General features: G+C 40.0%; 2 protein-coding genes across 3 annotated transcripts; both read left to right on the top strand.

Annotated features, from left to right (window-relative positions):
- The first annotated feature begins 18,964 nt into the window (after positions 1-18,964).
- NMI (N-myc and STAT interactor) lies at positions 18,965-34,878 on the top strand. Its single transcript, XM_046657647.1, has 8 exons — positions 18,965-19,220; positions 24,546-24,635; positions 25,427-25,522; positions 27,843-28,005; positions 30,921-31,027; positions 31,115-31,301; positions 33,603-33,709; positions 34,463-34,878. Exons 2-8 carry the CDS (start codon positions 24,552-24,554, stop codon positions 34,646-34,648), a joined length of 930 nt encoding a protein of 309 aa, XP_046513603.1. The 5' UTR covers positions 18,965-19,220; positions 24,546-24,551; the 3' UTR covers positions 34,649-34,878.
- Positions 34,879-43,335: 8,457 nt separating this feature from the next.
- Positions 43,336-62,528, top strand: RBM43 (RNA binding motif protein 43). Of its 2 annotated transcripts, none has more exons than XM_046659657.1 (4): positions 43,336-43,782; positions 55,561-55,771; positions 58,310-58,398; positions 59,409-62,528. In XM_046659657.1, the coding sequence occupies exons 1-4, from the start codon at positions 43,780-43,782 to the stop codon at positions 60,165-60,167; spliced, it is 1,062 nt and encodes a 353-aa protein (XP_046515613.1). In that variant the 5' UTR covers positions 43,336-43,779; the 3' UTR covers positions 60,168-62,528. The 2 variants fall into 2 exon arrangements, with proteins under 2 accessions (XP_046515613.1, XP_046515612.1); XM_046659656.1 differs by lacking the exon at positions 43,336-43,782 and adding an exon at positions 52,092-52,216.
- Positions 62,529-72,089: the final 9,561 nt, after the last annotated feature.

Raw genomic sequence — 72,089 nt, 5'->3', positions numbered from 1 at the left:
AACTTTAACTTCTAGGCATTCAGGGTTGGCTCCTAACTTCATTTTGGAAGTATTTTTTTTAATATTTTGAATTCTGGGTTAAGAGCCTCCCTTCCCTCAGCATTTTAAAGATGTTATTCCCTTGTCTTCTAGCCTTTATTGTTTTTGGTAAGAAATCAGTCAAAATTTACATTTTTGTTCCCCTGTATATATCTTTTTTCTAGTTTTTTCTTCTTTTTTTTTGCTGAGGAAGATTCACCCTGAGCTAACATCCGTTGACAATCTTTCTCTTTTTGCTGAGGAAGATTTGCCCTGAGCTAACATCTGTGCCAAACTTCCTCTATGTTGTATGTGGATCACCACCAGAGCATGGCCACCAATAAGTGGTGTAGGTCTGTGCCTAGGAACTGAACCAGGGCCACCAAAGTGGAGTGGGCCAAACTTAACTGCTAAGCCACAGAGCTAGTCCTAGTTTTTTTTTTTTTTTTTTTTTTTTTTAAGATTTTCTTGTTATTTTTTGTTTTCAGCAGTTGGACCGTAATGTTCTTAGATATGTTTTCTTTATATTTATCCTGTTATGTTTTGCTGGGCTTCTTAGATCTGTGGGGTCTTTTTAAAAATTAGTTTTAGAAAAAATTTTTTTAAGGATTTTAAACGAATTTAAACTTTATTCATGACAACAGTGTCTGCATTCTCCTAAAAGCAAGTAGTCTAGATGTGTGTAAGATCTATCCTTGTTTCCATAAGTAGACAGAGCTTGGTGCCTGAATGGATGCAAGGAACCCATGGAATAACTTCTGCATTCATAGGTCAGAAAACACGTCTGAATGAGGTTGGCAGCTGCATTCTTGTTTTGCTTAAAGTGTTTCTGGTGGTGCTGTCCTTGTAGTTTAATGCAAAATCTGAGCCAAGAATGCTGGCAGGAAGTGCAAAGAAAGAAATGCCAAGGAGTGCAAAGCCTGCTGAGAACGATCTCCCCAGCCAAGTTAGGGGAGTTTTGTCTCCATAGCCAATCACTGTCAATGTAATTAGGTTACCAGTTTCTTATAAAAGGATATGACTCAGGAACAACCAGAAAAATGAGTTGCATAGGGCAAAACATGCGGGAAGATGTGTGGAGCTTCCATGATCTCTCCAGCAGAGTCACTCCCTGCACCTCCACATTTTCACCAACCTGGAGACTCCTTAGGAAATTCTTGGCCACTATCTTCTCACATACTTCTTCTGACCCATTCTCTTTCTCTCTTCTTTATGGGGATCCAATTACATGTATGTTGTCCAACAGCTCTTGGATCCACTGTTCCATTTTGTTCACTCTTTTGTCCTCTTGTGTTTTCACCTGTCTTCAAGTTGATCCTTTCCTCTGCTATGTTCAGACTACTGTTGAGCCCATCAAATTGATATTTTACATTTTTTTATGTCAAGCATTTCCAATAAGTTCTTTTTTATAGGTTCCATCTCTCTGGAGAAAATTTTCATCTATTCATGCACATTGCCTAATTTATCCACTAAATCATTGAACATATTTAACATAATTACTTTAAAGTTCCTGTCTTTGGTCTATAATTTCATCTTTGTGTTTGCTCTATTGACTATATCCTTTCTTAAACTTGGGTCACGTTTTCTTGCTTCTTTATGCGTCCTGTAATTTTTTATCATATGCCAAACATTTTGTGCAAAAGAACAGTAGAGACTGAAGTAGACAATATTGCTTCCTTTTTCAGGCTGCTAGTCTGGTTGACTGAATCAATCCAGTCTATGGATTTTTCCTCCTCCCGCTGGTCTGCTAGTAATGAAAGCAACTGTGGATCTCACATCTTCTAGGATGGCTTATCACTTTCCGGAATTTAGTTATCTTAGAGTTTTGGGGGATGTTCTTATTTCTCTGAGTATTTTTTTATTATTGAGGTATAATTGACATGCAACATTATATTAGTTTCATGGTTCTGATATGTTTTTTAAAATTATGATTTTGTGCTTAATATCTTGTTTTCACCAGTAGAGAGGGAATGAGTGTCTCTCAAGACTTTCTAAATTTTAATTTGAAATGGAATTCTCTGTTTTTTGCTTAATATATTTAATTGTGTAGATGATGGACAAATGAGGACTTATGTAGCTCAGAAGTCAGTTTTTCTCTCCCCTTAAAACATGATGAAAAATTGTGAAAGATTTTGAAGTGGACAAATGTTTACCAGTGGCATTTTCAATGGACTAATAGATATTGTTTAGTTTACCCTCTGAGTTATCTGACTTTATAGATATCTTTGCCTTTTATTATCTTTGAGCCATTTCACAACTTTGTAAACTAAATAAAACTGACAGTAATACAAATTATTCTTGTCTATAGAGACAAAAATTAATTTTGTCCAATGAAGATATAATTGATTATTGTCCTGTGGATATTGGTCAGTTTTGTGTCTATTAGTTAATTCATTTCAGCATTTCTAATTGCCTAAATCTGTGTCTCCTCTTTGCATTAGCCTTTGAAGTCTTTTTAGTTTTATCATTTTTTATATTTTACTGGATTCCTGATTAATTAAAATGAGTTAAATAAAATGTTTGATATGTGTTCATTTTATATTTACTTGAGAGTTATGACTGTGTCCTTTACGAAAATTATTTTTTAACATGGGTCACCTTTCTCTGGTATGTTGTTAGTCTGGAATCTTGTGCTGTCTGTGCTGCTCCAAGTTGGGCATGGACCACTCTGCACTCTGCTGCTGTTTTCTGGGCTTCCTGGGCGCAGATTTTCATTAGTACGTTATTCCCTCTACTTGATCAGGAGGTAATTGTGTGCTAAACCCCACTTCCACTTACTACTCTTTCTCTTTATTCTCCACAACATCACCACATAAGTTGGTAAAAGGTTTTTAGACTTTCTTGAAGGACTTGATAGACAGCAGACATCTGTTACTTGTGTCTAATGAGAATCTTTAGAATACCTGCTTCGTATTTTGATAGTTGCCCCAAGTAGCAATCTTTCCATCTTGATGAAGAATACAAAAACATAATTTCCAGCTTCCTTGCTGCTGTATGCAGATATGTGATATAAATTATGCCAATCAGATGCATCTCATGAGACTGCCACAGGAACAAGTTTCTCGGTGAAAGAGGCAGAACACAGACTATGTATTTTACTGATATAAAACTAAGCAGAGGCATTGTTGTTTTGGGCCTTGCTGCCGTGACCAACTTCTCAATCATAACAGATGTAGCAAATGAGTCTGTTTCTCCATCCTCTGGACCCTGGGTTGGCCAATACCATCATAATGTGAAGAAATTCAGTTTAGCCTACTGGAGAATGTGGGACCTCATGGAGGAGAAACAATGTTCCCCTGATAAGAGCCAGTACTATGATCTCAGAAATGTAGTGAGACCATCTTGGACTTCCCGGGCCAGCCTGGCTTCCACCTGAACAGAGTCACGTGACCAGCATCCAGAGTCCAGGTCAGACCAGCAGAACCATCCAGAATGCCAAATAGTAGAATTAGAAGAAATAATAAATTATTATTGTTTAAAGTCACTAAACAATAATAGGATGGTTTAGGGTATTTTGTTGTCAGTAGTCAATAAAGAAACAGGAATTGGGGTGCTGCTGCAACAGACACCTAAGACATTGGTTTGGGGATCAGGCAGCGGGCAGAGGTTAGAAAGGTGGCAAGGAGACTGTTAGTGGAGGCTGGAAGACCAGTGAGGGTCTTCCAGAGACTACTGAGGCTGCAAAAAGGGCTGGTATAACTGGTATAATGTAGTAGTGGAAAAATTAGTGACACTGTCACCTGCTGTAACTTGTAAAGTAGAGAATGTACCTAGTAAATTGGAGACGGGTAATGAGAACACTGAAGGTGCCAAATGGCTTCTTACAGCTTTGGATGAAATGGTATTATAAAATACAGATGAAATAAAAAATGAACTGTTTTATTTGCAACAGAATTCAGAGGAAATACGGACATCCCAACTTGCTACCAGGTGCCACACATTCACTATTTCCTAAAAGAATTTATCTTCCTCTTCTCAAACCTACTCCTCTTCTTGTGCCCATATACGTGTAATGGTATCAGTAACACCAGATGTCCACACCAGAAAATTGGAGTAAGTTTAGATTTCTCCTTTTGTATTCATTCATCCTTTCATTTATTATGAACTCAGATACTTTGTGCTAGGGGATACAACTGTGTATATCAATTCCATATCCTCACAGAACTCCTAATCTGACAAGCTCTAAATGATCACCAAGTCCTATGAATTCTACTTCCTAAGTATCGCTGGAATCTATCCTTTCCTCTCTTTTCTTTCAGCCCTTACTTTCATCTGATTGTTACCATCTGACCATTCTGTATTCTGTATTCATTTCTCCCCTCATTTGTTACTCTGCTACCAGAATGGTCTTTTTATGTGCAAGCCAGCGAGTGTCTTCTCTTTCTCAAAATTCTTCAATGACACCTGCCTTCTTAAAATCCCCCAACGTAAAGTTTAAACTCCATGATTTGATGATAGCCCATATTTTCTACCCTGCCTGAAGGTGGCATTCTTTTTCTCAACTCTGTATTTCTCAACTCTCCTTGCCTCTTCTCTCCAAAATACATCTGATTAATTCACTTGAAGATAGCAGGTGAAACCTAACCTTCCCTGTGAGACCATCCCCAACCATCCCATTCACACGTCTAACACAATGCTTATAAATCTTTTCTTGGCCAAATTCCCCCCTCGTGAGTAGAGGAAACCTAAGTATCAGGAGGATAAGGATTTAGCTGTATTCATGTTTGTTTTCTGAAATAGTACCTGGTCCATAATAGAAATTCAATAAAAGTTTTTTGAATGAATGAATGAATGAACCTGTGTCGTGGAAACAAGATTAAGCCGACCAACTCTTTTCTTTCACACATTTAGCAAATTTATTCAGGAGTTATTTGTTTGATGCCTACTTTGATACCAAGCAATGGGCTCGCTCTGGTTGCCATGATCTGAGCCAATTAATCACAATGAGTTAGGGATTGAGAAAGGAAGTTTAATTAGACTAGCCAGCAAATTGGAAGATGTATGACTAATGTCTCAAAAACCCATCTTCAAGGATTAGAGAATCTTGAGGCAGTTATATAGGGAAAATGGGCAGTAAGGAAGGGGTCTCCTTCAGGCATGATAGACTCCAAGATCTTTTACTGTTCCATTCTTCTTCCATCTGTGATGGATACCTTGTAGGTATGTTTTCTGCTTGTGGTCAGCCTGTTCATGGAGAGAAACTCATAGAACAATGTTTTATAAAGCTATTGGGTCGTACATATGTAAGTGGGAGGCCATAAATTAGGAAAGCATGTGAACTTTTTAAGAGTATGTGCAAACCAGTGAGTAGTCACACACAGGAGGGGCTGGGGCCATTTAGCATAACAAGATGACCTCACTTTTGCTCAATTACTCTTTGTGTCACGTGTCAATCCCAACACAGCAATGATCAAGACACAAAAAGTCACTGGTCTCATGGAGCTTACATTCTAGTGGCAATGACAGATGATAAAGCAATAAATTATAAACAAGGAAATTTTCAGATAATGATAAGTGCTTTGCGTAGACTCACAGTGGGATGATATGATAGAGAAAGACTGGGTAGCTACTATAAAAGAAGATCAGAAAAGGCCTCTCTGAGAAAGTGAAATTTAAGCTTAGATCTGAACAACATGAAGGAGCCAGCCACGCAAAAATCAGCAGCCAAGTGTGCCAGATAGATGGGAAGCCTAGAGCAAAACTCTGGGGCAAGAATGAACTTGGCCTGTTCTCCAGGAACAGAAAGGAGACCAAGGCGATGAAGCTTAATGAGAGGGAAAATGCAGGCAGTGGCTTGGCTAGTACTATGTGGTTATGTAAGCTATTTCAAGAGTATGGAGTTTAGTCTATGTGCTACAGGAAGCTATTGGCTTTTAAGCAGGAGAGGCCATGATTTAATTTATGTTTTAAAAAGCTCCTTTTGGAGTCTATTCAGAGAATAGCTTGTGGTGGGTTAAGAGGGGAAACAAGGAGTCATGAAAGGAGGCTACTGCAGTTGTCCAGGGAGAGGTGACGGGATGGTGGCATGGACAGTGGTGGTAGCATTGAAGAAGGGGAAGAAGTGTACTGACTTTGGAAGATTATGGAGATTTCCTGTTGAATTTGATGAGTGGAATGAGAGGATAAGAGCCAGCAAGGATAATTTGATGAGTCTAAGTCTTCTATTTATCTTTGTTACCAGCTAAGTATTTGTCAAGAGAGAAAAGGGTGTAGAAGGGGACGCAAAGAGCTCGCTATGGCTACTGAACAGAATTTAAAGGTGGAGAAGAGTGTGTCCTTGATGGAGGCTGTCCATGGAAATACTGAGAATTTCTTTGAGGAAGGGAGTGCCCTGGCTACCAATACTTAACACGCCCAGGACAAAGACACCAAAACAGACAAGCAGGAGGTGCATAGAATCTACTCATGCCAGCAATATCAGAAGCTGAAGACGCCAACACAAAAAGTCCTCCTGGGCTTCCCTTTAGGTACATCAGTCACTGTGAGATGTGGAGAGACAATGGGACATGGCTAACTAAAGTATTTTTGAAACCACCGTCCAAGAGAAGCATCAGGCAGCCTATCGTTTCTAGCCAAATGGGGAAAGTGAGAGTGCCTGAGGGCAAGGATCAAGTCTTAGTCATCTTTGAACTCCCACTCAACGCTTAGCACCATGCTTGACATACAATAAAACCTAAGGTTCAACATGTATCAAATGAATGGAGCTGGGCGGAGGCTCAAGCAGAGAAAGAGGATAATTGTCTTTTGGGACCTCAGCCCTTTGTGCTCTGCATCCTCATCAATGTCAAATTTATGTGTTATGTTTTGGCTTTGATCCTATTAATACCAATTTCTCTTTCCTTGGAAACATGAAGTCATTTATCAATTCCTTCACTTCATTGTTTGGATTAAACCCAGTTCTCCCAAGTGCATTTCAAAATTAATTCATGTTTTTTGTTTTGTTGTAAATTTTGCATCATTTGATAACTAATTGCCACCTCAATTCTGTTCACTTATGTGAATAAACATAGTTTATAAATACTTTCTTTATTGAAGAAATAATAAACCTTAATGAATAAAAATTAGAGAAAATACAAATAAAGGTAGAAAATAAAGAGCACCCTTTACTTGCAAAGAAACTTTATATATTTATGTAGGGACTTTTGTTCTATGTATACGCACACACACACACACACACACACATATTTGGGAGGGGACAAAAGGGGGCATTCTAAACTTAATGTTTTGCAATTGGATTTAAATATTGTTTTAAAATATAATTAATAAGTGAGACAAACTTAACTTTTACTTTAAATTAGAGTGTCTGTATTTCTTTTTCTTCTCTTTTCCCTGAGTAGTTTTTTGTAACATTATTCTATGGGCCCAACTGGAAAAAAAAAAAAAAAGAGTGAAAGATCAACTAGCTAAGATGTTAGCCCAACTTAAGGCACAACTGTGTAGAGAGGAGTCAAGGATCTGACCGACAGTTGGACTAGATGACCTCTCAGTTCTTCCACTCTGAGATTCTGTGGATTAAGAGAGGAGACAGAAATTTGCAAGGCTAAATGGAATTAAATGACTGAAATGACTAACGTAAGGGAGTTCTGGGAAGTTAGGTTGGAAAGTTAGATTTCAACCTGGTTGCCTTTATATTTTAGATCCAAAGCTGGGTATGTAAGTGTGTGTCAGGAGAACCTTGTGGGAGAAGATTTGCATAAAAGAAGAGTGACAAGGTCAGGAATCTTTTTCTTCCTCTTCTTCTTCCTCCTTCCTCCTTTTTATTTTCCTCTTCCTTTTTACTTTTACATGGAATGATCAAGTTCTCTCAACTTTGTGAGCCTCCTCTTTCTTGAATTCCCGTATGAGTGGAAGTTCAATGCTGGATACACAAGTTTGTCTTCTCTTTTCTCGTCAATCTGAAAACAGTAAATCTCCATAAAAGCAGTGACTAATTTTACCTACATCATTTTACAGTGTTACGCAAAGACTCACACGCAAATAGGACTCATTAAAATTTTTATTTTTAGTTTGAATTGTGGTAAAATACACGTAAGCAGAATTTACCATTAACCATTACTAACTGTACAGTTTAGTGGTATTAAGTACATTCACATTGTTGCGTAACCATCACTGCCATCCATCTCCAGAACACTTTTCATCTTCCTAAACTGAAACTCTGGACCCACTAAACAACCACTCTCCGTTCCTTCCATCCCCCAGCCCTTGGCAACCATGATTCTACTTTCTGTCTCTATAAATTTGCCTACTCTAGGTACCTCATATAAGTGGAATCATACAATATTTGTTCATTTTTGACTGGCTTATTTCACTTATAATAATAATTTTTAATGTCCTCAAGGTTCTTCCATGTTGTAGCATGTGTCAGAATTTACTTGCTTTTTGAAGTTAAATAATATTCCATTATATGTATACACCACATTTTGTTTATCCATTCATCTCACTAAAAATTTTTGAATGATAATCTTGTAACCCATTGTTCCATGAAGGCCTCATCCTGCTTTTTGGGCCTGGAAAAGCTACCACTGTCCTACTTGAAAGTTTCCCAACATTTCCAGGTTTTCTTTGACAGCCTAGAATTCTTGGAAGTGTTTTTTATGCCCAGACATAGCTGCTGTTCTCTCAGGGAGCAGAGCATCGTAGGACCAGGGCTGTGATGTAAATATGAAAAGAGCGAGGTCAAGGCCATAAGTTGGTTTATATTACTTTATTCAACAAATATTCACAGGTCACTCCTGTGTAGAATGTGCCACATTAGTTGGTCTGATAGTCAACCTTCCCATGATGGCCAGATGTCCATTTGGTGGAGACAGTGGACACGAGTGCTAAAACAGTGGGTGTAATACAACATAGCCTTTGCTCTCAATAACCAAGCTAGGCTGTTGGAAAGAAGTTGTGTATTTCACCCACACACAGGGATTGCCATATAGCTGCTGTTTCTTAACAGCTAAAGATGGTTAAGTAGCTCTTTATTTCCCCTCCCCCCAACCCCACCTCCCTGCTCCTGGTAGCTTGGTTTTGAGCACATGTTTAAATTGGCTGCCGGAGAGGACCAGGGAAATTGCTCCTCCTAATGCTCTTTCCCTGAACACTGTGAGCTCACCCTGAATCTCACGTCACGGTGTTTTCAGTAAGAATCTGCCTGCACGGGGTGCAGCACACCGAAACCGCACAGAATGATGTAGAATTAATTTTCTCCTTTCAGACAGTTTCATCTGTTTCTACAGATGTCAAGGCAGATGAAAAATAGGGCTGCCGTTGAGTCACAGACTCCTCAATTGCACACCCTTTCTTCTACGTGTTTCCAGAGAACTGATGTAATTTTACCAAAGATTTCTTGGAAAACAGCAACTTTTATGCGTCTCCCAGTAGTATTACTTTGGTCTGTGACCAGAAAAGCATTGGCTGGCTTTAATTTTAATTAGCATTTATTGAACTATTTTTTCCATATTCTTTTCTTCTGAAGTTCTCTTCACTATCCATATTTTTTTTAAAGATTCGCACCTGAGCTAACATCTGTTGCCAATCTTCTTCTTTTTGTTCTTCTTCTCCCCAGCCCCCCAGTACATAGTGATATAGTCTAGTTGTGAATGCCTCTGACTGTGCTATGTGGGATGCCACCTCAGCGCGGCCTGATGAGCAGTGCCATGTCCACACCCAGGATCCGAACCAGTGAAACCCTGGGCCACCAAAGTGGAGTGCGCAAACTTAACCACTTGGCCACGGGGTCGGTCCCCACTATCCATATTTAATGTCTTTGTAATAGTAGTGTGCTCCAAGAAGAAGTTCCAGACCGTAGAAATCAATCCAAAGACTAATCGTATATAAAAGATTTTCTACTTTTTCCCAAGAAGTGAAGCTAATTTGTATGAAATATGAGAAAGTGTACTTTTTCTAGGCTTTCATGTCTCTACCATAACAAGGAGCTTCTCTTTTAAATAAGTTATCTTCTTTCTTCCAGAATGCAGTTTATTACAAGAAGTCTAGTTTACCACCTTGGAGAGTAGATGGAAGTCCCATCTCTTTGAGTCATGGCGCGTAACTCAGTGGGAGTCAATTTCGCACAGAGTTGTAGTGATGATGATCTCACTGTTTTATGCCTCATGTCTATGCTTTAGTTTATGTACAAAGTTTGCTTCCCCTGATGAACAAAGTTTCATCTAACACAAAGTTGATCTTGCCTTTTTATATGTCCCTTTTCCCCCCGGTTAGACACGAATCACACTCTTCATACTTTGGCATGTGATACTTGTTAATTAGCTCAACCAGTCAAAGATGGTTGCACTCCTGATTGTTACTGGCATTGTCATTTGACATCTATGAGTCTAACTGGTAATAAGTGCACATTAGCTGAAACCCTCAGTCAGCAGTACAACATTCCCAGAGGAGACAGGACCACTACAGCAAGCATGTGGCCCTGCTACTCTTCTGCTCCCCAGGTAGAGTCAAGGAGATAGGCACGTAGGTGCTATGATCCAAGGGGTGAAAAAGGCTGAGCTCTCCTACAGTATCTCCCTCACTGGAGTACCACGGTAACATCAAAATGCAGTCTTTCGTGGTTGGCTGTGGTGCTTTGGTGTAGCCTGAGCCGTTCACCCTGCACAGAGATGCTTCAAAGCCTTATTAAAAATGTTTGGATCATCCATGAAGCCCTACTATATTCATGTATACCAGGAGATTTGAGTAGGAATGGGGTTGATGGGCTTCCATCATTTATGAAATCAAGAGTGCTGATAAAAGAAGTAAAGCTTTGAACGCTTCAAGTCCTGGGCCTGCTCATGGTCATTATTAACCAGCTTTGCTTGGAGTGCACATCAGGGGGAATGCCAGGCTGGCTGTAAAGTTAAGCGAACTCTGTTACATGGGGACATGGAACATCTCTGTAGGCTTGTATAAGAGCCACTTCCTTCATGGCATGAATAAATATACCTGTAAGAAGCAAAAAAATAAAGCTAATTTTTTAGGTTAGTGTTCCAGCTCTGTAAAATTCCATTTAAACCATGATCCTTCACCTGGGTTCCATGGACTCCCAGCAATCTACAAATGGCTTAGGGGGAAGTGAGACACCTGAAATTGTATGCACAATTTTGCGTGGCTGTGGATGTTTCTGGGAAGAGAGTCCCTAACTCTCATCAGACTCTAGAGATGTCTGTCACTCCCTCCACTCTCTAAGTGATTTGGAGTGACTACATGATGATGTATATGGTTCCCTGTTATTCAATCAATCAATTTTCATTAGTAAATATAGGATAGGTGACCACCTAAGAATGGCACTATATTTGACATTTAGGCAGAGAAAATGATACAGTACAACTCTTGTTGTGGAAAAGATTACCATCTTCTTGGGATGAATTGCACAATAGTCCCCAAAAAGACAACAATCTAAAGCTGTAAATGTGCCCAGCCAGTGCTACGGGCAAAACATGCTACAATAATTTAGAGGGAGCAAGGGTCACTGCTCCTGGGGTTGTTGGACAAGGAGCTTAAGGAGCCTATACATGCATCAGCAAAGCCTGACACTGGTGTTCAGCCAGTACGCTCTGGGTGTTCATATCAGATGTCAAATAATGAAATATTTTTGTGCCAGTTGGTTGCAGTCTTCCCCATGCCCACCCCAGTGCCTGCACTGCCCTGGCCACACCTATCCCTCACCAGGAATGCTCAACTCCTGCCCCCAACCCTCCTAGCATCCAGTAACTGTAGGATTAATGCCTGGCCTAGAAAGGGTTCTCTAGCACTCTGGATAGACCTTTCTGATGGTTCAATGTCCATATTGACCACTTGTTAATATTTTGAATATCATCACTGCATTTAAAGTGTGATATGTGTTTGTTGGAAGTTCACTGGTACAACTGTATGACCGAAATAATAGAAAGGAGACGGAAAACAGCTCAGGAAAGGGAAATGGTAAGAGAGAGAAGAAGCCCAGTTTCTTGATAGGACTGTTCTAGAGTTGGATAGCTGACTAATTTAGTTGGATACAGAGGAGAGAAGTTACGGATGATAAAGTAAAAAACACAAGCGGTAGTCAACCTGTCGTGGAGAGTTTGGGATTGGGAGCTTGGGAAGGAGGGCTAGTCTTGCAGTCTGGAGTGTGGGCTGTATATGTTAGCGTCGTCTGCAAGCGCCTATGGCGTGGAATGACATAATGAAAGAATTGAGAAGAATAATCTGGCAGGAGTGTACAGGTTGTAAGGACAATGGGAACCATTAGCAGGGTAAATTTCAGATGTAAATTAGCCATCATGAAAAATCTTGTGGAAATGAAACAATCTACTATGAATTTTTTATTTTTGAGGAAGATTAGCCCTGAGCTAACATCTGTGCCCATCTTCCTCTACTTTTTTTTCATATGTGGGATGCCTGCCACAGCATGGCCTGACAAGCGGTGCATAGGTCCCAGCCCAGGATCCGAAGGGGTGAACCCCGGGCCACCAAAGTGGAATGTGCGAACTTAACTGCTGTACCACTGGGCCGGCTCCCAATCTACTATGAATTTTAATGCAAGAGAGTATGGAAGAAAAGAGACATTGGCTGTGGCACATGAATGAAACTGGGTAAAATATTTGAAACTGAGTCTTAAGAAACCTGGGCCATCCAGTTACCTTGTCCGTAGCAGGAGGACAGATCAGGTTAGTGGCCACAGAAGGCACCTGTAGGAAGAGCAGGGAAAATTTCATTGCTGCTTGGGATAACTTGAGTAGTAAGACGGAGAGTAGATCACAGAAATGCCACTCAACAACCTCCCGTCCTTCTTATGTAAAGTTCATAAATAATAAGACAAAAATAGTTGAGCAAGACAATGAATCTTGGACTTATCATTTAACTGGCTTGTTCTTAGTTATTCTGTCGAATTCTATGTCAGCAACCAAGCAAGTCTTGGCAGTCCAGATCCCCTCCTGAGAATGCGTCACGCAACTCCAGGGAACAGCAGAGCCAGTAAGGGGCAGAGCAGAGACTTAGTCTGCTTCTCTTGGTGATTTGGAGGTGGTGCAATTTGTATGGCAAGCCAACCTACCAGCCGTTGTTCACCCACCTGAGAAAACTTTGCTTTGAGTATTGGCACCAAAATTAGTTAGTTTTTGTTCTTCAAATAGTTGAAAAACAGCTGAGGTCAACCTCCCTAAAGCCAATAATGTTTTTATTCCAATTTGTAAAGTCACCAAGCAATAAGATCTGAAGGATGTTTTTTGTTTATTTTTATTTGGGATGAGGCTTGTTTTTATTTATAATTTCTCTGGAGTCATTTAAGCACTTAGTGGGATGAATTACCTCTGGTTTTATGTATCCAACATCATCAAACTGAGGATATTATGTTATTAAAATGAGCCCTGTGTGTGAGGTCATTCTATCTTGTTACATCGTACACTAGGGCAAACTATTTAGAATAAATTGAAATGAATAATTAATGAAAGAGGAAAGAATATTCCTTTCAAGGTTTCCAGATATACTAGTCCTTTTCTTTTTTCTGGCTTCTCCTTACTTCCTCTTTCCACTTGTTTGCATCATTTTGACCCGTTCACCCTCATAGTTTATTCCTTCCTTTCCATTTCAGAGTAGCTGTAACGGCAGCCTAGCTGCAGACAAGGAGCCATTGTTCTTGGAAGGACATGGCATGGAAGATGGGAACAGCTGTTGTTCTTTCTAGGAGGGACACGGAGAAATGCCTTTCCTCCATCCATGACCCTATCCCCCAGGCTGGCAAGAGGAAGAGGGCCCTATGCTCCTGACTGAGCCAGGGCAGGCAGAGCTGCACAGTACACAGTGCCCTTCCAATGGAATGGCATTTCTGCTCACTCTCTGCTTTTTAGTGACCCAGTTAGGCCACAGCCTTGCTGCTCAAAGTATAGTCCAAGGACCAGCACCATCAGCATCACCTAGCAATGTTCAAAATGCAGAACCTCCACCCTAAACCTCTGGAGTCAGGATCTGCATGTTAACAAGATCCCAGGTGATTCGGAGGGGCGTGAAAGTTCGAGAAGCACTGGTCTATGGGATGTCCTCTTGGCCACAGACACATTTTCCCTTTCTTGTAACTGTGGCACACATTTCAAGTGAAATCAACAGAACTCATATACTACACTGAGATATATCTTAGTGGAAATTACGTCCCTACATATAACTACATTCACAAAGACCACACAGAAAACAACTTTAACTTCGAACAAAAAGTTGAGCTCTTTTGCCTGGTAAGTAAGTATTTAATACTTACTCTGAATAGATCTGTGAACGTCCTTGTTTCAACGACTTGACGTTTCCTGTAGAAAACTATTCAAAACAGGGAAATAATCAAGCACCAACCCAAATCTTGCTTCTTGGCAATTTTGAGAACTCCTCATATAGCCCCTCAGCTAAAAACAAACTACAAATTCCCAAATCAAAAAACAAAGATAGCCAAGCAAAATAAATTCCTTCTAATATTTCGTTAGCTGTTTTCACTATGTTTATGCATGCTCTCTTAACAGCTGAGCTTCCTGAGAAGGTACGTTGATGTTTTTGGATGCTTTGCCCGATTCTTTCTCACTTGAGATTTTTCTTGATAACACAATCAGAATTTAATATTGCGATTTTTGCTAACATTTCAAGGCTATGTTCTCTTTAAGCATTCAGAATCTCAAGGTTCTTTGAGCATTTTCTCCCCTGTGATTTTATGTTCAGGCCAAACACTTGAGTTTATCCTACTGTCAGTTCTTCCTAAGAGAGTTCTGTCAGAGCAGTATTCACTTTGTATTAGATAAGCAATGTAGGAAAACACCAGCAGTATGCTGATATTTCCTTAAAATGAGTTCCTTAATATAATATTGAAGTTTACTGCTTAGTAGCTTACAGGCTTGGATATTAAGGATCCATGTTTTTGGTTTTTTGAGGGAGTTTTTTGGTGAGGAAGATTCGCCCTGAGCCCATTGCCAATCTTCCTCTTTTTTTGCCTGAGGGAGATTAGCCCTGAGCTAACATCTGTGTCAGTCTTCCTCTATTTTCTGTGTGAGATGCCTCCACAGGCCAGGTCCATGCTTGGGATCCAAACCTGCGAATCTGGGCCCCCGAAGCAGACCGTGCAGAACTTTAACCAGTCCACCACCGGGCTGGCCTCTCAACGTTTATGTTTTAGTCTCTAATTCATGAGCAAAACATTTAATTGTTTCTCTTTTCAGCATTATCGAAGACAGTAACTTCATTCTCTAAATACTTTAACAAAACAGAATTTTTTGATTGATCAATTATATTAACATGAGAAATCAGTGGCTCAGGCATGATTCCAAAAGAAAACGTTATTTATTCTTTCATTTTATTATTATTTTCCTTGGATTAACTTCTATTTCCAAATATTTGATCCATCACAATATTTTATTCACTTATACAAACATTCATACACACTAACATGAAAACTTATACAAAAGGGTTCTAACATTGGGCCCAGAGAATTTGACTCTTACCCATGTATCTAACCAATAGTTAGAAATAAGTATTTATATGGCATGTACTAGGTATAGTCACTGTACTAGTAACTGAAGATCACAGGAAAGGAATAAAAAATTGTCTTCGTCTTAAAAGTACTTCTCCAGGTAGGAGGACAAAGCAGAAGAAATGTGCAAGAAAAAGATGGAAAAAAAGTTTTCACCAATGTGAAATGCTCCCATTTTTGGAGCACTTACTATGGCTAAGGCACTGTGCTTAGCGGTTGACATGTAGCAGGATCTCATTCACAACAGCCTCATGTTACAAATGAGAAAACTGAAGCAGGGAAACGTCAGTAACTTGAAATCGGTATTGAAACTGACATCTGACGTCAAAACCATGTTCTTAACTATGTAGCACTGCCTGCCTGACAGAGAGGAAGGGATGGGATGCTTAATTTCCTTTACTTTGTTTTTTAATCTGTTGTCTCCTATTTTATTTATTTTTTCCAGCTTTGTTGAGATATAATTGACATACGACATTGTGTGAGTTTAAGGTGTACAACACGTTGATGTGATACACTTATATTTTGCAAATAGCGTTGATTTAATACACTTACATATTGTAAAATAGTGTTGATTTGATACAGTTATATATTGCAAAAATAATTCCACCAAAACCTTAACTAACACCCCCATCACGTCACATAATTTCCATTTCTTTTTTGTGGTAAGAACATTTAAGATCTACTCTCTTCGCAACATTCTTTTACTTTTACATACTCCAGTTGCAAACCTCTTGAAAACAAGATGATGTTACTTAATTTCCTGGTATCCCCCAGGGTCTTGCACCATGCTGGGTACATTCTAAGTGTTCCAGCTTCCCCAAGGATGAAATGCAAACTGGAACACCAAAATCTTGGCAACAGTAGCAAAAGCTTGGTGTACAAGACCTTTTCTAAAAAGAACAGCATAATATAATGGATATCAGACAGTTTCCTCATGGTTTGCACACCCACTAAACTCTTGGTGCCTCCCAGGTTGTTTCACGCCCTTGGGATTTTTCGCCTGAACTTCTGTCTCAGTCTACCTCCTCTAACTTGAAGAATCCACTTAATTTTTACCTCTTCTGTGGCAGAAACTTCTTCTCATCTCCTGAGATATAGGGGACTACCTTCTCCTTTGTATTTTGCTACGCCTGGAATCCTACCTTTTCATAGCACACACTGCATTGTATGGAACACTGATGCGTGTATGTGTGTGAATTTATAGGGAAGTCCGGGAGGAGTTGATTGCCATCTGGTGGGGAGATAAATGTGTAACATAATATATATCTCGTTATCATTGTAGTGTGGATTTACATGAGATGTCCAAGGCATCTCGTGGGACATAATACTTATTGAATGCATTATAGACACTCAATAAATAATAACTATTATATTAGGAGATCGTATAATTTAGTGTGGGGGAAGAAAAAGTTTTCCTTGACCCTCTTAGGGTTCCTGGCTAGGTCTGAAAATCAAACTGACAAAGACAGATTTACAGGAGAAAAGCATACAGATTTATTTACCATAAATTTTACATGACATGGGAACCTTCATAAGGAAATGAAGACCCAATGAAACAGTTAGACGTGAGTGTTTCATGCTAGTTTTGAAGAAGAGTGGGCAGTCGTGGAGGAATATGATAGGTTAAGGAGAATGGGGTAAGTGCAGTGAACCAGGGGAGATGTGTTAGGTTCCTTCTCGGCATCCCTTTGTCTTCCAGGATATGGATGCTCCTTTCCTCCAGGCATAGGGAGACCGTCTCTCCCAGGAGGGTTTTAGGACCTCTTTCAGAGAAGGACGGTGGAAGGGGCAAGATCAGAGTAACTTTCTTGCTTGTGTTTTCTCAAACCCCTTCAGCTTAAAATATTCAATACGCCAAGGTACCATATTTCTGAACTTCATCATTAGTAAAGCATTACTCAAATTACCCCATTAGAAACTCTTCAAGATTTTAATAGCTCCTTGAAAAAAAGATTTAGTGGTCAAATTAGTCTGATAAATTAAAAGTTTCAAGTCAAACTTGTTCACATGTGCTTTAATTTTTCCTGCAATACTTCTCAAAATTCTTAACGTGCTGATGTGCACTCTGAGTCTCCAAAAGTGAATGCAGTATGCACCATATCCTAATCATGGCTGGCCATAGAATTCCTTCTTCTTTGAGCACCATAAAACACGGTGTGGAGACACTGATTTTATGGTTGAGAGTGGAGTATGACATCAAAGTCATCACATAATAACTGCATGATTTTGGGTCACCTCTTTAAGCCTTAGTTTCCTCATTTGCAAAATGAGAAGAATACCTATACCTTCATATCGTTGTTGGCAAAATAAAAAGGATATTGAATGCCCAAGAGTTCTCAGTAGACGTTAGCAATTGCGACTGTTAATAATAATATGTCCAAGAGCTGACTAGTTGTCTTTAGAACCACAGCACTTGGCAGAGTACTGGACTTGAAGCTGAGTTGAATTCAGACTGTTACACACAGTTTGGCTTAGGTACGTAGGTGGCCAAAAGGCTTCCCTACCACCTGCACCCTTTGCCCTTTAACAGGATCTGAGTCAATATCAGACCAGCCCTGTTCTGGCCATAGTCCTGCTGCTTAGCATCTTCTTACAAAAAACAAAAATAAGATAAAAGAAGAAACGAGGTTGAACTAAACAACCTTTAGAGTTCACGCTCTCTGAAGTTCTAAGGTAGAACAAAAGTAATTCTCAAGTTGGAACAGATGGAGTTTTTGTACTTTCCAACAAAAGTCCTTATCACGCACCACTTGTTTTTTTTCATTTAGTTCATTTTAAACTGATTCCTATCAATATTATTGAGCTAAAGGAATTTGACTTTTGTTAATCTGTTATTTTAGACTGCTATATCAGTTACTATATGTGAGTATACTGCACTATAAACTAGTGTTTCTGCCTGGAAATAATTTTGATTCTTCTCCTCCTTGACCTTTATTTATGAGCAAGTGCAGCTGTGGGGCGGTTCTTGGGGTAGGATTAAGAAACACTGCAGTTCTTGAAATGAGCCAGATTTTTTATTTTCAAAGGAAAAGATCACACCTAGTGATGTGTTTATTTACGAGCTTCACAACAAAACAAAAGACTGTAAGAAAATTTTCAAGGGACATGGGTCATAGAAGCCAACTGGCCACCACAGCTTTGCCAACCTCCTGGTCCAGAGGATGTTGCAAAAGACACACAGAAAAGTTGGTCTTGTGTTGGCTGTAAAAATTTGTAGACGAAGGCTGTGAACATCAATAAATTACAAAGAAAGTTACAACCTGAAAAGAGACTTCTGTTTTGACCTTATTTTGTTTCAATCAACTTTCCAACTGTATGCCCAGTAATATACACACACACACAAAAGAGTGTTTTTTAACACTCGTCCTGAATTAGTGTTTATGGACACTTCAGGAATACTTTTGGGATACATTCCAGCAAAACGAAAACGGAACAACCACGGTTTAAAAATCGAAAGTGAAAATAGTTATAGATTGTCCGTCATTGGAGACACCGGGTTTGGTATTCCGAGAGGTGGTGAGTTTTTCTCACTAACCACTATTTGAGCACAGTTTCTTTTTCCTTTTCTTCTTCTTCTTCTTTTTTTAAGGAACTAAGCTGTTCATCTGAGCGTCACCCACTCTGAACGGCACCTCGGATCTCCCGAGGCGCTTCTGGATAAGGCAGCACCAGCCTCGGGGACCCGGCGCCGCCCCACGAGGCTTCCGGGAAAGGCGGGCGCGCCGGGCCCCGGCTGCGGCAGGTGAGTGAGGCTCCCGTTCCCCGGCCGCCGTCCCTAATCCTAGGAGCCCCGGGCTAGAGAGGCCCTGGGTGGGTGGGGGAGGCGGATTCCGTGGTGCCAGGGACGGCGCGGGGCAGTGCCCGGCCACGAGCGCCCGACGCCGCCCCCCGCAACCCCGCGCCCCCAGCAGCCCGAGTCGCTGCGGCGACAAGACGCGGAGCGGGCGCGCCTGCCCCCGGACCCCGATGCCTTCTCTGTGCCGTCCAGGACTCTGACCCAGTCTTCTTGGTCTGTTGTGCTTCCTTCTGGAAGCTGAAACTTAAAACGGCTGTGTTTCCCCATGTTCTGGTGTCTCTCGAGATAGCTCTTAGGAAAACTGATTTTTTAAGGAGATTTACTCCTGGCAGGCGCAGGATTTGGCAGTCGTTCCTCACGTTTCAGAATATTCAGGGATTTTCTTGAAGGAGACATCCAAAGGAGAGTATTATCTTTCCCTGTCTATATAATATGCATAAGTGTTTAAAAAACTATATATGTGTACCACCATTTTATTAATTACCACCTCCTTCCTTCCTTTCTTCCCCTCATTGCCTTTCTTTTTGCTGCCAGATATGGGAAGATTCTGTTCTATCGGGCCTGGCACCACCGTGACATGAGGATATTAGGAAAAGAGGTGGTGGATGGATGGTGGTGATTTGTATTGTTTTTTTCATTCACTGTCCTAACAAATTACCACGGATTTAGTGGCTTAAAAACCACAAGTTTATTATCTTAAAATTCTGTAGGTTAGAAGTCCGACCTGGCTCCCTGGGCTGAAATCAAGGTGTGTGCAGGGCTTCTTCCTTTGTGGAGGGCCCTGGGGTGAAGCTGTTTTCTCGTCTTTTTCAACTTCTATACGCTGCCCCCCTTCCTTGGCTCAGTGGTGCCCTTTTTCAGTCTTCAAAGCCAGCAGTGTTGCATTTCTCTGACCTTTATTCTGTTGTCACATCTCACTCTGACTCTGCTCTTCTGTCTTCCTCTTTCACTTTTAAGGACCCTGGTGATTACATTTGGGCCCATGGAAAGTTCAGGATGATCTCCATATTTTAAAGATTTTATTATTTTTCCTTTTTTCTCCCCAAAGCCCTCCAGTACATAGTTGTATATTCTTAGTTGTGGGTCCTTCTAGTTGTGGCATGTGGGACGCTGCCCCAGCGTGGTTTGATGAACAGTGCCATGTCCGCGCCCAGGATTCTAACCAACAAACACTGGACCGCCTGCAGCGGAGCGCGCGAACTTAACCACTTGGCCACAGGGCCAGCCCCTGATCTCTGTGTTTTAAAGTCAGCTGATTAGCTCTTTTGCAGTGTAACATAACATACTCGCAGAATCTGGGGATTAGGAAGTGGGCATCTCTGAGAGGGTTATTGTTCTGCCTACGATCTGATTGCATAAAAGAAAGCCTATTACTGTACATCCCACTCATGCAAACAGGGACAGTATCGAGAGCTAAATATGCCAAAAAAGTTCTGGGGTGTCATGTAGTAGACCGTGTATATGAGTTAAATATATAGAGAGCCTTTATTACAAGCTCTTAAGAATACTGACTTTTAAAAAAGCAATTAAATAATGTTGCAGTTTTTGCATTCCGAAAATGTGATAAGAGGACATCATATGCATGGATGTCTTGAGCAGCACAGATACTTAAGTCAAGATGCTGCACAGGGGCTGGCCCCATGGTGGAGTGGTTGAGTTCGCGCACACCGCTTCGGTGTCCCAGGGTTTCACCAGTTCACCTGGACGCGGACATGGCACCACTCGTTGGGCCATGCTGAGGCAGTGTCCCATACGGTGCAACTAGAAGGATCTACAACTAAAATACACAACTATGTACTGGGGGGATTGGGGGAGAAAAAGCAGGAAAAAAAAAAAAAAGGATTGGCAACAGTTGTTAGCTCAGGGGCCAATCTTTAAAAAGGAAAGAAAAGATAGTGCACAATTCTATAAATATTGAGTGTTTTCAGTGTGTCTGCTTGTATTGTGTTTTGAATGGATGCAAGGAGGGGTGGACATAGTCTCTGGCCTCAAGGTGATGACCATATCTAGTCACAGGTACACAGGAAAATGACAGAGGTACACAAATAAAGCTCCTCAAAAGAGGTAAAAGAGGGAGAACTAACGTGCTTTGGGAGAATCAGAAAGGCTTCAAGAACTTGGGGAAAATTTGGGGTGGACCTTGAAGAAAAATAAGATTTCGTAAGGTGGAAATCAAGGTTGAAAAAGGAGGAAGAATGTGACGTAACGAGGGACAGGAGGGAGACGAGGGACCCTTCGAGTGTTCAGTGTGGTTAGAGGACTTAGTGTAGAATTTGTCTAAATAAGACCAGAAAATAAGTTGGAGTTAGATCGTGTAAGACCTCGATGAAGGCCGAATGCCATCGTAAGGATTCTGCAGTTGTTGATGCAATAGGGAGCTACTAATATATATATTTTGAAACCATCTCAAACTTACAGAAAAGTTACAAGTACAATACAAACGGCTTTTCATTTTCCTGAATTTTTTGGGAACAAGTTTCCAACTTCATGACCCATTACTGTGGAATTCTTGAGTATATCTTTCTTACGAAAAAGGTATTTTTCTCTACATAACCCCAAGATAGTGATCAAAATCAGGAAATTAATATCAATACATTGCTGCCATCCAATCCTTGGATCCAATTCAAATTTGCCAGTTGTCTCAATAATATCCTGTTTAACAAGAGGACCCAGTTCAGAATCATGCATTGCATTGAGCTGTGATGTCTCTTTCCTCTCCTTCTGTCTGGAACAGTTTCTCAGGCTTTCCTTGGCTTTCATGAACTTGACACTTTTGACGGGAACAAGCCAGTGTGTCTAATGTTTCCTGATTCTTCGATTCAGATTATGTATTTTTGGTGGGAATATCATAGAAGTCGTACTGTGTTCTCAGTGCAGCCTATCAGATGGCAGATGATTTGATTTATCTCATTTACTTTAATTATTTCATTATGGTGGCATCTGCCTGGCTTCTTCACTGTGAAGTTACTCATTTCCTCTTTGAAATTAATAAACACTTTGTGGGGAATATTTTGAAACTAACTAAATGATCCTTTCCTCATCAAAATTTCAATTTATTTATTTATATATTTATTTATTTATTTATGTCAGTATGGACTCATAGTTTTCTATTTTACTCAGTGGATTTAATTATTACCGTCATTATTTATTTTTACGCTTAATTTATTCCCAGATTTGGCCAGTGAAAAATTCCTTAAGCTGGATTCTCTGCCCTTTTGGCATGTCCTCATCATTCTTTGAGCATTTCCTTGCTTTCTGGCACCATAAGATACCTGTCTTATACTTTTCCAGTTCCGGTCCTGGAATCAGCCATTTCTCTGAACAGCCTTGGTTCCTTGTAGTGGAGAATGGTATTAGAAACCAATTTCTGGGTGCTAGATGTGCTCATCGCTATTGTCTTTGCTTCGGGTCCTGTCAGCAGACAGAGTTAGGGAATATATTTACAGATAGATATATATAGAATGTGTGTGTGTGTGCACGCACACACACACACACACACACACACGCAATTATATCTGTATTTATATCTCTGTATCTTTCTATCAGTTATCTATAGGAAATCATGAGATTATACCAATATTTCCAGTTCAAATCCACAGCATTCATTCTGGTTTTCTCCCTTTCCATATTTACATTACTATCCCAGGCAATGAAAAACCTGGTTCCTGTTATTGTCCAGATATTTACTTACTTGATAAATCCCCTTTTTGTACCTTTGGCCACTGGGAGCTCCAGGCTCATCTTGTGTATTTCCTGCCCCAGACATAGAACTATCCAAGGAGCCCTGGTGCCTTTTATTGGAGAATAGATTAGAAACCAAGGTCTAAGTGCTACTTGACCCCTTCTTTTTTTTGACACTGCTTGTGTTCACACTGGGTAAACTAAGACCTGACTAATTTTTTGCTAGTCTTCTATTTTATTTTTAAAGAGGAATAAATGTCTTTTCTTCTTCTCCTACAGAAATAGTGAGAATTTAACCACTGGCAATCTTGGAAGATGATATTACAGACTGGTATTAACATGTTTCTAAAAACATAAAAATAATCGTGATATTCCTTGTCTCATTTATGATCTGGGACGTCTCCATCTCAGTCAATTCCTATACAGACAAGGAATCCTGACTTTTTTCGTGCCATGGACTTTTTCCTAGTCTGGTAAAGCCTATGGACCTTTCTGAAAACAAATAAAACGTTCTTTAAATGTATAAAACAAAATACGCAGGGGCCAGCCAGGTGGCACAGCGGTTAACTGCACACGTTCCACTTTGGCGTTTTGGAGTTTGCTGGTTCAGATCCCAGGTGTGGACATGGCACCGCTTGGCGCGCCATGCTGTGGTAGGCATCCCATATATAAAGTAGAGGACGATGGGCATGGATGTTAGCTCAGGGCCAGCCTTCCTCAGCAAAAAGAGGAGGATTGGCGGCAGTAGTTAGCTCAGGGCTAATCTTCCTAAAAAAAAAGAAAAAGAAAGCATAGAATTATAAAGGAAACCAATTATACTGAAATATGATTATCAGAATATTAAAAAAGCAAACTGATTAGTAATATATATGAATATATCACAGTAGATCACAAGACTTGGTAGTGAGTTTAATAACTACCATAATTTTGAAGCAGGGTTAAACACAAATGATATTCCAGGATATCTGCAAAGGTTATAATATTTTATGAAAATACCTATGCCGTCTTGGTGATTCTTATCGCAGGTGCTGCAAACACTGTGTGGCTTGTTGGCCATCTTCATGTTTGAAGAGAATGCTAAGTTTCAAGCAGAGGTGATTAGAAGTAAAGATGTAATTTTTTTCCATCCAAATATATGGAATCAGGCGGAGGGTTTGTGAAAACTCCAGGAAAGAATTTGTGTACATATAAACGAAGGGTGTTTTGGAGGCCTTTGGGGAGTGCAATAGGGAGAATTAAACGTTTAAATCAAAACCTTTTAAAAAGGCCAGAAGACCAACATAGTAGTGTTTTAAAATGGAGCATCATGTTATGATTGAGATGTGAACTACAAAGGCATGTCAATACTCATTATTTTCTATTATTATGTTGAAAAGCAAAGAAGTTTTAGAACACTCATATATTTATAGGTGTGATAGTTATTTGAAATATAGTCTTTATTTGGATATAAGCTACATGATAATAAACACTTTGATGCTAGGAAAAAGAAGAGATGTTTCTTCTGGAAAATGGTAAAATTTGTTATTTCTTTCTTCTTGAATTTGTGAGTATACACTATTTTAAAAATATTAATTTTTTTATGATAATCAGGAAATCATGGCGGCTGATGACGATAACAGAAAACAAGTTCTTCAGGAGGATTGGCCGGATGAAAAATTTATGAAAGATGAACAAAATGAGGTAAAAAGGAAAAAAATTACTGGGTTTTATTAAAAATTAATTTATATCTGTTAGTTTTGCATGTTTTGTATGTCTTTGTCTAACATTACCTTGAATTTGGGAAGATACTAGGGTTTTCAAAATGTTTGTACTTCCACTATTCAGGTCTTACAAGAAGAATCATATTTCTCTCCTGTCTCTTACAAGGCTGACAACATTAGCTACTTTTTCCCCTTCTCCCTCGTTTCTTTGATTTTCACCTAGAAGTTAAGAGCTTTGTCAGCAAGGATCTGATCAGACCCGGAAGGGAGTGGAGGCTCCTGATAGCTTAAACCACTTACCGAAGGCCATCTATCTGGCGTGTCAAGGCAGCTGTACTGTGGGAATCATAGCAAATTTTTTAATAGTACCAGAGTAACATCTGTCCACAATTACAGTGCAATTTAAAAGTCATATTGTAGTCACAAATAGCTAGGAAAGGAATTGATAGAGCACTGAAGTAAGATTCAGAGGATCTGGGTCTCAGTTCTTGCTCTCCTATAGAAATTCCTGTGACCTTTGGTCTAGGGTGAAAGGTGGTTTCCTTGTTTGTATAATGAAGATAACAACACTTGGGAGTGGTAGGAGAATTCACAGGTGATGATGTAAGACATTCAGCAAATGTATTATTCGTGTGATCCTATTTATTCTGAGATTATCGAATATGTTTCTGTGCCTTACTCAGGGTGAGAGAAATTTAGCCTCTTTAATTCGTTTGGGAAAATGAGGTCAGGCGCTGTTTAATTTGTTAATGCTGTTTGATGTTTTTTTAGAGGTTGATTGCTGAAATTGCAAAGGAAAATATTCAGCTAAAGGAGGAGATCCAAAAGCTCGAAGCTGAGTTACAAGTGACCACCAAGAGCTCCCAGGTACTTCTTTACTTATTTTATGTATCACATTTTCAGTGGACACCATTTTTTAGCAAAAGCAATTTAATTATACAAAATTCAGTTCTAAAACGTTATGGTCATCCATGGCACCACTCTTTATAAGAGCCCCACATTGAGAACATCCCAATTGTCCCTCCAGAGTAGAATGAATGAATAAATTGGGGTGTATTCACACAATGGAATACTAAACAGCAATGAGAATGAACAGACTACAACTATATGCAACAGCGTGGGTGAATTTCACAAACACAATGTTGAGCCAAAAAAAGATAAAAGAGGGCCTACCATATGCTACCATTTAAATAAAGCACAAACGCTGTGTGTTAGAAGTTAGCATAGTGGTTACCCTTGGAGGCAGGTAGGAAGTGGAAGGGAACCCAAGAGGGCTTCTGGGGTGTTGGTCATCTTCTGTTTGTTGGTCAGGTGCTGGTCACGTGTTTGTGATCACTTTGTAAAATTTCATCCTTCTGTATACTTACAATAATGCACTTTTTAATATTTATGTATGTGTTAATACAAAAACAAAAAAAAGTTCATTATCAATCACTTTTGGGTCAAATTCTTGGTCTTCTCACTAAGTTCCTTTATTGGTCTCCTCATCCAAGTGATTTAAATGAGTTCACAGTTAAGAAAAACTGGGGGATGGCCCAGTGGTGTAGTGGTTAAGTTTGTGTGCTCTGCTTTGGCAGCCTGGGGTTCACAGGTTCAGATCCCAGGAGCGGACCTACATACCACTCATCAAGCTGTGCTGTGGCAGCATCCCACATACAAAGTGGAGGAAGATTGGCACTGATGTTAACTCAGGGCCAGCCTTTCTCAAGCAAAAAGAGGAAGATTGGCAACAGATGTTAGCTTGGGGCCAATCCTCCTCCCCAAAAAAAAATAAAAATAAAAAAAAATAAAAACAAAAAAAAACGGATGTTTATCTTCACCATTTAAGTTCTCTCCTAAATTTCCCTGTATTTGAATTACACATAACTTTCACCCCTTTTTTCTTCATAACAACTCATATTGTTAAAAAAAATACCTTCTTTAAACAATTTGAATGCTTAAAACATTGTTACTTTTTGTTTCTGAAATGGGTGGTAGCTTACTGAATATCAGGAAGTGAGGTTTCCTTTGTTTATGAGACTTAGAGAAGGTTCTGTTGAGATTCTGGTGATTTCTCAGACAGGAGCTGGAATCATTTAGTCTTACAACTCACAGGGCTTTGAGAACCCAGCCAGCTCAGCTGACCCCCTTTCCAGGGGACTGAGACTGTGGTCCAGAGAGCATGAGTGACACGTTCTCTGCCACAGTGTCCTCAGGACTAGCATTGGGTACCCTCACTCCAAAAGCTTTCGACTTCTCCAGATGCACTGGATGCTTCCACGTTACTGGGAAACACTCTCCCTTTTCTCAGACATTGCAGATTGCTTTGAAATTGGACTTATGGTAATCAGAAATTATACTTACGTTACATGTAGAGATATAGAATAAACATAAGATTAGATCAAATGACTTGTCAAATATTTCTATTCCCTTTGTGATAACACTTTCTCTGTCGGCATGTAAAATAACCAAGGAGAATAGAAATGCAAACACCTCACTCATTTGTGCATGTATGCGTAGTTGTACATGTCTGTTAATCCCAACGATTTTAAGCAGCTAAGTATAACCACTTAACTTTATCCTTCTGATTATGAATTTTGTCGATAGTGTCCCTTCACATTTTTATAAACTTAAGTTGTGGTAATGGTTAAAAAGTTGCTGGGCAGGTGTTGGAGAAGGGGGAATGTAAATTTCATAAATTTTAAATCATAGAATTCAGGAGTCTTTTTTGGATTAAATGATCTGGATTTGCTAGCAAAATAACTGTAGTATACACCTGAGTATTTTGCACCTCTTTGCGGTGAGAATAAACACTGTCTAGTGATTCCCTTGTAATATAGTCTATTATTGGCCCAGTTGTTTAAAAGGTGCTTATCCACAAAAATGGTGTAGACTTTAGAATCGAGCACCACACAACACTGACCAGTTTAAACATTGATTAGAAAAAGTGGGAGATTATATTCTTAAAATTTCATGCGTGAAATAATATTAAAAGATCAGCATCTGATTACATTGCTAAGTACTTACCTGGGAGGAAGCAATTACTAAAGATGTTAAATAAAGGTATTAATAAAGATATTACGTAAGACCACACAGTATTCTGAAATCAGTGGAGAATGAATTATTGGGCAATCACATCCCATTATCACTGGAAGGACCTAAGTTATTTCTTGTCTTGATTTTAATCAAACATTTCCGTTTGAATTAGATTAAAGAGGATATTCCTGCCACTAAGGTGAAATTCACATCTGCAGAGACTCCCAATGATGACAGCCAGCTTTTAAATGTCTCCTGTTCCTTTCAAATGAACTTGCAAGCTCATTATGAGCTAGAAAAAGGACAAGCGCTCATCACCTTTGAAAAAGAAGAAGGTATGACTCATGCTCAAGAATGTGACCATGTTACCTTTGGAAAGCACTTGGACTCTCAAAGAGCTTTCATAGAACTTTGCCTCTTGCTTTGCACTTTTTACATAACATTTCATCTCCTCCTCATAATGACACACCAAGACAGTATGATTATCCCCATCGTTCAGGTGAAAAACTGACTCTGGGATGTTACGCATCCTGAATGTGGTCACTCATTGAGAACATGATGACTCTGGGACGCTAGCCCCAGGTGCTGTGATGTCCGGTACCAGCGTCTTTCTAGTCCACCTGCTACCTCCAAGTGACAATACTAGTAATAATGTTTTCAGGTGGTAGAGCTCTATACACTTCTCAGAGAGTTCTCCCAGACATCATCTCATTCTATACTTACTCAACTCCATCAAAGCAATAGGATAGGAGAGTTACTATTTACATTTTATAGCCAAGAAAACAGATTCTTAGGTGTTTAAATAATTGATCTAAGGGCACATGCTCAGTGAATGGAAGAACCAAGGATTCAGAGACTTGGGATGGAACCTGATATTTGCTAAGCCCACCAGGGTCTAGGACCCTCTTGAAGCTGGGAACGCCTTAATGAGGAGGATCTGGCTTTGAGTGACAGCTTTGCCTCTTTGGGAGGTATGATTTGGGTTGGTTTTTTTTTTTATAAATCTTACATTTTTATGACAGGCTTTGTGGTAGTACTTACCTCGTGGGGCTGCTCTGAGTATTAAATGAGAAATGTTGGTAAAATACTTAGCATAGTGTCTGACACATAATAAACAATAAATGTTAGCTATTATATTGCTACCTGTTAGGAATTATCCAGATAAGGAAACATAAGCTTCAAGAAGATAAAGAACTTGTTTAAGGTTCATAGAGTAATAAATTGCAGAGCTGAGGGCCAAACCCCAAGCGCTCACGTACTTTCTACTGGACCAACTTTCCTCTGAGCAGGCCATCATCCTGGGCCTTTGTTCCTGTAATTGTCAAGTTGTGGGGTGGGACCAGACGGTTCCTTCACAAGCCCTTCCAGTGCTCAGATTCTGAGAATCTATGATTATAACCCACATCTTCTGATGCCTGGTTCATCACTATAGCCTGAAAATGAATGTTAAAAAGAAAGGCATTCTAGGGGCTGGCTCCATGGTCGAGTGGTTAAGTTCACGCGCTGTGCTGCGGTGGCCCAGGGTTCAGATCCTGGGCGTGGACATGGCACCGCTCATCAGGCCACGTTGAAGTGGCGTCCCACATCCCACAACTAGAAGGACCTGCGACTAAGATATACAACTATGTACGGGGGGTTTTGGGGAGATAAAGCAGAAAAAAAACATAAAAAAGGAAGATTGGCAACAGTTGTTAGCTCAGGTGCCAATCTTTAAAAAAAAAAAAAGTTAAAAAAAAAAAAAGAAAGGCATTCTAGCACGTCAGCATATGCACATACTGTTCATTCACCCAGGGTCCACACTCGTCTACACCTGCAGCTAAAAGTGGAAGAGGAGACCAAGAATCAAGTGGCAGTTAGCATTGGTAATTGGGATATAACTAAAAGATGTAAGTGGAGATTTGGGAGGTAGGAATTCTGTGCAGGAATTTTCTGGGAATGCCGGGACTAGGATCCTCTTCAGAAACGCATACATCTGCTTCCACCCTTGGCATGGCTCCAAGGTCCTGCTCTCTGGGGAGAACTTTGGGTTTCTACACAGTTAAATAGGAGTTGGCTTTTGACAATCAGAGTCACAAAAGTTGAAATACAAGTGGTCTCTCTCAGCTGTGTCGGATCACCAGATGTTGGAGGTTGGGGGGGGCATTGGAAGGGAGACAGCATCATCTGAGTATTGCTTCATTAATATTTTCTGTTATTGTTGCCTGTTGTCATTAACAAAAAAAAGTCATAATTCACGTTATAGTCATATCACGGTACGATGAGTCTGAATTCCCATATGACAACGCCCTGCCTTCTTAGCTCCGGTTTTCTCTTCTGCCAGCTGTGGTGTGATAACTGGTTCTCATAAACACATGTGAGATTTGTAAGACTTGGAGTGGGAATCTCTTGTCTTAAAAAAATTAGAGTAAGTGGCTCCAAATATTAACAACTGAAGTGTGATAAACTTTTGTGTCACACAATTTGAAATAAACACACACCCACATGCATTTTAAACTGACATATAGTTGCTGTTTGGAGTTCTAATGACTTTTGGCATAATTATATTACTGAGCCTCTCCCACTTGCATGGATAAATTGGACTTGATGGTTTTGTGATTGGTATAGCAATGCTATCAACTTTTTAATGAATGGTCTCAAGAGCATTTTAGCGAAAGTAGAATTGCTCATTAAATATGGCAAAAAAAAAAGATTCACTCTTTGATATTCAAGCCTATGTGGTCTTTAATATATAATCCTTGGGAAAGACAGAGACGAAAATGAATAGTTATTTCTGTGATACTTGCAACATATTAAGGAGGAGCAACAAATGGTAAGTAAGATTAATTGCCAGATCCGCAATTAATTGACTGATCCGCAAAAGTGTTCCCAGCTTACACAACATGGAAGAAATTTCTGGCTGTGCTTTAATGTACTAAGGGAATTCTCCGGTAATTCTGTCAACAGTGGAAAGGAAGGGTGTGTGGCTGTGCTGAAATAATTTATGAATTTTTGGAGATTATCGGGCTCTCTCTTAAGAGGTGAATCTAGAACTTGATAATTTCCATACTGTAATTTTTGTTGATGTATTTTGACTAATGTATCTTACTTTGGTGGCAAGACCATTTTCACTTGGAAATCCTAAGAAAAATTTAAAAATTAGAATCTTTAACATTAAAGAAAATTTGAAAAATTCAGGATAATTTATTCTTAAAGCAAAAGTGTAAAAATTTATTGAAATATTGGAAATTAATACTTCTGTATTATTTTTCAGTTGCCCAAAATGTGATCAAAATGAAGAAACATCATGTGCAGATAGAGGATGTAAATGTCGAGGTTATGGCCAAGCCGGTTCCATTAACATCAGGAGTCCAATTCCAGGTAACAGGGTGACCAAAGCTTTTCAGAATTCTGTTAAACATGGACACTTTTCTCATCCATCTTTCTGAATATGAAACGGTTTCCCAGGTTTGTGTAGAAGTATCTAAAGTGAAGATCAATGTTACTGAAATTCCTGATGAATTGCCTGACAATCAGATGAGAGACAAGCTAGAACTGAGCTTTTGTAAGTCCCGACACGGAGGAGGAGAGGTGGAATGCGTGGAGTACGATAAGCGGTCTGGAAGTGCTGTCATCACGTTTGTGGAAACTGGAGGTACTCACACATTTGGGAAATTAAGCAACACTCTACCATTTAATTTATGGTCTGCCATTTCTGAAAGTATTCCCTTTCTACTTCTTTTATTTGGAATTTATTAGACAGCATAATAATAGAGGATTTTTTTTTAACCTTATAAAATGGTAGAGTCCTGAAAGTAATTTCTGTGAATGCTAGTGAGAATGCTAATATTACACATAGCAAGTACATAAATCTTAGTGCATGCTCATCACATGCCAGGCGTGGAGCCAGGTGTTGTAAATGTAGTATGTCTCCTCTGACACACAGCAGGACTCCGGAGGTAGGTGTATACTCGCATTATGGATAAGGAAACTGAGGCCCAGGGAGGGTAAGTAACTTACCAAAGATCACACAGTGGGTGTGTGGCAGAGAAACTTAGAAATATGTATATAAAACGGTCTCTTCCATCCACCTATTATGACTGACAGGGTCTCTCAGGTGGAAGAATCCATTCCAGGGAGGACAAGAGGTGAATGGAAAAAACAGCTAGACAGACATCTCTTCCTCTTTTAGGCAGATTTGGACTTTTATCAGATCATCTTAGGGAGGTTTACGTTCTTATGATTAAAAATAGAATACCCTGCAGCTGCTTTTGTTAATATGTTCAAGTGATTCCCAAAGTAAAAATTTCTTCTCTAGTTAATCTAATTCTTAGGGCTTCTCCTGGGTTTGCACATAGAATAGAAATCTTTCTACACCATTAAAAAACATTGCCGATTAGGATTTTCCATAACAAAGTAATACACGCTTTTTGAAGACAATTGAAATAATAGAGAAGAGCATTAGTATAGTAAAATTGAGACATTCCTTACACTTCTCTTTCTGCGACTGTGTAGTTAGTTATGGTTAGTTGAGTGTCTATCTAGGTCTTCCTGGAATTGCTGGATCATATGGTAATTCTATGTTTAATGTTTTGAGAAACTGCTATGCTGATTCCCACAGTGGCTGTGTACCATTTTACATTCCCACCAGCAATGTACCAGGCTTTCAATTTCTGCACGTCCTCACCAGCGAGGGCCTACGCTCTTAACCACTGTACCCTGTTGCCAGTCCAAGGTGGGCTGGTGGGAGGAGAAAAAACAAAGTGATTGGATATTCTCAAGGACTCTTCCTGTTATGCAATCTTGACACATTACCTTTTTCTCCTATATTCTGCTAAAAATAAATCTTATTATTCTTCGTGTTAGAGAAACCTGATGAAATTTTGTTATTTGCTTCACTTAGATGACAGTCGACCCCTGCCCCCACTTTGGATAACATCATTATATCAGTTTACTGCAAATCATGTATTAGTTTCAGAATAACTAAGTAATTTTATATATTAATATTGTACATATTTATTTATATTATTAAATAATACTAACCATATTATTAGTTAATGCTAATATTAGTTAATAATTAATACTAACTAATCATAACTAACTACGTAGAAGCAGAAATGGAAGTTTAAGGAAATGTCTCAGTTTTTACTAAATTAATGTTCTTCTCTATTATTTCAGTACCTACTTATATTACATGGATTACTATATTACTATAGTATGTATATATATGTATATATATACACTACAGTAACTTAGTATATATGTGTGTGTATATATACATATATATACTCTAAAATATATACGTAGTATTCGAATCATAGTTTTATTTTTTTTTAAGATTTTTATTTTTCCTTTTTCTCCCAAAGCCCCCTGGTACATAGCTGTGTATATTTTTTTAGTTGTGGTTCCTTCTGGTTGTGGCATGTGGGACCCTTCTGGTTGTGGCATGTGGGACGCTACCTCAGCATGGCTTGATGAGCAGTGCCATGTCTGTGCCCAGGATTTGAACTCGTGAAACCCCGGGCTGCCAAAGCGGAGCGCTCGAACTTAACCACTCGGCCACGGGGCCAGCCCCCATAGTTTTTGTTTCTACTTCTTGAGAAACTGGGAAATACCCGTCTTGTTGGGATGGGGGGTTACTTTCTGCAGATGGTTATTGCATTTTCTGTAGCTCAAGGTCGATCTGTCTGAGGACACTGCAGCCCTGTGTGCGTTGATTGACTCTAGTGGATGGTTGAAGACAGAAGGATCTATTTAGACCTCCTTATTGTTTGGTCTTATAGTTTTCAACATGATGTACTGAGAAGTCTTTAAAGTGGACTGTAGAATTTCTTAAAAATTAATCACTCAATTCATTATTTACTCTGATATTGTTCTGTTTGAAGAAAGTTTTAACTCTGGTTAAAAACATCTATGATATAAAAAAGAAAATAACTTTTCAAAAATTTCCTTCTAGTTGCTGACGAGATTTTGAAGAAGAAAGACTATCCTCTTTATACAGATCATAGCTGCCATAGAGTTACTGTTTCTCCGTACATAGAAAAACACTTGAAAAAGTTTCAGGTAAAGTCGTCTCTTTCTTTTCATTTTGGGAACTTACTGCTTGACCCCACCCCATGAAAAATAAAGTAACAAGTCCCTGTGTTACTGTTTGAATCTTATTAGTAAGGGATATCAAAACAGTTTCTTCATCTCTGCTTGGTGCGGAATGAGTTTTGTCTTTTTAAAGAATATTTTAATGCAAAACTGTACCTTATTTAACATACGCTTTTTCAAGCTGAAATTACTCAGATGATGGCACAATCTTTGGTTTTGTTTGTGGAGACAGCCACATTTCCTCATGTGTCTACTATCATTGGACATTAAAAGTAATTCTTCCAGCTCATTTTCTCTGAACGTGTTACCTTTACTCCAAACCTGCTGTCTTTTTCTGTTGCCACTCAGGTGTTAAGTGGTACCACCATCTCTCTAGTCCAGCACCCTGAAAGCTAGAACTCATGCTTCACTCTTCATCTTACTTCACCTCCAGCATTCCTTTGGTGACTCAGTCTTGTCGCTTCCACCTCTATCTACCTCTCTCACTGGTCTTTCTATTCATAGAGTTGCCCTTCTTTTCCCTATTTGTCATAATGCCACCAGAGTCGTCTTTGTGAAACTCAGATCCGATTCTGATATTCTGCTTGAAAAATCTTCCTGAGGCTCCTTGTCTCTCTTAAGATAAAATCCAAAATATTAAGCACAGCTTATCAATGTGAAGTTTTGCAATTCAAAGTTGTTAGAAAATTTTCTACTTATCTTTTTAATTTTCCTTCTTAGGTATTTTCAGGAATATCTAAGAGGACGGTGCTTCTGACTGGAATGGAAGGCCTTGATATGATGGATGAAGAAACTGTGGAGGATTTAGTTAGCATTCACTTTCAACGGGAGAAGAATGGAGGTGGTGAAGTCGATGTGGTCAAATGTTCTCTAGGTCAACCTTACATAGCATACTTTGAAGAATAGACTCATGAGATCATAGCAAAATTGGAGCTTCTGAGCCCAAATCACTGTCACTGTTTGACAAAAATGAGTATCCTTTTCCTTAAAAAAATGAAAACTTTAATTCTTTACTATCATTTATTTTTAGATACAAAATATGTTTCCACATTTTTGAATTCTTCTTTCTTTCAAACTGTGCTGCATGTTCACAAATGCAATAAGTGCACTGAATTAAAAAGAGTTTTGTTAATAAATTATGTGGGTTGGTGCCACGTCTGTTGAAATCAAGCCTAAGTAATCCAGTTGTTCCCAGCCGTGTTGGCTCATTCTGTCATGGTCGCGTGGGCCAATTCTGTTTTGGCCCCAGGTCCACCAATATGCAGACTTGACTCAACATTTCCCAAAAGAAATGCTGTATCCAGTAGTTTGATTTCTGTAGATTTTACTGAATTTTCAAGGGCCTTCAAGAGCGATCATTTCCCACTTTGCACAGCATTTCGCTCCACAGCTCCAAAGGTATTTTTCAGAGCCTACTGTGGTCTTTTTTCTTGAACTTCATCCAGAGTGCCGGGTGTCCCCTGATTCCTTCCAAGACATCTCCTCTCCAAATAGAACTTGTAAAGACCAGAATTTTCTTTGTTTTACCCTTATAATCTAAAGAATCAGTTTAAGAGATTGAAAACCTTGGAATAAAGAAAGAGGTAAATGAAAAGCTAGTGGTTCATCACTCATCATGCCAGATGCTGGGGATGCCTGAAGGGCAAAACACAGTACCTGCCCTTTAGGGGCCTAAAATTTAGTCTTAAGAGACCCCATTTATTAGCATTCCACTGCCTTTAACTTGCAGCAACTTTAAACGGTAAAATTCAAGGGTGCTATTCAGAGAAGGTAAAATTCTCTTTGGTAAAGAGCATTTGGACCACTTTCATCCTAAGACGGTATGTTTTGCGACGAGCCAACAGAAGAATTAAATTCACATGAAAATGTTGGCAGAGATGAAATGCTTTTAAAAAAGACTCTAAACTTAAACCTATCTGATGCTGCCTGCTATCTGAAATAAACAAAGGGAAAAGCTGAAAAGAAAGCTTGGTTTGGCTTCTGATATTTTATTTTTAGGTTTTCAAGTTGTTATGCTGCCATCAGAAGTACTGTACTCATTACTCTCACATTGCTTTTCGAAATGAGAGATGGTGTCTAAAAACTGGGCAATTTGTAATAAATCTTAATAGTTACTGTTTTAGAAAAAAAAACTCTCATCAGTTGCTCTTTGGAAATAGTAAGATTATTTCAAGTTCCCCAAAATATTAAGAAGAAAAACTTAAAGAACGTTATTTAATTTTGATTGGTACAGCCTCAGTAGCACAGAGGGTGTCATTTTTAGTCTGTGGCAGACTGCCAATCAGAAAGAATTTTTTCCTATTTAGGACAAGTTTTGAAACAGTCACTTTTATTTTTTTAGGGGGTCTTCCTCAGGCAGTAAAATAGATAATTTCATTCAATTCTAAATTTTCACAATGGTTTTTGGTAAATGTTACTTATCTTAGAAAATTATACTTTTCCTTTGGGTTCGTTTTCCCCCTGTGCAATCGGGCTGGATCTCAAACATTGGCTCTCCTGCTTATTTCTAGAGTTCTAGAGATTTTACTAGATATTTCTAGTAAAATTTCTAGATATTTCTAGAGTTCTAGAGGGGGAAAGTAGACTTTGAAAATTTGCCAAAAGATACCGTATTGACTATTTAACATATTGCATATTAAGTGAAGAAGAAGCCTTAAATTGTGTGCCTAGGATGAGATAGCTTCACTTAATGTGTGAAAAGACATTGTCAATATATGTCTGGAAAAACAGATATGTGGATTCACAAGTCTTGTTGTTTGTTGATTTATCAGTCAAGACAGGCTGGGTTACGTTGTGATAACAAACAATCTCCCAAATCTCAGAGGGCTAACAAAATAACAGTTTAATTCTCACTCATGCTGGATGTCCAACACACGTTGGCAGGCGACTTTGTTTGTCCTAATCACTTAAGGCCCCATCACAAGACGTGCTTCCAGAATCATGGAGTCAGGGAAAAGTAAAGTCTGGGGAATGTTGCACCAGCAGTTAAATACTGTGACCCAGAAGTGACCTGTGTCATTTCCTCTCACATCTCATTGGCCAGAAATAGTCACATGGCCTCGTTGGAACTTAAAGGGACTAGAAAATTCTGTCTTGTGAAAATGAAGAGAACCAGAAATAGTTGAGCCAGAATAGAAATGAGTGTAGTCTGTCCTGTCCTACTGATCATCAATATTTGATCACTCTTTTTCACATACAAAACACAGTCACACTCATCCCATCTCCAAGGGAGAAAACCCAAAAATTCCACCCAATTGTGGCATCAAACTCAAAACTACTTGAACACTACGTGATTTGTGGTAGTTTCTATATCAAGTATGAATGTTATTCTTCTTTATCCAGAACCCCCCCCCCCCCCCAAATAAACAGTAGTGGACCTGGAACAAGATAACTGCAATAAACTCTCTCACATTTGGAGAGGGAAAGAATGGGAGACACATAGCAGTCACTGGGCTAAAGCCATTCTGAAATTCCATTGAGCAGAGGTGTGCTCCATTCCTCCTGAGTGTGGAATTTTGATTAGACCATGACTCCACTCCCTGGAAATTCTTCTCTTGCTCATTGTCCTCATAGCTCCAGGACATTCTTCTTTTTTTATTCTCCTTGGCTATATCTAGAAGGGACATTTGAAATATACCCTTCCTAAAGGCTGAAAAGCTTCCTCACTCAGTATACTACCTATGGTCAATGTTTGGGACCAAAGTTTTTTAAAGTTTTGACCAATCACAGTCTCTTTACTCTGGCTAGTGGCTAGTTAGCTGGTATAATTCAAAAACTTAATGGCCTTCTTAGCCATTTTATTCTGGTTGGCTTACATGTGCTAATAGCCACACCCACAGGTTTTTTCTAGACTTACTTTTTAGAGTTGCTATAATTCTGTGCTTGCTTGGCTCCATTCTTCTCTCTCTCTCCACTTAATTGTGGGTTCTTTGAGTCTATTGGGCCACTTTTAGTTTCTTTTCCCTGAGCCAGTTTGTCCAGTTGAGAGGTTTTACTGAATGCCACAACCTTAGTTGGTGTTTTTCCTCTTAGAAATCTTAATCTGTTCAGAGACTTCAACCTTGATTTGCGCATTGATTTAATCCTCACCATGAAGCAGTGTTTTACTCAGCCTTTGTTACTCAGAGGTCTTCTCAGTTTTATCATTTCAGAATGAGAAATATTATTTTCAACCCTACAAGTTCCTGTATTTCTGGACTTTCTCTATTCCCTTTCATTCCTGCTTTCAAACTGGCCAATTCTTTTCTAAGCTCATTTCTTTCTTATATTTGTCAAATGCACCCAATAATGACAGATGCTACTAATTTTGTTTTCGCACTCTTTTTTTAATAAAAACTACAAGCCATTTAGGTACATTATCTTCCTTCCAAGCTATCATGTGTGATGCTTTTACCAAATGTTTTCCTGCTACATAATATGGATCACCATCCTAATCTCTGATAACTATTTTCTGATTACCTGCCACTTGGCCCCTAAGCTAAAGCCATGTATTTTAGATTGTGCTGTGGATTGTCTTTTTTTTTCCTTTTGGCTATAGTAATACTTCACTTAAGAATACCAATTTCTGTATCAATCAGGATAGACTACCTGATACTGATGTGACAAATTGTCTCTAAATTTCAGTGACCTAAAACAACAAAAGTTTACCCCTTGCTCATGCTACACCTCCATGATGAGTCAGCAAAAAGAGTGCTCGTGGTAGACACTCAGAGACCCAGGTTCACAGCAGCCACCATCTTTACTGCTGCCTGCCATGCTGGAGAAAAAGAGCTTTGAAGGATCTTGAACTGCCAATTAAATTCTTCATCCAGAAAGGTCCCTTCCATTTACAACTCAACCAGAACTAAGTATATGGTCCCACCCAACCCAGCCATAAAGGGGCCTGAATGTCCAATCCTACTATATGCTTGGAAGGTGGAAAGCCACAACTGTACTGTGAATAACATTAATGATATCCAGTTAGTATTAACAAAGAAAAGATGCTCATTGTTGAAAAATATATAAAATATAATGAAGATAAAAAAATCACTAAAAATTCACCCCCAGAGATAATGGGAAACATTTATGTCCTCCTGCCCAGTCGTTTTTTCAGCTATATCACATTCCATCCTGTGAGCATACTCTATGTTACTTATTATCTCCCTGTTGTTGGACATTAAGGTCGTTTCCAATTTTTTTCACACTTATAAGTGTTACGATATACATAAACCCTTGTGTATCATGGTATACAAATCTTTTTCTGTAGTTCTGACCTTACTTCAAGATGATAGTTACTAGGTTGATAGGTTGAAGGATACGTGGGAGAGGAAGAAATTTTCCTCTACCCTTCTAGGTTCTTCTGGATGGTCTAAGAATTAAATTGACACAGACTAACACGAGAAAATCAAATTTATTTTTGTACCTATGGAAACCCCACATACATGAGAGGGTCAGAGACAAAAAGGTAAAATGAGGTATACATGCCATCTTGAGCTAACAAGTGGGATACGGGCCCGAGGCTTCAAAGGGCAGAAGAATAGTTCACAGGATGATCAGAAGAGCAGAAGTTCAGTAATTAGAAGTTTGCTCTGCCATACAGATAGGTCACAAAAATTTATTTCTGGTAACGATTCTTATTATGGGCAAGGCCCCCAGTTTAAATTCTTTTAAGGGAGAGGTAAAAGTTTCTCTTGAGCCTGCAAGGTCTTGATTGCCTTTAGCTCAAAATATTCCACGTGTGAGGGGCCGGGCGGTGGCGCAGCAGTTAACTTCGCATGTTCTGCTTCGGCGGCCCAGGGTTGCCGGCCCGGTTCCTGGGTGCGGACACGGTACCACTTGGCAAACCATGCTGTGGTAGGCATCCCACATATAAAGTACAGGAAGATGTGCACGGATGTTAGCTCAGGGCCAGTCTTCCTCAGCAAAAAGAGGAGGATTGGTGGCAGATGTTAGCTCAGGGCTAATCTTCCTCAAAAAAAAAATTCTATGTGCAGAAGTGGTACATCTTGGGGAGGCCTGTTTTGAACCCTGTTAGATAAAAGTTCTTTTAAGGATCTTGATACATATGGCTACAACTGCTTTCCAGAAAGGCAGGCATTGGTCTGTACTTTTAGTAACAGTGCAATAAAGGACTATCTCACAGCTCCCTCTCAGCACTGAGTATTAGTCCTTTAGAAATTATTTCCTTTTAATCCCGTTTTTAGAAATCTTCATAAGTTTATGCCACAGCTTATGAAAATAAATAATTATCAAAATACAGGTGAGCCATCCAGTAAAGGGATTTATTTATGTTTTTTGGTATCACAAATTAAAAACATTCAGGAAAGTGTTGGCCAATTTGATTGTACTTTAGCTGTGAGATAAAAAAAGTACAATGAGATGGGAGGCTTTATAACTGGGGCTACAAGAGAGTAAACATTTTCTTGGATGCAGTCTTAGTAATAAACCGCTAGAATTATTTTGGCCACATTTGGAGTGATGCTTTCTCAAAGACATTTTGGCACTGTAGGGGTGGAAAAAGTTTTCCTCAACCCTCTTAGAGTTCCTGGCTGAATCTGGAAATTAAACTGACAGACAGATTAACAGGAAAGAAGCATATCAATTTATTTAATATAAATTTCACGTGACATGGGAGCCTTCGTACGGAAATGAAGACCTGAAGAAATGGTTAAACCTGAATGTTTTCATGCTCGGGTTAGATGAAGAGTGGAGAGTCACCGAAAGCAGAAAATACTAGAAAAAAGAGTATGAGCCAAGTGTAGTAAAGTGGAGGAGACTTAGCAAGACCTGTTGGTTCAGATTCCTCTTGGTGTCCCTTTGTCCTTGGAGATAAGGACACCGAGGCACCACTTTTCTACCTTCTCTCTTCATATGTTTGTCTTTTTGGTTAAACAGAGTTATACAATATGTGGCCTTTTGTGTCTGGTTTCCCTCATTTAACATGGTGTTTTGAACTTCATCCTTCAGCATGTATCAGTATTCCCTTCCTTTTTATTGCTGAATAGTATTACATTGTATATATAGACTGCATTTTGTTTATTTTCTAAGCAACTGACGGCTATTTGGGCTATTTCCACCTCGTGCCTATTATGTAGAAGTAGTTAAGAACATTCCCGTTTAAGTCAACGTTTGGACATATGTTTGCACTTCTCCAGGGTAGTTATCTAAGAGTGAAGTTTCTGGGTCCTATGGTAAATTTATGCTTAGCTTTTTGAGAAACTGCTAAACTGTTTTAAAAGGTGGCTATAACATCTCACTTTCCTGTGAACAATGTTTGAGAGTTCTCTTTTCTCCACATTCTTGACATTTGCTGTTATCTGTCTTTTTGATTACAGTACAGCCATTTCGGTCAGTGTGGGGTGGTAGCTCACTGTGGTTTTAATTTGCATTGCTTTAATGACTAATGATGTTGAGCACATTTTCATGTGCATATTATCCATTTATGTATCTTCTTTGATAAAATGTCTATTCAACTTTTTTGTCCATTTTTTAATTGGGTTGAATTCTTACTTTTGAGTTGTAAAAGTTCTTTGTATACTCTGGATACAAATCCCTTATCAGATGTGTGGTTTGTAAAATTTTCAGGCTGTTCTTTTATTCTAGTGGGATATATCAGTCAGGGATTGCTAGGTGATACTGCTGAAAAAAATTCAGTGGCTTAAAACATCAAAGTTTTATTTCTCATTCCTGTAAATTTTGCTGTGGGGCCACGTGATTCCCTAGTGCAACGGTGTTCTCTGTGTTGCCTCAGTGATGCACGTCGGAGACTCTTATGCTGGCAATGAAATGCTTCCACCCAAATATGAGACTTGTCAATTCTCCTCACATTTCACTGGCTGAATGAATCCTGTGGCCATGTCTAACATCAAAGAGCGAGGAAGGGCAATCCCCCCATGCGCCTGCCTGAATTGAGAAGAACAAGGCATACTGGTGAGCAGTACTGATGTCTATCATGTGAGAAACAAGCAAGAAAAAATAAATATATGAAGATATTCTTAGAATGGGGTGAGTGCTATTAAGGTGGAGTAATGGGGTGCTGGAATAATGATTCACTGTGGGGGAGGGGAGGAACAAATTTAGACTGGGTGATCAGAAACAGTCTCTGAAGGGCGCATTTGAGCGGAGAGTCCATTGCCGACAAGGAGACAGCTAAGTGAAGATCAGGGAGGAACTGACCAGGCCTGGACACAGAACCAAGGCCAGGAAAAGCCCCCAGGCTGGATGGTTTGTCCACCTCATCAGAACCGGGGGAGTGAGGACAGTACTAGGGGATTTGTCAGAGAAAGCAGATCAAGGCCATTTTGGTTTCCTGGTGAGGAATATAAATTGAATTTAAAGTGCAACAGGAATATGACAAAATGTTTAAACAGAGATCAGTCCTGATTTACGTTTTAAAAATATCATATCCAGAATGAACTGTAGGGGAATAAGACAGAATGCAGACTTGATCTGGGTGGTGGAGATGGAGTTGGGGGGAGTGTGTAGTTTACGGGATGTACTGACAGAGCTATGGAAAAGAGAAATCAAGGAAGACAAGCAGGCGTCAGGAGCTTGAGCTCTCAGGTGGGTAGTGCTATTGTGTACTGAGGGGGAAGAAAGGGAGGAAGGAGAGTTCTGCTTGGTCTTGTTAAATTTCACATGTTTATTAGTCAAGTGGGCTTTTAGGTATAGGAATCTGAAGATAAAATATAAATTGGGCAATTACACATAGATCTACCTTGCTCTGTTTTAAAATATTCATAGTCTTAAGCCTTATAGATGTGTCATCGGCCATATAATAAATAGGTCTATTCATGGATTCTGGATTATTCATGCTAGCCTGGTGCTCCAGTGGTTAAGATTCTGTGCTCTCACCGCTGCCTCCTGGGTTTGTTTCTTGGTCAGGGAACCACATCACCTGTCTGAAAGCTATGCCATCAGTATTTTGAATATCAGCAGGGTCACCCGTGGTGGACAAGTTTCAGCGGAGCTTCCAGAATAAAACAGACTAGGAAGAAGGACCCAGCCAGACCCAGCAGGTTCAGCTCTGCTGAGCACAGGGTTGCTGGGAGATGGAATCAACTGGATTGTACTAACAACAAATTCATGGATTAACTGGGTGGATTCCAGTTTTTAAAAAAATTATGTTTATTACAAGCAATGCACAATTAAAATTTCAGTACAACATCTTAGCTCCAACTGTGCACTATAGCTTCAGTTCTGAAAGTGGAATTGCTAAGTCTAAGAATATGTGCATTTTGTATGCTTTTTTGCACTTTACATTTTGAAAGGGACCAATTCCTTAGGAATATCTGCACCCACCTACGCCTGCAGCAATATTCATGCTTCCTCACACCCTGCCTAACACTGGATATTATCACACTTAGATTTTTGCCCATCTAACCGTGGAAAAGGGACGCCATTATGATTTCAATTTGTATTTCTTTACTCATATTTGCCAGCCATTTGCCTTACGTCCTCAAGCTGTCTTTGACTTTGAAACTATCTATGTAGATTCCCTGTGTCCCCGCAGGTGTCAGAATCAGGAGTCTGAGTATAACGTGGACGGGGTGGTGAGCTCTCTGTTGGCAGGGACCGTGCGCTTTTCATCCTGCGCACCTGGCCGCGGCCGGCGACTGACCCTAGGCTGGGCCGGGCAGGTGACAAGGAGAAAGGAGTGTGGTGTGGTGAGAAAACGACGGGGGAGCAAATGAGGGTGTAGGAAGGGCTACCCAGATTCCCCTGAGCACAGGGCAGACCCAGCACCCGGGGAACCCCCGAATCACACCGGGGGCTTCCTCGGCCTCTCTCCAGTGCTCTTTCAGAAGTCGCGAAACCTCCGAGGGCGGCCCGGCTGGCGAGGGCAGCAGCCGTCCCGGGTCCCAGCTCCCAGCCCCGAGGCCATGACGCCGAAGTACAGCCGGGTGGCGTGGAGGGGCCGCCCTTTTCTCGCCTCGTCTCCTAGCGAGCGGAAACAAAAAAACCGAAACCAAAACCTGCCTGCAAAGCCCTCACCCGGTCGCCCGCACTCCGCTAGAGTCGGGCGCTGACGGCAGCCGAGGGCGCACTTCTCCTCCGCCATGGCAAGTTGCTTTTGCTTTGGATTTTGCAGGGCAGGGTCGTCCCGGTCCCCTCGCCACGGTCCCCCCGAAGGACGCGGAGCCGGGTGGGGGCTGGCGCGGGTGCAGGGCTGACCCGAGCGGCGCGCGGAGGGGCCCGCGGCTGGAGGAGAGGCGCCACCCCGGAGGTCATCCGGCCCGCGCCCCTCGCCCTGCCTCTCCGCCCTGCCGGGTGGGCGCTGTGTGCGCTGAAATTCACAGCAGGCGGGCGAGAGAGGCGCGCGGCCGCCCCCGACCCGGTGCCCCGTCGTCAGGGACGCAGCGGTTTGGTCGAGGGGTCGCTTTGCAGGATGTGTTAGTGCTTAACAGTTGTCCACGCCTTGGGGAACAAGAGCAGAGTAAATGGAGGCCCCAGTTTCCTTTCGAAAAGGGCCAATAAGAAGGCTTCGAGCCAAGGACGCAAGTTAGGGCGGCATCCTCACGTCTTGTCTGCCTTGGTGGACACTCTTCTCTTTTGTGGCCTTAGTTTTCTCTCCAGATACAAAGGGCTCTGTGTTTTCACCATCTGTGCTGGCTAGCGAGAACAGTTTGCAAATTCAAGAGTTAGTCTTCCGTGTTCTTTCCAGCAAGTGTCTGAAGGCAGTGGCAGGGCCTGGAATTTCTGCTCACAAATGCTAGGGTCTCAGAAATGCAAGAGCCGTTGTGAGATGCAAATGCGATTTTGTTTACCTGGTGGCAGTAAAGGCAACGTCAGTGAGAATAACTGATTTTAAGAAAAGAAATAGAAACGAACACAGTGAGTGAATGTAATTATTTGTTGCTAGTGCCGTACTTACAAAAGTAAACACATTTTTTTCCTTATATCTTTTTGTTTTCTGATTCACTGGTCGAAAGTCTCATGAAATATACCATTTACAGGGAAAATGCCATCACTTTAATACCTCTTGGCCCAAATCCAGCTTTTGTTTCAAAATCCTGTATCTCAATGTGGTGATTCCAGAAAACATCTCTTTTTCTTCTTAATTGTGGATAGAAGAGATTAATAGCCATCATTGTTCATTATTAACCTCAATAAAAGTATATGTGTTTGCCACACTGTCTCAAACTTAGGAAAGAAGGTTAAAGAAGAATATTGCAGGTATTGAAATAATTCCTTAGCTGATTCATAAAAATTAGTGACTTCTTACAAAACAAGACTGTATCTTTACTGGTATAATTTTCTTACATTCTCCTTCCTAAAAATAGTGGCTCAAGGAGAAGTTCCTTTGATTTAAAAGATAAGTTAAATGTAGACACTTGAATAAAGAAATACGGTTTTAGTATTGATGAGGCTAGAGGTGGAGTAAGATTTTCTGAATTTAAATTGATTGAAGGTTTTTCTATGATGAAGAGCAGAAATGAAGCTAATTCACCAGCCGTTTACCCGTTGAGGCTGGCGTGGACTGTGAGAGCCAGCTGTTGTATAGTAAATCAAGATGCATCTCTTTGGAAATAAAATTCCCTGAAAATCTGAAAAATCCCTTTCGTCGCTTTTTCCTCTTCTAGGAAGAACTATTTTGGGATAATTATACCTTACTACTTGGGGCTAGGATGGAGGAACGCTTTTATATATTTTTACTGTTTCCTATGCAATCAAGTTGTCCCTGAATATTTTAAGAAACTTTTCCTCCATTACAAATACCTTGCATAACAAATAGTACATAGATTATTATGGGTTTCATCTTCAGGAGACACTCTCTTTGTTTTATCTGTCTCAACATGAGCCATTTTCATCCCCCACCCCTCTGTCCCTTTGTTCTTGCTGTGAACTCTTTTGCATTTTTAATTAAATTTGACCATTAATTAAAATTTGACCTAGCCTTCAAGGATTCTCTTTCGTAGAAGTCTTTGACTGCTTTAGCCAGAACTGATCTCACTTCATAATCCCAGATGGCATTTATTGTACATTTTAGTGGTTTATTGTGAATGGTTTTATTTATTTATTTAAAAAAGGTTTTTTTTTAATTTTTGTTTTTTTGGATGTACATCATATTTTGAATTCTGTATACATTACATCATGTTCACCACCCGAACACTAATTATAGTGCATCCCCTCACATGTGAGCCTAATCACCCCTTTTGCCCTCCCCCCTCCCCCGTTCCCCAATGGTAACCACCAGTCCAATCTCCAATGCTGTGTTTTGTTTTTTTTTGTCGTTTTTATCTTCTACTTATGAGTAAGATCATATGGTATTTGACTTTCTCCCTCTGACTTATTTCACCGAGCATAATACTCTCAAGGTCCATCCATGTTGTCACAAATGGCCGGATTTCGTCATTTCTTATGGCTGAGTAGTAGTCCATCGTGCATAGATACCACATCTTCTTTATCCATTCGTCCCTTGATGGGCACCTAGGTTGCTTCCATGTCTGGGCTATTGTTTATAATGCCACAATGAACATAGGGGTGCAAGTATCTTTATGTCTTTGTGTTTTCAAGTTCTTTGGATAAATACCCAGCAGTGGAATAGCTGGATAATATGGTAGATCTACCCTTAATTTTCTGAGGATACTCCATACTGCTTTCCATAGTGGCTGCACCAGTTTGCACTGCCCCCAGCAGTGAACAAGGGTTCCCTTCTCACCACACCCTCTCCAACATTTGTCGTTTCCTGTCTTGTTAATTATAGCCATTCTGACCGGAGTGAGGTGATACCTCATTGTAGTTTTGATTTGCATTTCCCTGATAGCTAATGATGTTGAGCATCTTTTCATATGCCTGTTGGCCATCTGTATATCTTCTTTGGAGAAATCTCTGTTCAGATCTTTTGCCCATTTTCTAATTGGATTGTTGGTTTTTTTGTTGTTGAGCTGTATGAGTTCTTTGTATATTTTGGATATTAACCCCTTATCTGATATATGGTTTGCAAATATCTTCTCCCAATTGTTAGGTTGTCTTTTCATTTTGTTGATGGTTTCCTTTGCTGTGCAGAAGCTTTTTAGTTTGATGTAGTCCCATTTGTTCATTTTTTCTTTTGTTTCCCTTGCCTGGTCAGACATGGGACTTGAAAATATGCTGCTCAGACCAGTGTCATAGAGCGTACTGCCTATGTTTTCTTCTAGAAGTCTCATAGTTTCGGGTCTTACATTCAAGTCTTTAATCCATTTTGAGTTGATTTTTGTGCATGGTGTAAGGGAATGGTCTACTTTCATTCTTTTGCATGTGGCTGTCCAGTTTTCCCAACACCGTTTATTGAAGAGACTCTCCTTTCTCCATCGTATGCTCTTGGCTCCCTTGTCGAATATTAGCTGTCCATAAACGTGTGGGTTTACTTCTGGGCTCTCAATTTTGTTCCATTGATCTGTGTGTCTGTTTTTGTGCCAGTACCATGCTGTTTTGGTTACTATGGCTTTGTAGTATATTTTGAAATCAGGGAGTGTGATACCTCCAGCTTTGTTCTTTTTTCTCAGGAATCCTTTGCCTATTCGGGGTCTTTTGTGGTTCCATATAAATTTTAGGATTCTTTGTTCTACTTCTGTGAAAAATGTTGTTGGAACTTTGATAGGGATTACGTTGAATCTATAGATTGCTTTAGGAAGTATGGACATTTTAACGATGTTAATTCTTCCAATCCACGAGCATGGAATATCTTTCCATTTCTTTGTATCTTCTTCAATTTCTTTCAACAATGTTTTATAGTTTTCGGTGTACAGATCTTTCACCTCTCTGGTTAAGTTTATTCCTAGGTATTTTATTCTTTTTGTTGCAATTGTAAATGGGATTGTATTCTTAATTTCTCTTTCTGCTACTTCATTGTTAGTGTATAGAAACGCAACCAATTTTTGTACATTGATTTTGTATCCCGCAACTTGACTGTATTCCTTTATTATTTCTAAAAGTTTTTTAGTGGACTCTTTAGGGTTTTCTAGATATAAAAGCATGTCATCTGCAAAGAGTGACAGTTTCACTTCCTCTTTTCCAGTGTGGATCCCTTTTATTTCTTTTTCTTGCCTGATTGCTCTGGGTAGGACTTCCAATACTATGTTAAATAAGAGTGGTGACAGTGGGCATCCTTGTCTGGTTCCTGTTCTTAGAGGCATAGCTTTCAGTTTTTCTCCATTGAGAATGATATTTGCTGTTGGTTTGTCATATATGGCCTTTATTATGTTGAGATATTTTCCTTCTATACCCATTTTATTTAGAGTATTTATCATAAATGGATGCTGTATCTTGTCAAATGCTTTCTCTGCATCTATTGAGATGATCATGTGATTTTTATTCTTCGTTTTGTTAATGTGGTGTATCACGTTGATACATTTGCGGATGTTGAACTATTACTGCATCCCCGGAATGAAACCCACTTGATCATGATGTATGATCTTTTTAATGTATTGTTGTATTCGATTTGCTAGTATTTTGTTGAAGATTTTTCATCAGTGATATTCATCAGTGATATTGGCCTGTAATTTTGTTTTTTTGGGTTGTCCTTGTCTGGTTTTGCTATCAGGATAATGTTTGCTTCGTACAAGGAGTTAGTAAGCCTCCCCTCCTCTTCAGTTTTTTGGAGGAGTTTGAGAAGGATAGGTATTAAGTCTTCTTTGAATGTTTGGTGGAATTCACCAGGGAAGCCATCTGGTCCTGGACTTTTATTTTTTGGGAGGTTTTTGATTGCTGTTTCGATCTCCTTACTGGTGATCGGTCTATTCAAATTTTCTACATCCTCTTGGTCCAGTTTTGGAAGGTTGTATGTTCCTAAGAATTTATCCATTTCTTCTAGATTATCCAATTTGTTGGCGTATAGCTTTTCGTAGTATTCTCTTATTATCTTTTGTATTTCTGAGGTGTCCGTTGCGATCTCTCCTCTTTCATTTCTGATTTTATTTATTTGAGCCTTCTCTCTTTTTTTCTTGGTGAGTCTAGCTAAGGGTTTGTCAATTTTGTTTATCTTTTCAAAGAACCAGCTGTTGGTTTCATTAATTTTTTCTATTTTTTTTTTAGTCTTTATTTCATTTATTTCTGCTCTGATTTTTATTATTTCCTTCCTTCTGCTGATTTTGGGCTTTGTTTGTTGTTCCTTTTCCAGTACCTTTAGGTGTACTTTTAGATCGTCTATTTGGGATTTTTCTTCTTTGTTGAGGTAGGCCTGAATTGCTATAAACTTCCCTTGTAGAACCGCTTTTGCTGTATTCCATAGATTTTGGCATGTCGTGTTTTCATTTTCATTTGTCTCCAGGAATTTTTTGATTTCTTCTTTGATTTCTTCATTGACCCAATCATTGTTCAGTAGCATTTTGTTCAATCTCCACATTTTTGTGGCTTTTCTGGTTTTCTTTCTGTAGTTGATTTCCAGTTTCATACCTTTGTGGTCGGAAAAGATGCATGGTATTATTTCGATCTTCTTAAATTTATTGAGGCTTGTTTTGTGGCCTAATATGTGATCAATCCTGGAGAACGTTCCATGGGCGTTTGAAAAGAATGTGTATTCTGTGGTTTTTGGATGGAATGTTCTGTATATATCTACTAAGTCCATCTGGTCTAATGTGTCCTTTAAGGCGAGTGTTTCCTTATTGATCTTCTGTTTGGATGATCTATCCATTGGTGTAAGTGGAGTGTTAAAGTCCCCTACTATTATTGTGTTACTGTCTATTTCTCCTCTTATGTCTGTTAATAATTGCTTTATATATTTAGGTGCTCCTATGTTGGGTGCAGAGATATTTACAAGTGTTATATTTTCTTGTTGGATTGTTCCCTTTATCATTATGTAGTGCCCGTCTTTGTCTCTTATTACAGTTTTTGATTTAAAGTCTATTTTGTCTGATATTAGTATTGCTACCCCTGCTTTCTTTTCTTTGCCATTTGCGTGGAATATCTTTTTCCATCCTTTCACTTTCAGTTTGTGAGTGTCTGTAGGTCTGAAGTGTGTCTCTTGTATGCAGCATATAAATGGATCTTGTTTTTTTATCCAGTTGGCCACCCTATGGCATTTGATTGGAGCATTTAGTCCATTGACATTTAAAGTAGCTATTGATAAATATGTATTTATTACCATTTTGTCATTTTTTCTCTTTTTTTCTGGGTGTTTTAGTAGTTCTTCTCAGTTCCTTTCTTTTTCTCTTGCTCTCTTCCCTTGTGGTTTGATGACTATCTTTAGTAATATGTTTGATTTCTTTTTTCTTACTTTTTTTCCTGCTTGTTATAGGTTTCTGGTTTGTGGTTACCATGAGGATCCTATTTAATACACTATGCATATAACAGTCTATATTGAGTAGATAGACTCTTTAGCTTGACCTCTTTCTAAAAGCTCTGCTTTGTCACTCCCCTCCTCCCACATTATATGTTTTTCACATCATATACAGTCTTTTGTTTAGCGTGTGTCTATCCATTACCCTCTTATCATTGAAATAGGTGATTTTAGTACATTTGTCTTTTAACCTTCATATTATCTTCACAGGTATTTGATCTGCTGCCTTTACTATACTTTTACCTTACAAGTGATTTTATTGCCTGTTTTTTGTTGTTGTTTTGGGTTTTTTGATAATTGTTTTTTTTATCTCTATTTGTGGTCATTGCTTTCCCACTTAAATAAGTCCCTTCAGCATTTCTTGCAGAACTCGTTTCTTGGTGATAAACTCCTTTAATTTTTGCTTGTCTGGGAAGCTCTTTATCTCTCCTTCCATTCTGAATGACAGCCTTGATGGATAGAGTATTCTTGGTTGTAGGTTTTTTCCTTTTAGCACTTTAAATATGTTGTGCCATTCTCTTCTCGCCTATAAGGTCTCGGCTGAGAAGTCCGCTGACAGCCTGATGGGCTTCCCTTTATATGTCACTTGTGGCCTTTCTCTTGCTGCTTTTAGGATTCTCTGTCTTTAATTTTAGACATTTTGATTATAATATGTCTTGGTGTGGGCCTCTTTGGGCTTCTCTTGATTCGAGCTCTCTGTGCTTCCTGAACTTGGATGTCTGTTTCCTTCCTCGGGTGAGGAAAATTTTCCTCTATTATTTCGACAAATAAATTTTCTGCCCCTTTGTCTCTCTCTTCTCCTTCTGGGACCCCTATAATCCGAATGTTAGCACACTTGATATTGTCCCAGAGTTCCCTTACACTGTTCTCATTCTGTCTAATTCTTTTTTCTCTTTTCTGTTCTGCTTGGGTGATTTCCTCTAGTCTTTCGTCTAGCTCGCTGATCCGTTCTTCTGCTTCCTCTACTCTGCTATTGAGTCCCTCTAGTGAATTTCTCATTTCAAGTATTGTATTCTTCATTTCTGATTGTTTTTTTTATATCTTCCAGTTCTTTGCTGATGTGCTCACTGTATTCATCCATTCTTCTCCGCATATTTGTGAGCATCCTCATTATATTTTGTTTGAATTCTTTGTCCAGTAGGTTGCTAGTTTCTGTTTCACTTAGTTCTTTTTCTGGTGTTTTGTAGTGTTCCCTTGCTTGGAAAGTATTCCTTTGCCTCCTCATTATGCCTCCTTCTCTGTGCTATTTTCTTTGTACTAGGTGAGTCGGCTATGTCTCCTGATCTTGGAGAAGTGGCCTTATGTATGAGATGCCTTATGAGGCCCAGGAGTGTGCTTCCCTCTCATCACCAGTCCATAAGAACCAGGAGTGACCCCTTTGTGGACTACTTGTGTCCTTCTGCTGTGGCAGGGTTGCTCCCACTGCAGATACCCAGGGAGTCTGATCTTTCCTTCCCTAGCCAGCTGTTTGTAAATCTGGTCTGGGGGGACCTCAGCACTGTTGGCTACAGAGTCTATCAGCACACTCTTATTGCAGTTGTCCTCTTAATTGGGTTGGTACCCAGTGTAGCTGGTTGCTAGGCTCAGGGGCTACAGTTGTGATAGGCCTGAGGCCAACAAGGCTGTTGTCAGTTCTGTTAGGAGTGCAGCTGAGTGGGGCTAGCCCTTGGCATGGGGGCACTCAATTGTTTCAGGCTTTGAAGGGGGGTGCTGATCCTTTTTATGGCTATTTGTGAAGCACAAGTCTTCTGCCGCTGATAAGCCTCACCCCCCACCAGACCACATACACTGTCAACACAGTCCTGGTCCGTGCACACTTCTCAGCCCCCTGGAGCATACCCCAATGCCACACTGCAGAGGACCCCACTTCTGCCCCAATGCCCCCCACAGTTCACCTGGCCCTCACACAAGCCCTGCCCCACAGAGGCAGACACCCTTGCCTGCCTGTAGAGGATCAAGGCACTCAGTCAATGCAGGCTGAAAAAAAGCCTGAGGGCTTGCTGTTAGGTGGGGCCAGTCCCTAGGGTGGGTTGCCTGCCCTGGCTGAACTGAATTAAATCCGTGCTCTAGTGGGTGTGGCAGACCCCTGGGCTAACAGCCCAAGGAATGCACTTCAATGGCCCCCACCGGGTGTCCATATCAGCATGCCTGCACCAGCTCAGAACAATGGCCTCCACCAATGTCTCAGTCTCCGGAGAGGACCCTCCTCTCACCAAGATGCCCCCAGAGCCCACCAGGTGAGTCTCGTTTCACCAAAGGACAGTCAGCCTTCTCTCTGGTGACTTTAGGTTGCTGCAATGAGTGAGTTTGTGCGTGGGCCTTTTAAGACCTGGATCTTTTCGGCTTTTGGCCGATAGCTTTTCTGGGGTGTCCTCGCTGCAGTTATTAGTCAGCAAAGCCAGACAGTAAGACCCCTGTCTCAGTTGGGCTGAGTCTGAAGGATGGTTATAGCAGTATTGCCCCCGCTCCGGGCCTCACTCCTCCAGGGAGGGCTTGCACCTTAGGGTGGCTCCCGCCTGGCCAGCTGAGAAGCTCCACTGCTCCCAAAGGTGGCTTTTTTCCTCTCTGGCCGGAGTTACTGCCTCTTCTGCCTTCGTCAGGACTGTCCCTTGTCGTGGGGGTTCTTTTTATCCAGTTTTCAGTTTTCAATCCAGGGTGATTCTTCCCAAAATTGTTGTAACCTAGTTGTGTTCATGGGAGGAGGCGAGTTCAATGTCTGCTCATGGCGCCATCTTGACAAGATCTGGTTTGTGAATGGTTTTATAACCTTCTCAAATTGTTGGATGTTGGTCTGTTTCCTCTTGTAGAGAATTAGGTCTCCCTCTTTCTGTGCCTACCAAGCTCAGTTGAAATGATTTATTTCTGTGTCTCGGAATTTGTGTATTGACGTATTTATTTATGTCTTATCTATAAGGTAGGTTTTTTTTTTTTTAATGTTGGTGATCCCACAGCCTATCCAAGTGCTCCACACATAGTAAATGCTCAGTAAGTTTTTGTGGTGGAACTGAATTTTAGGGCAAGGGGTATACTTTATTGGTTTATGTGTGTCATCTGTGGTACTTAGCATATTGTCAGGTGTACTGAGTTTGTTATTGATTAACTCATTAAAAAGATACTATATATTCTAAGAAATGCCATTGTAGACTGTGAGCTTAAAACACTGTTTCATCAGACGGGTACATTTGCCACTTTATTTTAATAGCTACAGGTGAAATACCAAAGAGCTGCTGAGAGGATACGTATCCTGGAGGGAGTCATCATTGACTTCAGTCATTTTCTATTGAGTTCCTACTATGCTAAATGAGGATTTCACTCAAGTAACCTCTGACTTCTTCTCTCACCTTCCAAATTTGAAAGTTTTAATACTATTTTAAATTTTATGGATTATTTTTGTAACTTCCATATCATACTTAAAATTTTGATAGGATTATATGATTCTCTGTAATATAAGAGGAGATTATTCTATCTTTTTCTCAATGTCTTTTCTGCTTTTATTCTTACATTGACAGAGTTGAATGTTTCCATTTTATTCTGTAATTATATTTTAGTCTTTGGCATTTTGAAGACTTAACAGAATTAGTCTAAAAGTTAAAACTAATAAGAGTCTTTACCTTCTTTGGCAAGCAGTACACACTGTTTACAGCAGGACCTCCCAGTGTGCTGAGATTTTTTTCTTTGTTTGGTCCAATGTCATGTGTATTTTTCTTTTTCTACTTATAGGAAAATGTTCCTAGCAGCTGGGTCAAATGGATTCTCTTTTTTTCTGGTATTCCAGAATTTACTTCAAATCATGCCACGCTTCAGTCTGCTATTGATCTTTAGGCTGGATCCCCTTTGAATGCCAGAAAAGGTGGGGGGACTTGCTCTGGGGTGCCGGCACCCATACTAGCAGGTCAGATTCTCTCTAGAGTGCTCATTCAGTTCTTTTGTTGTTATTGTTGTTGGGAAAGATTTGCTCTGAGCTAGCATCTGTTGCCAATCTTCCCCTCTCTCTCTCTTTTTCTTCTTCCCCAAAGCCCCAGTACATAGTTGTGTATTCTAGTTGTAAGTCTTAGTTCTTCTGTGTAAGCCACCACCACAGCATGGCTACTGACAGATGAGTGGTGTGGTTCCGTGCCTTGGAACTGAACCTGGGCTGCTGAAGCAGAGTGCGCCAAACTTTAACCATGAGGCTGTCAGGTCCAGCTCCAGTTATTTTTTTAAAGTAAAATAATCCTCAAGTTTTTTCCCTGCGGTTGTGGCCCAGCTGCCTTCATTGTAGTATGTGTGGTGTGTGTTCAAGTGTGTGTGTGTGCATTGGGGGTAGGGATTGTGGAGCGACGACTGGAGCAGCTGTTTTGCTATTAGCCTTGCAACTAATCTTTCTATTATGGGTGCCTTTTTTCATTTCTGAGATTTTGCCACAAAGGTTGTCACCTTCTCCCTGCAATCCCCTTTCCTATTCTGGGTTAGCGCCTTCCTTCTGTCTCATCCTTCCACATACTTCTATGTGTTTTTGGTCTTCCAGAAATTTGTTGAAATCTCTCCTTTGCTGATTGCTTCCCTTAACTGAGTTTGTTCTCTTTTTTCCTCCTTTTCCTTCTATCTTAAGGTGCTCTTGGGATGGACAGGATACAGTGTGTGTGCTTATATTGTCTTCTTGACCTTTTTTCTTTTTTCTTTTTTTTTTTGAGTATAGAGTCCTCTGAACTGAAAGCCCAAAACATCTTTGTGGTCTATGAACCATTACTTGGGCCTATGAGACATCTTGTCCTCCCTGGGGGTAATTTAGGGTAGATTATGTCTGAGCTCTGAGCTCTAGTAGAATCAGGCTGGACTAACTATATAAGCATTGGGAGAGGCTTATAGGTCCATTTTCCTAAATGGGACCTGGGAACAAATAAAAGCATTTAAATAGAAGCCCCTTAATTGGATAATACGAGAAAGTTCAAAGAGAGTGAGCCCAGGGAAGGATCTTCTTGCGTTTGATAGTCTGTGTCCAGTGAGGTGGCAGAGTCTGCGATAGCATGTACTCTCAGTGGTTGAATTCCATCTCAGAGATGTGCTGGAAGGCAGGATTTACTCCACTGCAGCTCCATTGTAATTGACAGGGTTTGATTTTTTTATGGTGACTTTTTCCTGATTCTGGCAAAAAAAGTAGGGGATGTGTTTCTGATTGACTTATGTACTTTGGACTATACAATCAAGAAAACATACAGAGCCATCTCCAAACTACCATATTTCTTGGTTAGCCTGACTTTTTAAAAAATTTTAATTAAAAAAATTTATCTCTTGATCTTTTCCTTGGTGACTTCCGTTACTTTTAGGCATTTCTAAAATCAGACAAATGTTAACCAATGTTTTCCATTTATTAAAAAAATGAAGGGTTCACTTTTCTATATTTAATTCTCAAACTCATGTAGAGTTTATATTGGAATATGGTGTGAGGCAAGGATCTATCCTTAATATTTTTTTTCAAGTATCTAGTCAGCTGTACTGGTACCTTTATTGAATAAAATAACCTCTCTCACTGGTGTGTGATGTTGCCTATATTAAGTAGAATCTTATATATTTAAAGAGTAACGTACTATTTCTCTTGCAGGCATCAGTTTTGAATGTCAAGGAATCCAAAGCTTCTGAAAGAACAGTTGTAGTTGCTGGTCTTCCAGTTGCCCTTTTTAGTGATGAATTACTGGCCATATTAGTGAAGAGTCACTTCCAAGATATTAAGAATGAGGGTGGAGTTGTTGAAGATGTGATATATCCAACAAGAACCAAGGGCGTGGCATATGTAACATTCAAAGAGAAAAAAGGTATTTCTAAATCAGATTTTTGTAATCTTAGAAATACTTCTGCAATGAAATTAAAAATCAAATTCCATTAAAATGATTCATGGGATTGGTAAAGTTTAAAGTAGCGTTAAAGGAAGTTACTCTATTCTGAATATAAAAGTGGCACAGTATTGCATTAGCAAGAGTATATGTGAAAATGGCTCATGGTAGAGTTGCTAGTGATGGCAAATTCTTGAAGACTTTCTTTTTGTATTTGGAGTTTGTTTACATCTTGGGATAAAAGTGATACATTTTACTGTAGAAAACCTAGAAAAAAAAAGCCCACAAAAATGATCTATAATCTCACAAACAAGATAACTACTTTGGGAATTTTGAGGTGGCTTCCAGCAATATGGTCATGCACATGGCACTGCATAATGATATTTCGGTCAACAACAGACCCCATATCCAACGGTGGTCCCATAAGGTTAGTTCCATCTAGCCTGGGTGTGTAGTAGGCTATACCATCTAGGTTTCTGTAAGTACACTCTATGATGTTCGCACAGCGATGAAATTACCTAACAACGAGTTTCTCAGAACGTATCCCTGTCATTAAATGACATATGACCGTATAATTATACCAGTTGCTTCTCTTTGTTCAAACAAACAAATGGATATTCTAATATAGTATCTGCTTTATTACTGGTAAAATTGGACTGGAGAAATGTGGTTTGGATCTGAGATCAGATTGAGCCATTCTGTTCCCCATCCCCATCCCTGACATAGGTGAGGAAGTTGGGTCTGCAGAGCATAATCACTCCTCCAGCTTCCTGGAAGGGGGCAGCCTTCTTTACAGCTTAGTGGCTGGCAGAATAAATAGCCAGAGAAAGATGAGTCTCCATGCCAGCATCTTGGAGGTGAAAGTACCACTTGGGAGTAAGAGAAGAAACATTGCTCTGCTTGAAGGAAGGCAGGGTCCAGAGAGAGATCCAAGACATGGATTATCAGTACCTTTATTTATCACCGTTAGTTAAGTCATTTCTTCTCAATGGGAATGTTCAGGTAAGGGATGGCAGGAAAGGTTCCTTATGATTTCTTTAAGGGGATCCTAGTGTTTTTGGAAGTTAATATATTATACATTGAAGTGGTAACTCAGAGAAAAAGAGGACTCATTCATTCATTTATTCACAAATATTTATTGAGCACCTATTATTTGCCAGGCACCATTCTAGGCCTTGAGGATATAGCAAGGAATGAAATAGACAAAATGTTTTCTTTCATGAAGCATATATCTGTGGAGGTGGACAGATAATAAACAAGCAAATAAATGGTAATATAATATGTTGGGTGCTTCATTTACTTGCATATTCATATATTATTTATAAACTTATTTATGTGTATTTATATTTATTTGTATGTTAATATATGAATGCTATGAAAAAATATAAAGAAGAATAAAGGGATAGAATGTGATAGAGGGCGCTACTTTAGATAGAGTGGGTAGTGAAATACTCTGTTTAGTGACATTTGAGCAGAGATCTGAATGAAGTGAGGGAGTGATTCATGCAGATAAGGGGGAAGAACATTCTAGGCCAAGGGAAGGAGGGGGAAAAATTCTCTGAGGAGGTAGCATGCTAATGTTTTGAAGAACAGCAAGGAGGCCTGTGAGGCTGGAATGAACAAGGGGGAGAGAATTAAGAGATGCGGCTAGACGGGTAGCTGGGGCCAGCTTATGTAATTAGCTCATAGGTCAAGGCAAGGTGTGTGGGTTTTTTTCTGGGTGAGAGGGGAAGCCATTGAAGGCTTTCGAGCAGAGGACTGGCAAAATGTGACCACCTTTTCTTAGATGGCCAGTCCAGCAGCCGTGGGGAGAAGAGGAGCCACTAGTTGTGGCTGGTTTTGACTAGGGTGGCAGCAGGGCAGGTGATTGAGAACCGGTGGGTACTCGGGATTTGCTGATGAATTAGGTGTCATTTTCCGAGATGGGGAACACTGGAGGAAGAGTACTTTTGCGAGGGGGACAGTTATTAAAAATTGAATTTTCCCAGAGGTCACGGAGACGCCTGTTACGATAATGAAGTAGAAATTTCCACAGGCAGAAGGGAGAAAGGTTGAAGCTGAAGATAGAATTGGGAAGTGATACATGCGGAGATGGTACCTAAAACCGTGGAAATTGTTGAGATCACCCACTGGGTGAGTGTAGGTTGGCAAAGAGGTATAAGGCCTGAGGCCTGGGGCCTGGCATCATCTAGAGAATGGGAAGAGAAGGAGAATTAGCAAAAGAGACGGAGCAGTCAGCCAGTAATTAGAGGGCAACCAAGACACTGTGGTATTCTGGATTCAAGAAGGTGAAGTCTCCTCAGGGCCATAGGTAACAGAGTGGGGGATTTACCTTTAGGTTCTTGTTTTCTATTCCTATATATATCTATAGAAATCATCTAGAATATATATAGAATTCTATGTGTAGAAAATATATAGAGAATTCCTATATAGAGAGTTGAACATCTCTATTATTATTAATTAAAATGATTATTAGTGTGTCATGCCACAAACATTTCTGATGGCAGTGTTTCCACTTAGTTGCAGAGAATGTCATCAGAAAAAAGAACCACTATCTAGAAAAGAAGGTTATACCCACTCCACTCAAAGTCTCTCATCTTAGTGAAAAGGTAAGATGTGATGCTGAAGGGGTGCGGATGGTCCTGGATCCCATTTCTTCCGCAAAGTGTTCCCTGCATAGGAGACACAAAGTACCATGACTTCTAGGACAGAAAAGGCAAACTCCCTAACCTGAGTCAGTGTTAGAGGCCAAAGCTGTGCTTGACATCTTTTGGTTATTGCCTGGCCTATGTTTCATGTTTCTGCATGTCCCACTCTATGCTTTTAAAGTGACAGTGAGCTTTTATGCTGTCATGGATGATGTATCTACGTAAAGACTTATTTTTGGGGAAAAAAAATCCAATTAGGGTGAACATTAAAAGGGAACTTTGGGGGCCGGCCCAGTGGCGCAGTGGTTAAGTTCGCACATTCTGCTTTGGCGGCCCAGGGCTGTGGTAGGCGTCCTACATATAAAGTAGAGGAAGATGTGCACAGATGTTAGCTCAGGGCCAGTCTTCCTCAGCAAAAAGAGGAGGATTGGCAGCAGATGTTAGCTCAGGGCTAATCTTCCTCAAAAAAAAAGAAAAAAAGAGAAAAAAAGGAACTTTGAAGAGGCAGGAAAAGTGGAAATAAGAGGCAAAGGTTTAAATTCAAAACTTTGGTTTAATACTTTATTTGGTAATAAACCCAGCTTCTGTGCAGCCATCTGATGAACTTCAAACTTGGAGGGCTCTCTAGGGGGCCCCTCTCCACAGAGCAGAACCAGGGCAGTGTTTATCTGCCGGTGCTGCTTAAGACTTTGTTTCAAAAAAGCATTCTGCCTCTACGAAATATTTGGCCACCGCTGTTTTGGGAAACACAGTGAATGACTGTGAATCTCAAATTGAACACTGTGGCCTTGATGGGCTTGTGGGGTCCCTTTGATGAGCTGCTCTGGTGCAAGAAGACAGTCTGGTTGGTCGGTTGGGGCCAAGTTTAGGGCCACTGCTGAGGAGACAGAGAAAGTGCCAGAAAAAGAATGTGTTTATGTCGTCTCCTCCACCAAGCAGTGCTGTTTTAATTTGTCTCTGTTTGATTTTAGGTCTTCAGCTCTGTATATGCTATCCTTGATCTTTCTGTTTTTCGAAGTCAAATCATTCTAGAAAGTCTGGTCATGGACCTGAAGAGGAAAATCCCAACTTTATGCTTCAGTTGTTTGGGACCCAGTGGAAGAATCTCCGTGCGAGGATCATTTCTGGCTATCAAGAGGCTCAGAGAATCTTTGCTATCAAAAGCAAGTTCTCTTTTGGAAAAAAACAGGAATTTTATCACTGAGGGGAGAAAGTGGGATAGACAGAGCCCCAGAAGGAGTCTCCAGAGAAGTAATTCTGTGGAGCCACTCAGGCCCTCAGTACCTAAGACTAGCAGAAGTGGAGAAACGCTCATTCTCGACACAGATGTTTTCCTTTATCTGAAAAAGAAATGCAAACGCTATGAAAGCATCCTGAAAAGTTTTCATGTTTTATGTCAGGAAAGAGTGGATGGTGAACTTACCACAATCTGTATACAAAATGCTTATGCTGTTTCTTATCCAAACAATGAAACACATGTGAAAAAGCTCATTGAGGAACTTTCACATGTTCTTCACTTTGAGCTTAGAAAAGAGACAATTAATTTGGAAGGAAAGGAAGCTAGAGAGAAAAGAAATATTAACGTGGCATGTGAACAACTGAGTTCGAAGTACCCTCAGGTTCTGATTAATTCTTGTAAGACACACATTGACATTATAGGATCTTCTTCTGACATTTACTCGTTTAAAAAAGAGGTCATGAAATTACTAAGGCAAAGGGTTAGGAAATGAAATCTCAGCAATAGTATGATTATGGCTGCTGTTTTCCTTGACTTAGCCATGACAATGCCATGTATGACACTAGCTTTGTACGCCTTATCTTGTTTAATCCTTACAACCATCCTTCATCGTAGGCATTGCTATCCTTATGTTATACAGGGAAGAAACTAGGATTTGGAGAGGTTGTTTGAGGTTATCCAGCTGGCAAGGAATGGGACTGGGGTAAAACCCAGTCTATCTGACTACAAAGATAATATCTAAGGTATAAAACTTTGAAAAAAGTCTCACTAAACTGTGAAGAAATCTCACTTTCTCTGCAACCCCAGATTCTTAGAAAAAGAAGTGGCCTTAATTCTGACATATGAGAAGTTCAGATGATTATTAGGCCATTGGCAATTTCTTAACATTCACAAAGTTTGCACTTACTCCAAATAGAATAAGCATGCTGGTAAAATTCACCTGAGAAGCCACCAGATGGAGAATATTTCTGATGCGGGCAATCATTACTTGAGTAAATTCCATTGGTTCTGGATACACAGGACATTTTTACTTCAGGATATTTAGCCTAAGTAAGGGCTTACATAAAATGTTGATTCTTCTGTTTTAATTATGAAGAAAGTGTAGCCTCTTTTTTTATTCCCTTTTTATTTGATAATTGTATTGTTAGAGTAACAGCATTGGAGGAGGAAGATCACGGATGACAAGAATACTAGCAAACCCTTATTCGCCAGGGATGATTTTCAGTGCCGTATGTATCTTTACTCATTCAGTCCTGATGTGAACTCTATGAGGTGGGGCTGTCTTTATCCCCTTTTCACAGATGAGGAAGCTGAGCCCAGAGATGTAATTAACTTGCCCATGCTCGTAGTTTCTGCACTGTGCTCCCTTTTATAGAATTAGTCTCCCCAGTTCTGTTTAAACAATTGAGAAATGTTTCCTTAAAGATGACAGAGGATTTGAAAATTCTTTACTGAAGAAGGGAAGCCACAGCTTGTAAGCCATTTAGTTGTCTGTGACTCCCCTGAATTTAACTTTGGATTAAGCCAATTTTGGGTATCTGGGGCACTGTAGAGACCTCCCCCACCCCCACTTAGTGTATACATCTTGCTCAGGTCGAAGTAAACAAATGTGATTATGATGATTAGAACTGTATATATCAATAGAAAAGCATAAGGAAAATATCTCTGTGCTTTCATTTTTCTTAGTCATCTAAATCCCAAATATTTCCATTCCAAAAATAAATAATTTCCATTTCTTTAAATATGACGTTTCATTTCTGTACGAGTAACACTTTTTGTCATGGGAAGCTGCTGTTTCTATCAAGCACCTAATAAGGTACCTTTAAGTTAAAAAGGTGCTCATTTTTGTTTTGCTTCTAGGAGTTTGTCTCAGTCTGGGTTTAATCAGGAGAGAGAAGGTGCATAGTAATTTAAACGGGAAAAGTTTAATACAAAGAATTGTTAACTGTAACGGGGATAGGGAATAATGAGGGATTGACTAGTAAGAAATAAAGAGAACCCTAAAAAATTTAGGAGTAACAGATATAAGAAGCAGTTCAGATAGAGCACTCAAGGAAGAGTCTGCCCTCTCCTCTTCCCCGGGGCTGAGATCCAGACCTTGCTGGAGGGCGTGTGCCAGGGGATCTTGCTGGAAATCCATCCCCTAGGGTACTGGAGGAATCTCGGCCCAGGGGCATCTCACCGGGGCACTCCATTTCAAAATACCTGAGGGGCTAGCTGGGAGGAGCTGCTAGTGGCTGGGTGCTGCTGCCACCATGTGCTCCAGGTGCTCAGTGCTGGGGAGGCCTTGTGTGCTGGGGGCTGGACATTGGAGAAGCTGCTCATGCTGCAGAAACTGGGTACTGGGGGGAGCTTCCTGTGCTGAGGAGCTGGCTTCCCAGTAGCCTGCCACTTGAACACTGAAGCAGGAACAAGACTCTTTCCTCTTTTAGTGTCTCTCCAGCGCCCTCTACTGAGAAAGCTCAACAGCCTGTCAGCTACTAAGGAAAAATATTTAAAGAGCCTAGATCCATTCTTAAAGAGTAGACGCACAGGATGAATTTAAAGCTGAGTCAATAAATTGATAACTGGTAGAGTTATATTTGATATCTACCAAAGTTTTCATTATTCTCACAAATTTACTACCAATAGGATAGTCTTTGAACAAGGAGCTGAGGCAGAATAGTGAGGCTCATTCCATGATCTGATAAACATTGATTACTAATTGATTTACAGGTGTGGTTACAGCATCTTCTGCTTGAGAAGATTATGTACTTCAGGTGTTTTTACATATTGCTGTCCATTGTAGAGTTTGTTTAATGGCACTTTTCTTACAATATGCTAGTTGTGTAACCAATTTCTATCCTTAATAAAAACTGACTTTTTTTTCAAAGTGGTAGTAGTGATTTTTATTAAAATTTATTTTTGAAGGTTACTGCTGCCCAGGCAGGTGGTGTGAATTCCATCCTGTTGTCAGGCCTAAACCCTGGTGTGTGTCTGCCATAAGGAGGAAAACCTATCATTTAATTAGATAATGAGGTGATACTTTTCAAAGAGGCTGCAGGTGGTGAAGAGAGCCATTATCAAGTTAAAAAAGAAGATGTAGGAGTTTAAGGTCATGACAAAGGAGAAGAGTGGGAGGAAGGGCTCCTAGGCATTTGGGTATGACACTCATTCAGGAACTTTTGTAGAGCTCATCTTCTGGGACGGCCATTTTGCTGGGTTGTAGAGACAACATTGGGACGTAAGATAGAAATGTTCACTGACTACTTTGAAGCCACTGCCTAGTCTGGCAGAGAAGGTAGGCAAACAGGCCATCACTATAGTGCCGCTAAAGAAATACTTGGGGTAGAGTTGGGGGCGGGAGTCAATTCTTCCCTAGGGTATGTTAGTCATTTCTAAATTATTGGCATAATTCTCACAGAAAAAGAAAGCATGCGTCAAAGTTTTATTTACCTTATTATTGATAAGTAAACTAGCAGAATGAGAAAACTGTTCAAAAAGAACATAAGAATTGGAATTAAAAAGTCAGTAGGGAAAAGTATATTAATAAACATTGTTAAACTAGGAACAAAACTGATCGATGCCCTGTAGTACTATGAAACAGTGATTTGGGGGGTTATTTTCTCTGCTAGACCGAAAAGAAAATAATCCACACTTCCAGTTTTTTTTGGAAGTTAAACTTCTAACTTTACAGAGTTGTAAAATGTCATTCCCCTAATTAATTGTGATATTAAGTAAAACCAAGTTCTATTCCCCAAAAGAGATGGCCCACGAGTGGGCTTATGGAGCATGTCTAGCATGGTATTAAGAAGGCAGATATTTATTTTTTGCCTTATTTCTGTGTTTTGAGAACTTTTCTTTGACAAGGGTCAGAAGCAGCTGCCCAGAGGCTGAGAGCCGATGGATGGTGTTTGCCCTGGGAAGGGATAAGGAGGAAGAGAAGATAGCAGTTGGTTTGGTAGATGAACACCAAGTTCAGGGATGGCTGAATTTTGACAGCTTAGTGTTTACAACTCCTATTTCATGGGTGAGATTCCTTGATTCTTCAATCGGAGACTCACACATGCAAAGGTAGACGGAAGGGAACGTGTAATTTGCTCTGTGAACTTCTCCATGTAAACCATCTTAGTGACAATGTATGGCGTTTCCAAAAGACAGCATATAATTTAAGGAACAGAGCTATCCCGACTGGATTTCATTACTCCAGTACCATTTCCTGGTATAAATACCGGGCGAGGAAAATAAAAACCCTTTCAACTTGAATGGGCTCTCTTCCATATTCTCCACTGACTCCTCTTCAAAACTGAATGATTCTGGAAGGGTTCCTCACCCTTCTGGCCTCAGTGTTCTCAGCTGTAACCTGAAAATAGTATTTCATAGTGTTATTGTGAGTTTTGGAAATCATGTTAAGTAATAGATGTTGAAAAACAGTAGTTATTATTCTAAGAACTTGGCAATACCAACACCCCAAGAAAAGCTCCCTCTGCTTGGAATGCCTCATCTCAGCACTGGCATCAACGTGTTACTCAAGCTAGAAGACAAGGGGTCATTCAGGACTTCTCTTTCCTCTTTTCTCTGTTTGTGTGGCCATGACCTTCCGTCAGGCCTATATCATTTCTTGCCTGGCTTAGTGGGTTAAATAGTATCCCCTCAAAATTCACATCTACCTGGAACCTCAGAATGTGACCTTATTTGAAAATATGGTCTTTGCAGATGTGATTAATTAAGGTGAGGTCATACTGGATTGGCCTTAACCCAATGACTAGCATCCTTATAAGAAAGGAAGAGGACACAGAGACTCAGAGGAGGCAGGGGAAAAGGTCATGTGACAACAGAGGCAGAGGGTGGGGTGACGCAGCTGCAAGACAAGGAATGCCAAGGATGGCGGGGGACCACCAGGGACTAGAAGAGGCAAGGAAGAATTCTTCCCCAGAGCCTTCAGGTGGAGCAGGATTCTGCCAAGACCTTGATTTTAGACTTCTAGGCTCCAGAACTGCAAGAGATTAATTTCTGCTGTTTTAAGCCATCAACTTTGTGTAATTTGTTATGGCGGCTCTAGACAACCAATACACATGGCTTTCTTTCAAAAAAATCCTTGGAGCCTCTGATCCTCGCAGCTGGTTCTGTGTGTGGCCCTTGCTGTGTTCTCTCTACCCTCTCTTGTGACAGCATTTCACGGTAGAATTTGTTTGTTGGTTTCTTTCTCCCTTTCCTACTGTGTGGTCTCCTTGAGGGCAAGAATTTGTCTCTTTCTACTTATTTATCCCCTGTTTATAAAGGAGTGCCTGGCACATACTAGGCATTCCACAAATACTTATGAAAGATAGGAACAATTGTTGTACACCCCACAGAATTTAATACAGGGTTTTGTACTGAAATAAGCATCTTATAAATGTGTGTTCATCGGTCCAGGAATTTTCTGTCTTTTTGTACAGTCTTCCCACCTGCCAACATCATTAGACTAACATTCATCTCTTACCCCCTGTTTAGAATGTGTCCTCATTTCTTACTTGTATTATTTCCTCCAAGGTAGGAAATTCAGGACAAACTCAAGCAGCAAGGTATCCCATGCTTTTATAGTCTTCTCAAGCAGGTTGGCCAATAATTGCTCCTGGCAGGAAGGCGTGGCACCTGGCAGTGCCTGGGTGGTTCTCTCCATTTGCCTCTCTCCTGACTAGGTTTCACCAGTAAACAAAATGTCCCTTGTGACTTAATTTCATAATTATGAAGATTTGCTGGGTCTGTCTCTTCTGGTGTCTGGGTATTGTCAGCTATAGGAGGTCACTGGGGACTTCTCAATGTCTATTAGCTGTCTACCCATTAATGCTTGAGATATTAAAATGTTTAATCAGTAGAAAATACTACATAGTATGTGTTAGTGTGTTAAGACTGTCCTGCAGTTAACATATTTCTAGCAATTCTGTGAAAAACAATAGAAGTAGAATAAGCCTCTTTTTGATTTTTTATGAAATTTAATATTGGAGAAAATTAACCCAACAAATGTTTTACTGATTCACATATTGTAAGAGTACTAACTTAAAGAAGAGGGACTTTTAGGAGTGGGTGGGAAGAGGGGTACAGAATATAAAAAAGGCTTTTTGGTTATGGGAGAAATTGTTTTAAATGAATAAGTGATTTCATGAGGGGCATAAAAGGATAAAATGTAGAAAGGGTAGCAGTTTCATGGGATGCGTATGCGAGTTGGGAGGAACAACTTGCTCCTGATGAAGATTGATGTTTAGGGTTAACAGTTTAACATTTATAAAAAATATTAACCAAAGTAAACAGTTTACCCCCTTCATTCTCCTTGGCAAGATGCCTCCTAGACTGAAAACCCCACAATTTCCTTGCCTCATTCTATAAATCACCAAGCATTTTGGATTCTGTCTCCATACCAACCCTTGTATTTGTTCCTCTTTCCCATTCTCTCTGCCACTAGTGTAATTAGCTCGTACCTGAGTTGTTGCAATATTCTCCCAACTGGCTTGGCTCTACCCACCCCCATGCCCTCAATTCAGGAGATGTGCCACTAACAGATTAATATGTCTAGAACGATTAGCGGTATTTGGGAGGCTTAAACTGTCTGGCTGGTGGTAATTGTCCTACCCTGAAATTTCATTGCAACATTTAATCTTACGTTCTCATTTTTATCCATGTACAGCATGTGTTTTCTGATAGCCTATTCATGCTCATCAAAGATTAGTATTCCAGCATATATTAACGAATATTTTCTGTTTTTTTATGTGTAATTTTCAGATATGAATTAGTTTCTTTTCCTTTTTTTTTTTCCCTAAAGCTAGTAAGCATCACTCACTTATAGGCAGCACTGTGTGTCAGAAGAACACTGCCTATGTGGCAGTCATACAGCGTAGAGATTGAGAGCATGGGTTTTGTAGCTTGATAGATCTAAGACCGAATTTTAGCAACGCTACTTACCGACTTGTGACTTTGGACCTCCAGGTTCCACATCTATAAAATGGGAATAGTAACTAAGACGCCTTAAGGTTTTGTGATAATAAGATGAAGTCCTCATCTGGGGCTTGGCTCCTTGTGGCAAATGGTAGCCATTCTTATCATTCTTGTCAGTCGTGGGAGGGACCGTGCCATAGATTAGAGTAAATAGAGAAAGATGGTTTAAAAAGTATTCCTTATATTTGCTTTTGCCTCAGGCCTTTATCTATAATAGGAGGAACGTGGTAAGGAAGACACTGCTTGATGTTACAAAGCGTAACTTACAAAAAAGAATACCCTCCAAAGCGGTCTCCTCATTTGTACAGAGGTCTCCCTGCAGCAGGCTTCATTGTTTCACAGCATAATTCTGGGAGGGAATGTCAGAATGACGTCTTGATGTTTTTTGTGCCTGGGAGAAGAGGGAGTGATTTCTGTCCAGGCTGATGACAATAGGTGATGCCACCTCTTGATCCCCTACAGGGGCTGATCTCTGGCTTTATGATGTTAATGGACACTTGACTCTACTAGCTTTCTGCCTCCAGCATGCCTTGGGCCAGTTTAGAGTAGATTCTCGTAGCTTTCAAATTCCCCCTTTATTTTTTTTGCAGGGGCAGGGGGTTGGTGGTGTGTACCTCTGCAGTTAGTAGTACGTCATAAACCATGCCATACAGTCAAGAAATTGCTTTAAACCCTTTTAACTGATCTATTCTGGTTTTTTTTTTTCCGCTGAGGAAGATTAGCCCTAAGCTAACATCTGTGCCAATCTTCCTCCACTTCCTATGTGGGTTGCCACCACAGCCTGGCTGACTAGTGGTGTAGGTCCATGCTTGGGATCCAAGCCTGTGAACCCAGTTGCCCAAGCGGGACGCACCGAACTTAACCACTATGGTGATCTATTCTGTTTTATCACATTGGAGTATCAGATGAGATTACCTTCTCTTTAAATATTTAAATGAATGCTCCAATCCTTATTTTTTTCCATTGTGAGAAGGCCTTTCTTCCTTCTCTGGGGTCCTCTCTCTAACTCTAAAAATCGCAGGGATGCTTACTCAGCAGAAGGGTCAGGCTTGAAGGAAAGAGACCTGGTAAGCCTTCCTAATTTGCCATGGGAACTCATCCTGGTTAACAAGTTATCTCCAGTGGCCTGTCATTTCAGTGTGTCAACCTAAATAAAGAGGGAAACTGTGGCAAGCTCAAATGACCAGAAATTGAGTTTATTCAGGAATGGCAGAGGAATGGCAATTAGGGAAATGCTTACTGTAGCAAGCTACAGGGGACTCGCTTGAGGGTTTGGGATGGGTTGTTTTGAGCAAGGGGCACAAAGAGGGGGAAGTCCAGCCAGAGTATAAGCGGTTAAGTTCACCGGCTTGAGGACGGGGAGAGATTCTTTGAAGATGTTCGTTAGTCAAGAGATAAGTCTCTGTCTTCTGTCAATTAGGCATTTAGGGATATTAGTCTCTCAGTTCTTAAGTTCCGTCCTTCTGAGGGTGCATGGGTGAGATTCGCCATTTCATATCCTCTGGTTCCATTTTAGATTGAAATTCTTTCACAAGTGCTATCCTTGTCATCAAGGTCATCAAGACCTGTACCCATCACTGACCTGGTGGTAGTTTCTGCAGGTGAAGAGAGAAGACTCGGCCTGGTGTTAAACCCAGCGGTATTGTTACATGCCAAGGTAGGCCAGCTCCCAGGGATATGCATCTTTAGGGACAGAGCTCTCTCCTTCTACCTAAACAGGCATTATTGTCATTCATGGATTCTGTTTGCGAATTCACCTACTCGATAAAACTTATTTGTAACCCCTGTTCCCAGACAAAAGGTCAAAAAATTGGAGTTGCCTGACAGGCATGTTCCCAGCTGAGATAGAACAAGGTGACACTCTTTCTTACTTCAGCTCTCTCACTGTAAACGTGTCCTTTTTGCGGTATTTAGTGCCATGTTTTTCACATTTCTGTGCTTTTTTTGGGTGATACGCCCATTTAAAATGGCTCCCAAGCGTAGTGCTGAAGTGCTGTCTAGTGTTGCTGAGTGTGAGAAGGCTGTGATGAGCTTTACAGAGAGTGTACATGTGGTGGTAATCTTCATTCAGGCATAAGTTACAGCGTGGTTGGACGTGACTTCAATGTTAATGAATCCACAGTCGATATTAAATAAGGCATCTTTAAGCAGACACACACATAAAACAAGGTTATGTAGTGATGGGTTGGCAAAAATGTTGTGACCAGAGGCTTGTAGGAAACTAACCTTGTATTTCCCCTAGGAGTGATGGCTCAGTATTATTAGCTAATTCAGTGTTCATGGCAACTTTATAGGACGGAACAAAAGCGATAATGAAAATCGACTATGTATACAGCCATTTCTTTAAGATGTGCCCCTGATGCTAAGGAAGAGTAGTCAGAAATTGTCCTTCTGTAAGACCTTGTGGAAGTTACCAGACTCTCTTAGTTTCCAAAAGGTCGGCCCTGCCCTTCTTGCTGTTCTCCAGTGTGCTGGTACCCACAAGGGGGCTCTGTCTTCCTTGTCACTGCCACTAGCTGGGGTAGGGTGGTGGGGGGTGTGGCACAGGGTGGGAGGGTAATCCAGAGATGGCACGGGGCAACTCACCCTTGCCTCTTTCAGGCAGCCTTCCACCAGACCCTTCTCCTGTGGTCTTTCCCTTGGACCCAGATACGGAGAAAACTCCTCCTTCTGGCCTCCGAATGATTTATAGTGGGAATATCTACTTTCCTGCTCTCATCCTCCCTAAGTATAATTGCAAAAATAAAACAATCTGACACTGGTGCATTTCCCAAGATTCGAGCTGTCCAGTTGTAGCCAAGGTCACCCTGATGGAGAGTGATGTAAACACTAAAAACAGTTATCTGTCGGTCCTGTTTCTATAGTTGCTAGAATAAAAGCTGAGGCTTCGCTGGAGAGCGAAGTGTAGAACAGCACAGTCCACGGTCAAGTCAGGTTCGAGCTGGGCTGCAGGCTGAGTTCATGCTGAATCCAAACTAGATTGGATTTTTGTCACTGGACCTTAACTTTTAGTGAAGAATTCAGAGGGAGCAATCTTTTCCTAAATTTGACATCTTCTTGACACAGTTGAAAAGATTTCTCACGTGTGTAAGAGACCAGTCCTGACTAGCTAAGCTATTGCTGCCCTGAGAATTTCTATATAAGGGACCTTAGGGGTGTTCACCCCATATTCCAGAGATGGGGTTCAATTTATACCCTTCCTGTTTTTTATTTTAATGCAACTTTACTTTTTCTTTCAGGAATGCATTTTTAAAAATGGCTTGTGGCAGAGTAATGACAATTTTTAATCATAAATAAACAAAAATACCTTTAAAGCTTAACATTTTGACAGGAAATGCATGTGTATCCACATACTCATAGATGCGAAAATTATTCAAGGCTAACAAGTCTTGCTTGATTAGGTGTATCTTTTTTTGCCCTTGCTTTGTCTTTTTTATGCCAGTTATAATGCTTTGTATTAATTTAGTGTATGTTGATTATATATAATCGCGTCTGTGCCTCCCTTTTCTTGCCACCTGCTGCTGTCCCAGTCATAAGGATTGTTATAATCTGTGTATGTTTTTCTTTCATCGTCTCTCTCTCTTCTGTTCTATCTTTCATCAACCTATGCAACGGCGAAATCAACTACAAGACATAGAATTGCTTTTAGAGAAACCCCTGTCTACCACTCAAATATGGTAATGAATAAAATGTAACAGCAGCAATTTGAAAGAAAGGAGCTGTTAAAACAATAGTGGTATCATGGAAACAGCAGCAAGACATTCTGGTGTAAACGATGGGACTGTTGCTTTGAATGCTGGACCATGACATCTTCCATGATAGAAAACATCATAGGGAATTGACTCTGCACTCGGTATTCAATAACTGTCTGTTATCTTTCATTATTAAAAGGAAGAAAATAATTCCTTCCTCATTGTTGAGCAGTGTGATGTGAGAAATACGCAGCTACAAGGTCATACAGCATGAAACTATTTACACCAAGATTATTTTTTTGTTTCTTAGGTTGAGAATCAGAGACAGTTACAACTTGAAAAAGCACTAGGGGGAGCCAGACCCCTTTCAGATGAATTCTTCTTTGTCCTGCAGCTGGAGCCCAACTCCAGCCCACATTTAGATCGGCTTGTAAACTTGAGAAATTTAGTGCTCATCTCAGTCCATAGACGCGGTTACATGTGTATTTGAAATTTAAAATCACAGATTTTAGAGAGTAAACTTTTATGCATTAAAAGGGACTTAGGAGACCTATTATCTAAATGCAATCTATGGACCTTGTTTGGATCCTGATTCAAACAAACCAGTCTTAAAAAGATGTTTGTGGGACAACTAGGGAAATTTGAGCAGGCACTAAATATTATATTAGGGAACTATTGTTAATTTTATTAGGTGTTATAATGGTATCTTGTTAATGCCAAAAAATTCCTTTTAAATCCTGTTAAAGATGCATATGGAAGATTTTTTACATGAAATTATATGATGCCTGTAATTCATTATAAAATATCTCACAATAAAGTGTGTGTGTGCACGTGTGTGTGATTGTGTGTGTGATAATAGATGAAATAAGATTGATGATATCTTGATAATTGCTGGAACTGAGGTTCATTATAACACTTTTGTGAGTGTTTGAAATTTTTCATTAAAAGTAAAAATAAAAAAGTGCAGACATTATTTTCTCCTGATTTATATTTATGATCTAGTTTATGATCATTTATGGCTGATGTGTATTTTTTACATTACGAACTCTAGTATACAAGAAAATACCATCTTCTCCCCTGAAGGGCAGCAGAATATGCCACTCCAAAATGTGACTGTAGGAGTTGAGGACATTCCACCTCAAAATATGCCACTTTGGCGTATTGATTATTTTGAGCTGTAAGCATTTGAAAAATAGCAAATTCAGGGAAAGGCTTTCTCCAAACTCCCCTTATCTGCCTAAAGACAGATCTTCCAAAGGAATCTGTTGTCATAAATCTCCTCCCTGGGAGTTTCATCAACCAGGAAGGACTGACTCTTCTCTCAGGAGAGGAGACTGGAAGTCAACACCAAATACAGATAAACTTTGTCACAGACCATCACACTTCCCATCTCTTCTTCAAGGGCCCATTCATTTTTCCTAAAAATCATTTGCTCTCCCCTAAGAGGCCTACATCTCTCCTCTCCTTTCCCTGTTAAGATGGGATTTAAGCCTGAATCCTAAGCCACCTCAAGGAGTTACTCATTTTTCCCTGGTATCTCCCATGTATACTTGAGGTACACGTTAATAAACTTCTGTTTGTTTTTCTCTTGTTAATCTATCTTTTATTACAGGGGTCTCAGCTAAGAACTCAGAAGGGTAGAGGGAAGACTATTTTTCCTCCCCAATACCCCCCCCAAATTTAATTTATATTTTATATTTTTGTTTTACTGGATATCAGAAACTAAACGTCATTTAATTCAGAATAATTTCACATTGCACTGAGTCAAAAAC

Source organism: Equus quagga, chromosome 4, assembly GCF_021613505.1.
Source record: "Equus quagga isolate Etosha38 chromosome 4, UCLA_HA_Equagga_1.0, whole genome shotgun sequence".
In the NCBI taxonomy this organism is placed as follows: domain Eukaryota; kingdom Metazoa; phylum Chordata; class Mammalia; order Perissodactyla; family Equidae; genus Equus; species Equus quagga.
This window is presented reverse-complemented; position numbering and strand designations above follow the sequence as displayed.

Coding starts and splice junctions, on each gene's coding strand:
- RBM43 (XM_046659656.1), top strand. CDS start 52,124: ATGCCTGCACCAGCTCAGAACAATGGCCTCCACCAATGTCTCAGTCTC. Junction 55,772..58,309: donor AACATTCAAAGAGAAAAAAG/GTATTTCTAAAT, acceptor GTTTCCACTTAG/TTGCAGAGAATGTCATCAGA. Junction 58,399..59,408: donor TCTCTCATCTTAGTGAAAAG/GTAAGATGTGAT, acceptor GTTTGATTTTAG/GTCTTCAGCTCTGTATATGC.
- NMI (XM_046657647.1), top strand. CDS start 24,552: ATGGCGGCTGATGACGATAACAGAAAACAAGTTCTTCAGGAGGATTGG. Junction 31,028..31,114: donor CATCAGGAGTCCAATTCCAG/GTAACAGGGTGA, acceptor ACGGTTTCCCAG/GTTTGTGTAGAAGTATCTAA. Junction 31,302..33,602: donor CACGTTTGTGGAAACTGGAG/GTACTCACACAT, acceptor ATTTCCTTCTAG/TTGCTGACGAGATTTTGAAG.